Genomic DNA, 71,601 nt, shown 5'->3' on the forward strand with positions numbered 1-71,601 from the left:
CTATTCAAAGTGAGAGTTAGCACAGTTATGTGACAGGAGCTCAGCTTCAGTTTGCAAAAATGAAGCTTACTTTTAAAATGAATGTGAATTATCCCTCACCTCAGAGCCTGCCGTGGATAGAACAATGTTCCAGTGAAGTTGGAACTGTAGTGTCATGTAGGCATTTCCCAATCAGATCCCAGCGTGAGTGGCAGATGCCATTTCAGTGAGGGAAAACCAGGCTTTATGTACTCCTTACCTTTCAGAGAGTGTAATTTCCTTGCTTACATACTGAAAATAAGATCCAGATCTCTGACTGGCAGAAGTGTGCTACATGAACGTCTGAAAGTGGGAAAGGCTGATATTAAGCTAGCTCCAAAGCTCTTTTTTGCTGGAACTGTTGGGCACTGACCTAGCTTGCAAGCTGTTCTGAATTGTATAACCTGTTTTCATTCCTTCTCTGGTTTTGACATATGGGGATCACCTGAATGGAGCTGTGCCTTTAGCACTTCTCTACAGAAGGTAGCTGGTTGGGTATGTTTGCTTTGTCCACTGCAATCAATTCAGCCTTATTGTATTAACATTTCTGATAAGAAGATGGAAGAACTGCTGCAAAAAATAAAACGTGTTCGTAGGAGTTCATAGAAATGGCAAAATTAGTTCACATGAAAGAATGCTGTTCTCTCGAAGCCACTTTGAGAAGATCATCAGTACAATGGTGTCAGGTGTGAAAGTCTAATGGAGCTCTTGGCTAAGACCCCCAACACTGTGGATCAAACCACTACACTTCCAAATATAAAAGTGGGAAATGACTTATGGAAATAGAAAACAGAAATAATGCCTATGGAAAATAAATAAATAAGACCACCTATTTTTTAGCAATAATTGCTAAATAGAAATGGCCTCAATTCCAGATGCTCTAACAGCACAGAAAAATAAATTCCCAAACTGAAACTAAACCTACCATTCTGACTATGTCGCACAGATAAAGAGAAATAAATATAAACCTGAATTAGATATCTCAAATCTCTTCTCAGTATACTTTCCCCTTTTTGCAAAAGTCTTTACTCAAAGCAGTCCACATCTGCATCTAGGGAGAATATAAGAACAGCTTCAAAAATGTGAAATTCCCCTTATTGTCAAGAAAAAGCTATTGCTAAGATCTATACGGATTTGTATAGAAACTAACCAGCCTATATGTGCTTACAGCTACAATGCATGTAAGAAAAAAAACTCACCACCAACTTTTCATATATAAAAACGATGCACTTCTATAAAATAAATCAAAATGTTAACAGTACAGCATCATTTGCAATTCAGAGTCACAGCATCATCTAGTGGTCAAACATGAAAAGAAGAATTCTTGGATTATCCATTATTTTTGTATTTTATTCAGACAGAAATATTAAAAGCATAAAGAAAATGGCTGCTTAGGCTCAGGAAAGCATAAAGACTTAAAGTCCTTTTTAAATATCAGCTTTCTCTTTTCCCAAGAAGTAATTTTTACAGCATTCATTTTGCAGTCCTGAGGGCTATATGTATGCCTATATAGCTGTGGTGGGTTGGCCTTGTCTGGACACCAGGTGCATCCAAAGCTCCTCTCTGCCTGCCCTCCTCAGCAGAACAGGGCACAGGAAATATAACAAATATAACAAATATAACAAATAATGGGCCAAGATACAGATGGGGAATGCCTGTCTTGGGCAAGACAGTGGAGGTCCACCTTGGGGCCAACTGGCACCGGCTCTTCTAGAAGGGGAAAATTCCAGCAGCTTGTCACAGAAGGCACCCCTGTAGCCCCCTTGATACCAAAACCTTACTACCACACAAACTCTGTGCAAGAGGACCTGACAAAATACAGCTCACCCACGCCTGGAGCCTCTGTACCACAGACACCACTCTAGCAGTAAGAGCCAGGATCCTGCCAGCCTCACCGGGGCCCTTCTGCTGCCTCCTTTCTAAACCACTGTTGTTATGGATATGAAGAAAGTTACTGAACTGCCACCATAAAAATCAAATTTTACCCAATAGTGTTGTCATTTGTACCTCAAAGCTGCTCTAGTGATTTTCTTTTTTACCTTAGTAATCAAACATTTTGGCCTGAGGCTTCCAAAGCCCTTACAAAAAACCACCTAGCTAGGTCTGTGTAGCTCACAAGAAATTAGGCAGGAAGAATATCCTTTGGGACACTGAACGTCTAATACTGCCTATAACTCCAATATTTTTGATCTACAGAGTTGTTATTGCAGCAATAACCTAGCAATACATGATGTTGGCCTTCAGGCCAGTAAATACAGTATTGCCATTATTAATAAAGAGCCACAGGCTTTCAAAGCCTCAGGACTGAGGGATGTCAGATTTGTTTTGCTTGAACTCACATTGGCTTGTCTGGAGCTCTGTCTTAACTTGTTTAGATGTAGCATCAATTTTCTTATGAGGTGGCTATGCCAAATTTCATTTACTTTTACCTCTGCACTGAAAACCAGATTTGATCTAAGCTGTAGTAACAAGTAGTCATTCTGTGGAAAAGAAAATATTTATCACTAATGCAGAAATACAGGCCTAGCATGACAGCAGAGACCCTGGAATCAATGATGTGACACACATGTGACATCAATGATGGAGATACACATGAATGCAAACATACAAGAGCAGCCTAGCTTTATAGAAACTGGAGTGCTACACAGCATTTCGAACCCATATTTTGATTTTATTAAGGAAAAATAAAAGCAGACTCCGCTTGGAGAGCCGCTCAAACAGCCCTGGGTGCATAATCTACAGTTCTGCAAGTCACTGTTTGTATAGTTACAGATCAGACTATCATTCTGACCATCCCCATAAATTTTGCCTGGAATTTGAATTTTTGTCTTCATTAAGTTACCATACATTTATAAAACAATAGTCACGTTCAAATGGATAAAAAAGGAAGAAAAAAATTCACTAGGAGGTTAATTAAGGCGTGGAAAACCTTGTCTATGCAGGCTGTGGAATCTTCAACCTTAGGACCTTTTGACACCAGGCTGGAGAAAGTCCTGAATGATGTAGTTGGATTTCAGTATTGACCCTGTTTTGAGTAGGAGACTGAACTAGAGATTGCTGCAAAAGGATCTCCCTCCTTTCCCACCCAATTCTGGCTCATATTAGTTTTGCTAAACCATTTTCCTTCAATCTCTCTATAAGCAATGAACTTCTAAACCATTAATTTTGACACAAAACCATGATGCATTGGTGTTGCAGAACTCAATTGTTCAAAAATCTACTAATTTAACATCTTGGCAAGTAAAAAAGGTAACATAGTATTTATATATTTTGACTATAGACATGATGGTGAGAGAAAGTGAATTTTGGTTTTTTACTTTTTTTGTCTTAGAAAAACCACATGCACATTTTTTATCAGCTTGACTTGCATGTTGCAATGTTAAACCTCTGCTCTAGAGGTGCTCAGCTTCAGCAGCCTGGTCTAACAGGTTAAAGAAAATTTAAAAGAGTTTTTCTCTTTTTTTGAGGGGGATTTTGTGCTAGGAGGAACAGGTGGGCTGAAGAGCCATGAGATTTTAGTAATTTCAAGTGAAACAGTTCTTGTCAATTCTTCAGTGTAACTAAAGAGTACATATTTTCCTCAGCCTTCTCAGAAAAACTGGGAACAGTGTTCCTTAGTTCTGAGGGGAAAACATATTTGAAGTTATATTGTTTCACCATCTGGTGAACGAGGTGCAGATTAATAACTGGAATGCACTAGAGCACCAAAAGGGAAACAGGAAGGTTTGCTTTGCCTAAAAGTTTTACAGATCTGCCGTATAAAAAGTTCTCTGGAGTCATTACCCAGGAGTGAACTACAAGTCAGGCCAATTTAAACAGGATGCAGCAGCACAGCCACCACAGGCTTGCTTTTACCATTGTTATCTTCCCATCTGCTAGAATTGCATGTTGACCAGCATATCCCAGAAAATCTTTTGGACTTTGTATACAAACCACAAGCCACACACAGAACTGGCTAGGCTGGCCTGTGTTACTTTTAAAGTTTCAACAGCCTCCAAAAAAACACAGTACTGCTGGTGTTATCAAAAGAGAAAATACATTGCTCTCTTTGCACCGTGTCAATTATTGCACCTGTTTCCCAGTTTATAGATACTTCCTAGCTCATACTTACGGCAGCAACAAAAATGCAATAACAGATTCTGTAAGAAATTGTTCCTACATTTCTGATTTTCTCATAGATCCCTTTAGAAGATCCTTTTTTACCCAACTCCTTCCCAAACTCGTTTGGACAAATTTGGATTGTTATCTGATTGACCTAATGAGACTGCTGTGACCACCCACAATGGCCAGGGCTTTGCCCAAACTGTCAGTCAGTGTTCAGTCACCAAATATGCACGGCCAAGACCCTGCAGGGGCACTGTGAACACCGCGCCAGGTCCATCGTGACCACTCAGGAAAACTGAAGGGGCCTTGAGGATTTTATGGACTGAAGACTTTGCTTTTTGTATGGAGAGGTGTAGGAAACACCAGTCCCTACTGAACAGGTACCAAGCATGTTTTCTCTGTGGTTGGCCCCAGCCCAGTGCTGGAGCCGGGTGTCCTTTAGGCCCTGCACTGCAGCACCGGGCACTGGGCCCCTGCGGGACCCACAGCCAGTGCCGACAGTGACACAGGCAGGCACGGCTTTTGTCAGGCAGCAAACAGCTAATCAAGTACGGTAAGACCTGAGATTTCACCGGTAAAGTTTGGGGATTTCACGCTCTTTTGAGATCACAGTCTGTATCCTCCAAAACAAGGCAGGTTTCGGAGCCGCCTGTGTGGCTGCGGTGATGGGTGGCAGGAATCTGTCCATCCTCACCGCTCACGCTCATTATCCCGTCACAGGTTGTGATTATGGCTGTGTTTCCTTTGGCCCCGAGGCAGCAGGTTCATGTCCCAGCCACGCCTCAGTACCTCCCTGTTCAGGTGAGAGAGGGAGGGAGGGACAAGAATCTGCAACTAAAGACTGAGAGGGCACTTGTGGAAGGAACACTTGTTAAGGTCTGGTGTGAACACAAGCTCCTAAGCACTGAACAGTCAGAGCTCCCTCTCCCTCAGGGGCAGTACCGCGGACGCCCCCAGCCGGTCTCTGTGCCGAGGGGCCGGTCCCGCCCCAGCGCGCGCTTCTCGCTGCCTCCGCCCGGGGCCCAAGTCTCGCGAGACCTGAGGGAGCGGCCTCGCCCCCGCTCTCGCGCGATTTGCGGCGCTGGCCGGGGCGGCGCGCGGCCGTGCCGGTGGTGCGTGGCGATGGCGGCGCCGGGCGCTGAGGAGCTGCGGGCGGGCGGCCCGGGGCTGGGGCTGGCTCCCGTCCCGGGTCCCGTCCCGCCGCACCCCGGCGTCCCGCCGCACCCCGGCGTCTCCCGGCGACGCGGGCGCACGCTGCTGGTACGGCACCTGCCCGCCGAGCTGACGGCGGCGGAGAAGGAGGATCTGCTGCAGCACTTCGGGGCCGTGTCTGTGCGCGTCCTGTCGGACCACGGGCGGCTGGTGAGGCCCGGGGCCGGGGCCGGAGGCAGAGCAGAGCCCGGGGCCAGGCGGGGCGCGGGAATCCCGCTCCTGGGGAGCCCCGCGGGGTGGGCGGGACAGCGGCCGGCTCCGGGTTCCTGTGCTACCGCTGGGGCTGGGGTTAAGCGGTGCAGAAGGGCCTCGGTGTAGGGATGCGGGTTCATAGGTTTCTTGAAATCTCTGTTTTGCTTTCTTCTTCCTCCAGATCACAAAAATATGGATGTATTTGTTTTGTGATAAATGCTCTTCGTAAAGAGCCATGTATTTTGCAGAGCTGCAGATAGATGATGTCTGCATATTTTATCAGGGTCATGCCTTATAGAACATCAGATACACTAACTTTGCTACAATGATTTTGGGTATGGAATCATGTAGTGGCAAGTTGGGGTAATAAAGTTTGTTAAAACAAATTTAACTTTGAAACATGTATTCTATGAGGATATGATTTAATTTGGAAAATTAGGGGGGAAGTTAGAAACCATTCAAACGTTCAGAGCACAATAGTTGCAACTTTTGCAGCAGGAGGAGCATTATTTTTAGGAGTTACTTTGATGAAAACGTTTTGTGAGGTGCTCAAATGAAATTTTTGGGTTTGGAAGATGATTAGACCTCTTTATCCATATGTACTTTCGTGCAGTTTAGAGTGGTTTTTGCTCACTAGAAAAAAAACACCTGTCCTGTGTTCCTCAAACTGCTGAGTTCATGTCTTAATTTTGACTGCAGGAGATATTTTTCCTAAATTCGTAAGAAAAATGTTTTCTAGTCCTTCATGTTTGCCTCGAATGGGAATTAGATGACTACCATCTGAAAGCTTTCAAAGATGTAAACTTGAACTTACAAGATACTTGTGGCTCAGTGATTTATGTGCAGTCTCTTACTTTTTTCATTCAAATACGTTATAACCTTTTTTTGTTTTCTAGAAACATACTGCTTTTGCCACCTTTCCCAGTGAAAATGCAGCTGCAAAGGTTTGTATTGAGTTTGTTATTGAACGTTTTAGCAAAGCACTGAATTGCCAGTGCTCTAATATGGTTTACATGTCATCTGGTACTTAGTGCTAGGAAAAAACAAAGCAGCACAACGTAGTGTTAGAGTTCTGTTTCAGGATTTGCTTGCAGGACTTGATGAAATTCTTGGACACTTCTGTAGAGTCCTAGGAAAGGTGGATTGAAAGGGGTTTGTGGACATCATCTGATCCAGCCTGTCACACAGAGCCTGGATAACTTACAGAAGCTGAGACTGATCAGTCCTGTTTAGGATGTGTGAGCATTTATATACAAACTATAAACCAAACAGAGTTCCCTTGTCTGCTGTGTAATTGTGTATTTGCCATAAAAGTCAGCCCTAGTGAAACTCACAATCCAAGTCTGCCTTGAATGCCCAACTTTGATAAGAAAACTACTGTATTAATAGGGGGTATGGATGCCAAAAGGGTAATACTAATAATGCTTTTTAAATAGTAGTCTGGTTAAAAAGCCTGTGTCAGAACTTCCCCCTTATACCTTGGAGGAGGCGGGGTTTGCATTGCTTTGTTTTTGCATTTTGCATTGCTTAGGTCAGGCTTTAAAGGACTAAAAAAGTTAAAGACTGTGTGAGATGAACAGGGTGAATTAGAGGCTTGTCCCATTTATTAGCAGCCTGTTGGGTTCTGAACCTGAAGAATGCTGGTTCTTCCTAGTGCCACTTTTAGAATCTTGATTTTAAAATTCCTAGCTGTTACTGACAGTTAGCATGTTTGTACTTCATGAGCAAAAGGTTGGTTACTTGAAATTCCAGCAATTTAGTAGGCTGTGTGGAAAGTCTGTTTGTTAAGGCTGCTGCTGTGCCCAGGTGAGCAGCCTCTGCAATGGCTCTGGTCCCTTTCCTTCCTGCCAGCAAATGCTGCTAAAAGCAGGGCTGGGAAGACACAAACAATGCAGAACTCTCATGTCCACAGTAGCACAGACTGAGCTTAAGGCAGCTGGGACTGCATCCTATGGCCAGTGTACCACCCAAAGGAAAAACACTTATGCTTTAAAATAATTCTCATGTTTTTCCTCTTCCCTTTCTTTTCTCCTCTGTAATGACTTGAAGGCTTTATCGAGACTGCATCAGCTGAAACTTTTAGGTCACACGTTGGTTGTTGAATTTGCAAAGGAGCAAGAGAGTGCCCAGGTACTTAGTCAGTCTTCTATCTCAGACAAGCACAAAAGGTACGTGCAGGGTAATTTCCTTGTTGTGTTTATGGCCGAGGAAAGGGGATTCCGAATTCATGATACTTTGGTTGTACTTTTAGCTCAAAGGATAAATTGTAGCCACTTGAAAGCCTTAACAAACAGGTTTAGATCTATAGGAGAGTGACTACATTCCTCCCAGCAGAACTGTGTCATTACCTGTGGAATGTGCAAATAAGTGATAAAAGCTATGTGATAGTACTTAATTAAAAATACTGTAGTAGAGTCTTCAAGTTATTTATTCCACTTTCTGAATATGAACAAATTGATCATTTAATGCCTTTGAATTTATGGTCTTTGAACAGAGCGCATGATAAATAGTGTCAGTTCTTTTCCTGTGAGTGGATTTAAGTCAGAAGTGTTTGAATATAGGGAGACTTACTTAAATCTACCTAAGTATTTATTTTAAAAGACTGTCACTACTGTAATTATCCACATGTATTTATTATGAAGAATTGATAACAGCTGTAGTAATGCAATTGGTAAATGATGTTAGAATACTTCTGGTAGATTATTTTTTATATTTATTAATACATGATGCATCTTTATATATTACATAAGGCATACTTAAATTTTGCCCTGTTTTAATTAAGACTAAATCTATTTTCAGTTTAGAAGAACCAGTGAAAGAAGAAGAGAAGACAGAACCAAACTGTGTTAAAATAGAGACTGGAATTGCACCCAACCATGGGTTGGTATTAAGTTTTTATTTATCTTAATTATTTTATTGTTATGAAGATTATTTTGAAATGTGTTATGTACTGTTGAACGAGAGTATTTCCTCCTGTGCTGCTGTTCCTCATGCATAGCTGTAGGAGTTGCCATAAAGATGAAGTTTCAGTTCCTCAAGTTTAGAATCCTCTCAGCTGGGTAGGGACTGGTGCTTTGAGCTATGAAGCTGTGGATTGCAGAACAGCCTTCTAGCACTATGCATTGCTTTCCTGGGGAGTTTCAGGGCTGGGGTTCTCCCAGTGTTAACAGCAGAATACCACTGACTTGCTTTTCCTCATGTTTCTTCCTTTTTTTTCTCCCCATTTTCATTTTAGCATACAGGAAGTAGTAAATTTTTTGAAGCTACTGCAGCCCTTTGAGCATTGAGTTTATGATAGTTTTGCAGCCTGCTCTGCTGTGCTTTTGGTTTTGGACATGTTAATTGTTTCTATTTGCTTTAGGCTTCTGTATGGCTTGATTCTTTCATTATGGCCAAGCGCAGTAAATCTGTCATGCATTGGGGACTCCTTCTTGATGTTAAAGGCATTGTAAGTGGACCAAAACTGTCCTAGGGAGAATAATAATATTTCAGTGTTACTTCAGATGTAATCAATAGTTAACCTTCTAGTAATCGTTAATTTTTACCATGATTAAGTGGCTGCGTTGTTAAGGTGTCTTGTTTTCAATCTTTTTTTCCTCAGCCTCACCTTTCCCATCAATTCTTGCCTCAAATATTTGTATCCACCACCTTCAAGTGCAATTCTAGCAAATATAGCAAATGCCTTGGCAAGCGTGCCCAAATTTTATGTCCAGGTAAGTTAAAAAAAAGAGTATAAAATTAAAACCACTTAGCTTTTCCTCTTTTGGTTATCCACAGAAGTAATTATTTTTGTCATAGTAAATACTGACTTGTTTTTTCTGTGATAGTGTTAACCAATCTTAGTTGTTTACTATGCTGAGGAAATGAGATTTTATTAACTTGAGGTAGATTACTTAATTGACACTGAAGACTTAACTGGATATGCTCTTCCTAATTAGATGTGACTTGAGTACCTGGAATTTCATTCTGAGAAGATGCTGTGCTTTTTTTTTTCATTAGCCTTGTTAGAGTATTGCTTATATTGACTATTAATACTGGATTCAAGTGCAGTTTTCCCATTGCTCATGAACATTTAAACTGCTGATTCACACCTGCCAGGAGTGATTAGCTGTTTGACCTAGCAAGGAACTGTTATCACTTACTTATCCAAAGGAAACCTTATTATTTTGACTCATTTCAGGTCCTTCATCTGATGAATAAAATGAATCTTCCTCCACCTTTTGGACCAATTACTGCTCGCCCTCCCATGGTAGCATTTTAAATATATGTTTTCAGTACTGTAGAATTGATTCACAATTTAAAATGTTAGCAGCATGGTAGGAGATCTAAATTTTAAAAGGATTGCAAATCCTGCTGCATTTCACTGGGTCCATGTTGGTTTTCTAAAACAATTCTTTTGACTGTACTTAAAGAAATACCCATCTATGGCAGCAGCACTGGAATGTTTCAAACTGTTGGTTCACTGTTGAAACTGAAATGGCTTTGAGACCTAAGCTTCTCCCCATATACTTTGGCTATATTCTTCTCTATATTCCTCTCACTGAAGCTGAGTGCAAAGTGAAAGTCAAAGCCCATGGTTGCTGTATTTTTTTATCACCTCAACTTAAAAAAATTAAAGCATTCACTGTTATGCTTCAGAAAGCAGATTTTTTTTTTTTTTGCTTGTGGAAAGCTTTTTATCAGTAATATAGTTTACTAAAATGGTATCTAGATCCCTATAAGTATGCTTTGAGAAAATATTTTTAAATTATCATTGATTGCTTTGACAGTTTTTACTAAGAAAACAAGATACATTTAGGTGTTTTCCTTTAAAAAGTTTAATTTTATAAACTTTTCCCCCATAATTAGTATGAAGAGTATTTACCAGTGCCTGTACCACCTCCCCCAATCCCACCTCTGCCTCCTGAAGAGCCTCCTTTGCCTGAAGAGGAAGAAGAACGACTGTCTAGTGGGGATGAATCAGAATATGAAAGTGATAACGATGAGGAAAAGGAGAGGTATGCATTTTACAGCCATTTGCAAGGTGTTGGGCTCCCTTAAAGTGATAGTTTTACTGTTCTAGCTCCTAGTTCAGCAGATGGTAATCTTTGCAGTGTATAGATGTAGCATCTAGAAGAGAGTATGTAGAAATCTTTCCAGATGCTTAGAGAAACTCCAGAGTGCAGAAGGCCAGTGGAGGTTTACATGCAGTAGGAAAAGGAAAGTGGCCTATTGGTGTGCAGATACGTTCCTGTGTCCAAAAAAAGCCCAACTAAACAAAAACTCATATTGAAGAGTGCAGATGTAAGGAAACGGAAAACAGATTATTTTCTCAAGTCTTCATTGTTCCACATCTTCCTAAATTGACTCCTCAGCCTGAATCATACGTGCACACCAACTTCCAGAACATTCTTTGCACATCAGTGAGTATTGCTAGGGATGATATTTATGCTGAGGTTTCTCTTGCAGTTTTGGGACTGAATTACATCATAGCTGTATTTTTTTAGCCTTTAAACTAACACTAAATTAAAGAGCAGCTTTTTTTCTTTGCTATCTAAACTCAAAAGTAAATCAGAAAATCCCTATGCTGTATTTGGAAAAACGCATCATTTGGAAAAAGGTACCCCTGTTGAATGTTACAAAATCAGGCTCAGCTTGGGGCATCACAGCTTCTCTCACAGCTTCAGTGTCCCTGGAAGGAGCATGCCTGAGGAAGGAAAGGCATCACTGACATGTTTGGATTTTGGTCAGCCCTTAGGTGCTCTGTGTATATTGATTTGCTCTGTGTTGTTACAGTTTTGGCTTTAAGGTAGCTAGTTTTACAATCATATTCTGAAAAGTTCTGTGTCAAGGGCTTTAAGGAAAGGGAGAGGGGTTTTAAAATGGGTATTTTCAAATAAACTGTAAACATCTTTGTTTTGTTTTTGTTTGTTTTTATTTCTGTTTAAAATAGAATGACCAAGTTGATGGAATTAGCAACTCTTCAGCCTAAAAGACCAATAAATACAAAGAAACGTGGTGTTAGAAAAAAGCAAAGAATTAAAGACATGTTGAATGTTCCTGTGTGTACTTCCCACAGGTTTGTGGTTTTTGCACTTATCCTTTTGATTTTATTGCTATAAAAATCCAGATTTTCCTCTAGTGTGAACTAAAGTCTGCTCAACAACCTTAAAGTGTGCCTGATTCAAGCTCTGTTTCTCTTCCTATCAAACTAATAGAAATTCCTTTTCATAAAACAATAACTAGTTTCCCATCACATCTGTGACGGAAGCCATTTGGACTTATTGTTTGTTCTGCTGCTTAAAACAAAAAATTAAAAGTATGACACTGGAAGAATAGAAACTGGCTGGCTTTTAAAATAAGCTTGGGTCTTGGAACTGCAGTTCTATGCCACAGTAGACAGCAGTGCCCTATTTCTATGTTGTGATGAATGATTGTGAATGCATTTTTACTAATGCTGCCTGCTTCCTCCAAGTGATTTGGTACATTTTTTAAAAATGTAGTATATTTTATACACTAGGTGGGAGCAGCAGCAAGGCTGGTTATTTTTCATGCTTAAGTTACTGATGAAGGTTTTAATAGATGCCTGTGTATATGGTACTGTGGTACATGATTGTTGGTTTTGCTCCCACTGCCAGACATACCTACTGTATCTGCAGTGTTGTAGTCACCTGAAATTCTGTTGGGTGAAGTGTATGAAATTGAGAATGTGTATTTGTGTTAAACAACAGCATAAAATCTAACTGGAAGACATCTTGCATTTGACCATGCATTCATCAGTGTCTGAATCTTTAATGAGCATGTTGTTGTTTTGAACAGTAACTCGCACCCTACACTGTCACCTTCAGATGTCTTTGAGCAGCCGCAGCACGTAGGTCATAAAAAAATAGAGTTTCATATTAGCACCGAGATCCCAGCTGTGCTTCAGATAAACTCAGAAAAAGAAGAAAAAAATGGTAAGAGAGTTTGTACTTCAGATGTATTTAATGTTAAAGACACGTGGCTTCAGTTTGTAAAAAGGTGCTGAAATTTACACCAGGAAATTCTTTTCTTTTCCCTTAATGTATCAGAACTTTCAACACCAAGTTGCATCATATTTGTATTTGCTGTTTTTCCCATGTCACAAGCTTTGGAAAGGATCCAGAGGATTTTCAAGATTTCTTTCCTATGTGCTCTATAGGTTTATGGTAAATTGCACTGTCTTTTAAATGTTAGGATGCAAATGTTACAAATTTTCAGTATTTTATGGTGTAAATGAAGATATCAGGCTAGTTTCAGATTTTCCTTTTCCAGCTCTTAGAGAGCAGCATCTGAGTGATTGCCAGTGCCTTTTCTCTGGTGCACTGATTATCTGCCATAAAAATGCTGAGCAATGGTGGCAATGAGGTGTGATGGCTTTTTAGAGGGTTATGGGCAGTCTGTGGTTCTTGGTACTTTACAAAAATATTCAGTTTCTTTAAGGGAAAATAATGAAATGGATACAGGATTGAACAGCAAGGCAAGTTTTATTCTAACTAATGTGTGCTGTGGCCTTTATTTGTACTACATGGGGTTTTATAGGACTGTACATAGCAGGTGCTTTTGTCAAACCAGGGATTAAGACTCATTTTTTAAGGATATATTCAAACTGCCTTACAAAGTCTTCTCTATTATAATGTTGCTGGAAAAAATATGGTGTTCTTGCTGGCTCTTGATCTTGGTGTGAATAAACGTACTAACCACTTACATAATTTGTTGAAATTTCAGACCTTTATGCAACCACAGAAGAAATCAATAATACAGGCTTTGGAAGGATTTTCCCAGCTCCTAGCTCAAATGATAAAATGGAAACTGAAGAGGAAGATGATGAAATACCATCAGAATTTATTTCTAGAAAGGATCTAGAAAAAAACAGACTTTCTAGAGAAGGTATAACTGTGAGAATAGATTATCTAGTAATAGCTTTTTGATTTGTTGCAACAAATAGCTTAAATAAGTGTTTCTTTTCTTAATTGAGCATATAATAAATTATTTTATACTAAGCAAATGTGCTAAAGCATGGTTTGGTTTTTTTTTTTGTCTTCAAGAAATGGAAAAATATTCTGTTTTCAAAAACTATGAGCCAGGTGATCCAAATTGCAGGATATATGTGAAGAATTTAGCTAAACAAGTTCAAGAAAAGGTAGGTAAACATGCAAATTAAATACCTATCAAAAGGCTTTTTCTTAGCATTTTTCTTACACCTACTCTTTAATTTCAGGATCTTAAGTTCATTTTTGGAAGATACGTTGACTTCCAGTCAGAGGTGGAACGCAATATGTGAGTTCATTTCATACTTGGTTAAAATTAAACCTTTTATATTAACTTCTATGACACTGCTGAAAACTGAGATTTTAAAAATAGCAGTATTTACATTTTCTGTGTTTCTGCATAAACAAAAAATGTGTTACACCTAAAAAGCTTTCATTTATGAAAATTAAGAAATAGAATTATTTTATGGACAGTGACTGAAGATCCTATAATTTTGCCTCCACATTTTAATTCCCAGATTTGCTTTTCTCAGCTGTGTAACGCAGAATGAACTGTGCAGGTGTTTGTGTGTATCTGATAATTTTGCATATGTCCTATTTAGTAGTACTGCACATCAATTTGCCTTCCTGCAGTTTAATATTACATTTTAGTAAATGGTTTCCCCTACCAACATGGTCTCCAAGGACATCATGCCTCCTTGTAGGGTTTGCTTCTCTTTCTGCTCTTTCTCCCAGCTGAAGGATGAGGATGCATTTTTACTGTGAAATCTGCAAGGTTTGTTAAACGCGAGTAATTCCCATCTCTCCATTGCGCCCCCAGGTTTGATATCCGTTTGATGAAAGAAGGCCGTATGAAGGGCCAGGCCTTCATTGGACTTCCCAATGAGAAAGCAGCTGCTAAAGCACTAAAAGAAGCAAATGGCTATGTCTTATTTGAAAAACCCATGGTGGTTGTATCCTTTTCTTCCAGCATCTACATTATATTCTTTGTAATCTCTGTCAATCTCTAGTTTTCTTGTCATAGTGTTCTGTGAAATAGAAAATGCCAAAAGAAAACCAGTTAGCATAACATATTGCACTGTTTATGGTAGCTGAAAAAAACAGAGGCAACTCTTCTGAAATAGGAAAGTAAAAGTGCTTTATTTAACAACAAAATTCACTGGTCTTACATCTTTGACCCTGCAAAAACAGTACAAAAGATAATTTAGCTTGTATTACCACTGTATTTAAATTAAATACAAGGGTTTTGACTTGGTTAGGTCTGTGTTTACAGAATCAAGAACTTAAGAAAAGTTTCTGGTAAAGTAGGTGGTCTCTTAGACTGGTTTTTCAGCTGGCACTTTTTGATTGCATAACTGGTTTTTTTTGTGCAAGTCCCTTCTTATTTCTTACTTAAATATTTCAGTTTCTTTATACTCACATTAACCTCAGAACTTGCTGCTTTTACTGTTTTTTCCTCCCAAGTACTGAGACATCAAAGTTTGGAATTAACATGCTGGGTAAATATATTTGTAAATATCAAGCATTTATCCTACTCTAGTTATCCTGTTTGCATCTAACCCATTCCCAGTGTCTAATAACTTCTGTACTGTGTATCAGTGAGGTCCCAATCTTTGACTAATAGACACTTGTTATGATACTTCATACTGTAGTGGAATTGATTCACAGATAAAGGTAACCTTCTAGACTAACTTGCAGAAGTAATCTTTTTCTTAATAGACTTCTACTTGTCAGACACTTGTAGTCCTTAACAGAATCTCAGCAATTTGCTCGTTCAGCTAGACCAAAACAGGATGCCAATGAAGGGAAAAGAAAAAAGTAAAACACTGCACAAGGTATGGACTCTGCCTGAAAGTAAAAATAAAGTATTGGGCTGGGGGGGTTTGTTAGTGTTTGGTTGGTTTTATTTACTCTCCCTTTAACAGCTTCTTTAGGAATACTGATGATGGAGAAGAAATGTGCCATACAAATTTCTTTTCTTAAACGTGTGCTTATATCAGAAAAATAGAGTGCCAGGTATATAGTTGGTGTGAGTTTAAAACTTTGCTTTTTTCTTTGTTAAAAACCTCACAGACCAATATTTTCCTAATCCTAATATTGTAGCGCACTTGTCACTTCCTCTAATTTTTAATCTGCTAAGATAAGGAGAATAATTTTGTGGAATCAGACCACTTACTTTTTAGTAATCTTCCAGGATTTTGCTATTGAAAAGTGTTGCCTCTTAACTGCTTCCTTTCCATGCCTGCCATTGTAAAGTGATCCTGAAGAACTGGTTCCAGCAATAAACTGCTAACTGTAAAGGATCTTTGCTATCTTTAGGAAATGAGTTCCTAATGCTGCTGCAGCATCCTTTAAAGTTGTCTGAATTAGTGAAGGATATTCTGTCGGAAAGTGCGGCTTAATGTTACATTGATCAAGACTTCCTTTGTTGTGAAATGTGTACGTCTTGATTTTTGGCATTATTTAAACATGATGAGAAAGTAACTTCTAGCAGGAAGTTGTTATTTAACGTTATTTCTTATCGTATAGCTTTACTTCACTGCTGCCTGCTCTGAGTGTTTAATTTATGCAAGAGTAAGTCAAGCAAAATCAGCTCTAATTTACCTGAATGGTTTCGTGGCCAGCAAACCTTTGCAGAGTGAGGTCTCAAATGACCATGTGAAGTAATTGGTGCAAGAATAAAAGGCTTTATTTCTCAATCTGCACCCTCTGATACATGAGCTAGCTCAAATTTATAGGGCATTGACCTTAATTTCTGGTTACAGTAGAGATCACTCTGGTTATGCCTCTACTTAAAATTAACTGAAATCTTAGCCTGAGTGCTTATGAAACATTACTTAACCCATGATGTGTTTTGGAGCTTGATCCTTGTTACTCTGAAGAAAACCTCTATTTGAAATAAAGGATGTGAACAGTTGTTGATTTTTACAAACTGGCTGTAAAGCCCACGGTGTGGTTTTTGTGATGGTAGTATTTCTATTTTTAACAGCTACTCTAATTTTAGGTTCTTCATTTGTCCATTGTCTAAGGATTTTTAAAATCAGATTTAACCTTTTTTCCCTTGTAGCTGAGATGCTATTTGGTCTTACTTCCTATTTTGTGTTATTGTTTGTGGTTTGCAAAATCTATGTTTTGACAAAGATCACTTTTTTATAGGCCTTCTTCTATAGTGGTCATTGAAAAGAGAGAAAAGAGCCTTGGATAAAGTGTTCTGTTAGGATCAAGTATTTATGGGAATATTTCAGTCTTGTTTCTCCTTTCTTGTTAGAAAAAAAACTTCTATTTGTATTATCTAGTGTGTAATAAGATTACTAAGGTTTCTTATATATAAAAAAATTTAAGCACTTTAGCTATTGAAGAGCCTGATGGATGAAGTCTGAGCACTTTCATTCTTTCAGGAATTCCATGTCTTTTCAACTAACTTTGTACATTAATCCTGAATTCATTAAACATGCTAAATACTTGAATTGCATAAAGAAAATAACAAGATGCTTATTTGTTATTATGTTGATGGTCAACTCAGAAGCTTTTTCTAGAGTGAGCAAGCCATACTTAGGCAAGATTTAATTTTGCACCTGAAAGTCTTCTATGAGTTACAATCTTACAAGTGTCCCTGGTGTTCAGTCCACGGGCAGAACTTCTCACTTACTTTGAAGATGTTGTTGCATTTCCCAAGTAATGGTTAAGCGGAACCCTATTCCGGCATGACTGCTTTTCTGTTCCTGCTGGAATTTTCTGATGGATGCTGATTTATGATGCAAAATTCCATGATAAAAAACTGGGTCTAGAGCTGTTGTGGGGTTTTTTGTATTCTTTTTTCTACAGAGGCTTTATCCTTTTATTTTTTGACAAAGCGATACATATGGTTTATAAAAATACTGCAGAACTCCTTGCTGGCTGAAATTTTTCTTTTTAATTGATGAACTGGCAAAAAGTTCATCTAAAGTGACTTTTTCCTGTAGCTAAACGACAACTTTTTGAGAGAAAAGTTATGTGGAAGAAACTGATCTTGAGAGGTCTCCACCTTCTTCATAGGGAAGAATTGGTTTGAAAGCTGGCATTAAAGGGAAACGTGATTGGGTTTTGTACCTGATGGAAATAAAGCAAGTCTGTAAAATGGCAAAGACTTGAAGGAGATGGGAAAATCTGCTGGTGTCCTAATAGTTCAAGTTATCAAAAAATGTATTTACTTTTGAATATGAAGTTTTGTGTTGATGGACTCATTAGTTCTCATTAAATCTTTTAAGGAGTTAGAACTGTTTTTTATCAAAGAGGCATATTTGCTTTTTTGCTAGGTAACATAAAGTTACATGTGTGCAATACTGAGAATCAAGTAAAATTAAACCACATTCTGCTGTTCTTCTTTAGAAACATTCCTGCGTAAATACTGCAGTAATACTGTCATGCAGAGTGTATCCTTTCTTGTTGTATCCTTTTTTTGTGCAATGTTTCCTGTAGCACTCAACTGCATCTTAAGTTTTCATATAGAGTAGGTGTGGGGAGGAGTTTTAAGCTTGAGCTAATCTAATAATTTTAAAAAGCCAATTTTTTTTCAGGGGGGAGAAAAGAAACCAATGAGTTGTCTGTGTTCTGTGAATAGACACAATGAAGGTTCTTAGACTTAAAAGGTGGCCTTCTCCTTCTTCCTCAGATACCCTACTAATTTGTGGTCCTATTCCTTAGTGGAACAGTTCTAGCTCATACCAGCTGGTCTGTGTGAAGCTGTGCTGAGCTCACACTGACCAAGTTACCTTGTTTTTCTTTAAATGCATATTAATATAATAATATGTTGGCTAAAATACATTCCAGAGCAGTCTTAATATTAAGGGGTTGATCTGTATTTTAGATTATTTGATGATTACTATTGTCCTGGTACATGAGAAGCAATCTAGAGTTGATTTAGTTTATACATTCCTTACTTTGTCATTTTTGAGTAAAGAAGAAAATTAACAATATCATGCAATTAAGTATTTGGAGCTGGACTAATAATCGACTATTAATCACTGCTACATTTTGTTGGTTGTTTGGGTTTTGTTAGATTGCTCTCTGCACTGAGGTAGTGTTGTTACTAGTGACTTACATGTTTCCTGTGGGTTTCATACTACATTACTGTTTAACTTTCTATAATATAAAATTAATATAGCCTGCATTTGTTAAGATGTATTTTTCACAGACAAGTAAGCACTTTTTAAAACACTAAGCATCTTTCAATTTAGTTGCCAAAAGCCAGTATAACACTGCTATTTTTTGGTAGTTCTTACTATTAACATGCCTTTGTGATGTTCCAGGTCCCTTTTGTGTTCCATCTCTTTCAAGTATTTCCAAGCTGGGGAAGAAGCACTGTTAATCATCAGGACTCTTGAACTGTGCGTAATAGAATTTCTAAAGTATTTAAGGCAGAGAATAAATTTTACCGTCTTAAAGATTCCACAATATCTTTAAATATCACAAGACTTACATCATAAATGTGTGTTAGATTGCTTGTGAAAGCTAATAAATTATTTCCCTTCTCTTCATTTGGCTGCCTTCTTTTTGTTTTCACTTTTATTCTTGGGATTTTGAGTGGGACAGATCTTCTCTTGGATACCAAGCAGAAGGATTGGTGCATTGGTCTGAATTTGTAGTGTGAAACTGGGCACTCTTCTTCCTCAGTAATTAACTTGCATTGTTCATCTGCAACTTGAAAACTGTCATTGGTGAGACTGAAGCCATTAAAACCAGAGTAGCAGCTAAAACTGGTATAGATGTGGGCCTTGCCCTGTTGGGGTGGCAGTAACAGTGGTTGCATAGTAGGATTTGCTACATATTGGGTTGGTTAGTGGAACTGTCTAAAACCATGTGGGAAACATTGCAGTGACATTTAATAGACAAGAGATCCTAGTCCAATGAACTTAAAGAAAAGGTTATTCCATAAATGACTAAATGATAGTTGATGGTGTGGGAGCTGGCTGGTGTAAAAGATTTATTTTGTCATTATTCCAGCTGCAAACAGTCTAAATCGCTAGTATTGGTGGTTGGACCAAAGTCTATCTTTACTATTTTTTTCCAATATGAACTGGCTTAGCAGATTGCTTTAAAAATCTAATTTACTGGAATTATTATTAGCTTATTTGCTACATTCCCACGGGGACTGTGTAGTTGTTCATTCAATCTTAGAGAGCTTTTTCAACATAAATGCTTCTGTGGTTCCACAGTAGTATGTCCTGCACCCATGCTGAGTTACACACGTACAGGACCAAAGGCCCACAAGTGAACTTCCAAACCGCTGCAGTAGGGTGACAGCCAGGTGGTGCTGTGCTCGAGGACAGAAATACTTCCTAAAAGAGTGCGGGCAGTGGCTGTTGCGAGAGCTGTGTCCCGTGCGCGCTGTCCTGTGGCGGGGCGGGCTGGCCGTGCCGCGGGCGGTGGCGGTGGCGCGGCGGAAGGGGCGGCCCCAGCACGTACGTACCGCGGGCCTGCGCCGCGCCGGGGGCTTCTCTTACACCGCACACGGGGTGCCGAGGGGGGCTCTCTGGGGAGCCGCTGTAAGGGACAGGGCCACTGTCGTGCTTCCCCGTGACAGTCTTTAGCAGCCGCAGCTTCAGCGGCTCGGCGCCGGGCGTCCCGCAGAGCTACAAACGCTTACGGGGTGTTGGGGATGGGGCTGCGCGCCGGACTCGGGCTGTAACCCCGCACAGGACAAGGGCACCCCAGCTCCTCTGTTGGCCAGGGCAGCTGTAGGGCTCTGCAGAGACACTGCTCCCAGGTTCTCTGCACTGCAGTCACTGTTGCTGTCTTTTACATGGCCTCTTAGCATTTTTCCAAGTCTCAAAAACATTCTGAAGGTAGTGCGGTGAGGATTTCAACATCCCCCTTCTCTTATTACTGCTTGTGTTGAAGGTGGAGCAGCCATGAGCCTGTTTAAGGGAAATGAAAATCTACATCGAGTCTTTAGGCACTAGGCTTTGGGGCTGGTTGGGTTAAGGTAAGTTAGTCTTACTACTTTGTGTAATTTACTGCTTTCTGTATTTACTGTGTAAAACTTGGCAATCTGATAAATGTCTTCCCTCCTCGGAGAAGACCGAATTTTCTTAGCACATTTTCACTTAATGTATGTTCCTATCAGGGCCAAAAAGCATTCCTTCATGAAAATGGAAGCATGCAGAACAACTGCTTGTGGCTGAAATTTAATCTGTATACTTTAGTGAAGATCTACAAGTAAATTGTCTTAAAGTTATTTTGTTCACAAGCAGAAAAGCAAGCTAGATATATCAAATGCTTAATTCTAAATAACTGTCTGCTTTTGAAGAGCAGTGGCAGCTGATAGCAGTAGGCTCTGGAAGGCAGGTTCTGCACTTATAAACTGGTATATTTTGTGCCTAAATTTGCTCCAAATAGTGCTCCACTATCTGAGAGATATGGGTCATCCTTTCCTTGAAACAGAAATGAGGGCAGTTTTGTAAAAGTCACATAAAGTTTTATATAAACCCATGTCTAGGTAACTATTGCAGCAGGTTGGAGTTTTCAGCAGTGCATTCCCAAGTGTGTATTAAATCAGGAAAAGCACTGGTTTCCTTAATGTAGCAAACCTTTGGGGCCCTTGTGTTCATGTTTAAACCTTCACTGAGGTGTTTGGTTTCCCCTGACAGGAATCTCTCTTTGCTTTATGTTGTTTCTGTAAGACAACTTTTTATAAAATAGATATAGGAAAATTATATTATCTATAATAATAGATGTGATAAATAGCATGAGCAATACGCCAATTATTTCCAATCAAGTAATTTATTTTGATTACAGCAAGCGTAGCAATAAGGCAAATCAGCGCTGGGCGACAGGGGGATCTCCGTCCCGCCAACTGCCGCGCCTCCTCCGTCTTCTTGTGTCTTTTTAAGCAGTCTGAATCCTTGTCGACGTGACAATTTTGGGGTACTCTGCGTATGTCTTCCTACTTGTTGCCGGGGGCCCCTCGAGGTTCTGCCACCGATGTAGTAACCGGTAACCGACAAGTTTCTTATGCAAGCATACTACATTAAGCAAATCCAACAGCCCACTTCCTGATTTTGAAATGAACAAACAAACTCTATCACAGACCCCCCTTTTCTTCTATGGCCATTCTTTGTTTTGTTCATCAAACCTTTTTAGTTCTTGCCTACTCCATTCTAGTCCTTCTTCGCTTGGTCTATTATTGATTTGTTCATATTTTGCTTTTATTAACATCAAATGGGCCGCCTCTAGCTGGCCTTTTACAATTGCAATCAATCTATTAAAAATACAGGGTCCAAAGGTCAAACTTAATATCAATAAAATTAAGGGTCCAGCAATGGTTGATAGTAAGGTGGTAAACCAGGGGGAGTGGTTAAACCAGGTTTCATACCAGCTTTGTTGGGATTCTCGTTCTCTCTTTCATGTTACATAATCCTGCTGTAAAGCTTGGTGCACCTGAAGTGATAACGGTTTGCAGGATGTGTTGATCATCCCACCTAATTAAAGACCACTTGAAGGGTTGGTGGCTTTGTCCCTGACATTCCAAAATAAACCCCAAGATCATGATTAGTTTAATAAGCCCTTGCTTGGTGGTGTTCCCATTGCAATATTGGGTTGTCCCTCTAATTTGAGCTTCATCTTTTGGCAGGGAATTTTTAATCCCATTCTCGTGGCAATTTAGTGACCATAACCTCCTGATTCCAAGGACATCTGGACGCCTTCCTCCACATTTTATTTCTCCTCTGCCTCGCCCGTCGACTCGGTTGCTTCGAGCCACGGGGTGTACCATCTTCTCGGCAGCAAGAGTATTCTTCAGGAGGGGATTTTCGCCCTTTCTTGGATGCTCGCAAAGTATATGCATTCCAATTATTATCCTTTACTTCAGGAGCGTTACAGCTTACCTCTTTTATTTGTTGACGACACACACCTTTTATGATTTGGGCCACAAATGGGATCGCTTCGTTTGTGTGATAACAGTATAGTTCAGGTCTGATACCTTTGGCAAAGATATCCCACCACTCTTTAGAGTGTGGTTGTAATTTTCCCTGGGCCACTCTCAGGACCAATACCCAATTAGTTAATTCTCGCTGGATAGACCAACAAGGACGGCACACACCAGGAGGGGGATATCCTCTATTGCAATGAGTCCACCACTTTTTCCCACAAATCAAACACTGATAGCATACAAAAGGATAGCAATTGCCTTTACAATATTGATCAGTACATTTTATGCATATATAATTAGCATATATATTTCCTCTCAAATCTAGCTGTGCCCCAAACAGTTTCTCTACCCTAAAGGTTCTATTTATATTTCCACTATTCATCAGTTATTCATTATATCTAAAGTTAAAACTTTAAAGTTTTTGCCTCTTTTTTATTCCTTTTTCCGGGTGAGTTTAAGTTTTAGATCTCCTGCTGGACTAGTAACCTTCCAGTTATCATGAGGTATTGGTCCTTTTATGCGGCTTGCATGGGTCCAGCCTTTTTCCGCAGTCCGGATAGCGGTATTTGTGGTCAACAGAACAAGGTATGGGCCTTCCCAACGTGGTTGCAGGGTAGTTTCTTTCCAGGTTTTTATCAGGACCCAATCTCCAGGTTTTATCTGGTGTAAAACAATATCAAGAGGGGGTCTTTGAGTTAATTGTCCCTTTTTCCATAGCTCTTGTCGGTATTTCATCAGCTGGCTAATATAGATCCTGTAATCAATTCCCCTTTGATGGCTACGGAGATGAACCACCGCTAGCCTCGTAGGCTTACGTAGGGCTAATAGGACCTCCTTTATCAATTCTTGATGTATTAAGTTTGTTGGGGTTTTTTTTGTTTGGTTTTTTTTTTTTTTTTTTTTTTTTTTTTTTCCTTGTGAATTCGTTAATCCCCTCTCTTCTCAAATTTTTCCGAAAGTGTGTATTACCCCATAACTATATTTAGAGTCAGTATATATTGTCCCTTCCTTTCCCTGTAATCTTTCTAATGCCCGTAGAGTAGCATATAATTCACAAGCTTGGGCTGACCAAGTGCTATTTAATGGTCCAGACTCTATAACCTTAAAGGTTCTTCCATCTATTAAAGCGTATCCTGACTTTCTTTTCCCTTCCACTACCCTGGAGGATCCATCTACAAAGATTCTCTCCCCATGTTCTAGTTCTATTTCCTCCAAATCTGGCCTGATTTTTGTTTGTTCTTCTATTGTGTGAAGGCAATTGTGTATCATTTCTATATTTTCCCCTGGTTCTCCATACAAAAATTGTGCAGGGTTTTGGAGAGTAGTGGTCTCAAGGGTTAAATCAGGGGCTTCCAGTAGAATTCCTTCATATTTCAGAAGGCGGGAATCTGATATTCATTTCTCAGCCTTCTGTTGGAGGACTGTTCTGATGTTATGCGGGGATAATACCTTTATGCTACTATTAAAGGTAATTTTTCTGGCTTCCTCTACCAATAATGCACATCCAACTATTGCCTGTAGACAAGTGGGCCAGCCTTGGCTAACAGGATCTAATAATTTTGATAGGTACCCTATGGGCTTCTTCCTTCCTGCCCAGTCCTGGGTCAGGACTCCGTAGGCGGTACTGTTATCCACATTTACAAATAAGTAAAAGGGTCTATGCAAATCGGGCAAACTCAGTACAGGTGCATTAGTAAGGTCCTCCCTTAATTTTTTTGAAATTACTTTCATCCTGTTGATCCCACTTCATAAGTCCTTCTTTACTAAGTTTTTGGTATAAAAATTTAACCTTACTGCTGTAGTTCTCAATCCATTGTCTACAATACCCCATTAACCCTAGTTGTCTCACTTGCCTTTTGTTACTTGGTGGTGGTAAGGACAGTATTCCTTCTAATCTACTGGGGTCTATTCTCTTTTCCCCGTTTGCAATATAATGCCCTAAGTATTTTACTTTTTCCTCCACAAATTGTAGCTTTGCTTTCGACACTTTAAGCCCCTTTAGTCCCAAAAAGTTCAGCAGCTTAATACTTTCCCTTCTAACTTCTTCCTCTTTTTCCCCAGCAACTAACAAGTCATCAACATACTGTATCAGAGTGATCTTTGGATCTGGGTGATAGTCTTGCAAAATCTGCTCTAAGGCCTGTCCAAATAAGTTGGGACTTTCAGTAAACCCTTGGGGCAGAACTGTCCAACGCAACTGTTGTTTTCTATTAGTATCAGGGTCTTCCCATTCAAAGGCAAAATAATCTCTGCATGATTTATCTAAAGGGCAGGCCCAAAATGCATCTTTCAAATCTATAACACTATACCACAAATTATGGGGGCCTAGCTTACTCAGTAAAGTATATGGGTTAGCAACTACGGGGAACTGAGAGACAGTTCGTTTGTTTATTTCTCTCAGGTCATGTACTAATCGGTATGTCCCGTTGGGCTTCTTGACTGGTAAAATAGGAGTGTTAAAAGGGGACATACAAGGCTCCAACAGTCCTTGATCTATTAGTCTCTCTACTTCGGGCTTTAACCCTCTTCTCCCTTCCAAGGATATGGGGTATTGTTTTATTCTAACAGGGACGTCTGGATTTTTAATTGTTACCATAAAAGGGGTTATCTCCAACCGTCCTACACTCTCAGGGGTATACCACACTTCGGGATTGATTTTTTTTGTTCATCTTCTACTTGGAGTGTACATATTTTAATTTTGATTTCTTTGGTTTTTTTTTACTTCCAAATTGATTCCAAGTTCAACTATCAAATCTCTTCCTAACAAGTTGAACTCCGCCTCAGGTACTACTAGAAAGTCCCCTACCCCTAACTTAGATTCTGCTTCTATCTGTACATTCTTAACTATTCCTACCTTAAAGGGTTCGCCTTTTGCTCCCACAACTAGGGCTGTCTCTCGGGAGATCTTACACCCCGAGGGTAACCGTTGTATAGTGGATCTCTCAGCCCCTGAGTCCACCAGGAATTCAATTTCTTCAAAATGGGGCCCAATTTTTAGCTTTATCAAGGGCTCTTGTTGTTTCCGGGTCCCCAATATATAGAGCCCCTGACCTCCCTAGTCTTCTTTAAACATCTTTTCATCCTGAATTCTATTTCTACAATCCCTTTTCAAATGTCCCCTCTTTCCACAATAATAACAGATTCTCTCCTCCTTCCTTTCTCTCGACATTTCAGTTTTCCTCAAATTCTGGGGAATCCCTCGTGTTGGTTCCCCATCCCTTCGGTCTAATTTCCTGCTTTCCCTTATTGCTGTTACCATCATTCTAACCTGTCTCTTATGTCCTTCTTCTTCTCTTCTTACATAAACCTTCTGGGCTTCCCTAAGTAATTCATCCAGTCCTCTATCCTGCCAGTTCTCGATTTTTTCCAACTTTCTCCTGATTTCATCCCAAGATTTTGCCACAAATTGTGTTTTTAACAATGCCTGCCCCAATTGAGTGTCCGGGTCCAGACCAGAATATAGCTGTAAATTTTTGTGTAGTCTCTCCAGCCATTCTGTGGGAGTCTCCTCCTTTTTCTGCCTTTCATTAAAGGCTTTATTAATATTCTGGCCTCTGGGGACAGCTTCTCTAATACCCTGGACAATTATGGTTCGTAAATCTTGCATATGTGTTCTATGATCTTGGTTCTGATGATTCCAATTGGGATTCTGCAGGGGCCACTTGGTGTCAGCTAAAGGTCCCTGTACATGCTGTGTATCCCAAATGCACATTCCTGCGCACCTAATCATATTCTTTTCCTCTGCAGTAAATAAGATATTTAAAATGGACTGCAGTTTTTCCCAGGTATAAATACTGGGTCCTAAAAATTGGTCTACTTTTTCAGCCACGCCTATGGGGTCTTTTAAAATATTGCCCATTTCTTTTTTAAATTCCCTTACATCTCCAGAACTTAAGGGCACTGAGGCAAACCCCATCTGTGGCTGTGGTCCCCCCATGGGCATTTCTCGCAGGGGGAATAGGTTATGTTGTTGCTGCCTAGCCCTACCGCGAGTAAGGGGTCCTTGCGCCTCATCCCTACCCTCAAGCGTCTCTAGTTGTGGTGGGAAAAGGAGATTTACAGATATTTGGGGCACATAAGGTGGAGGCCCCATGGGGATTTCTTCCTCCCTTTTATGTTTCATCCGTCTTATATCTGGGTCTACCTCTGATAGGTTAAAAAGTGAGACCCCTGGATCCCCTGGGCGGGTCATCCACACAGCTGCATAATCACTCTCTTCTTAACTAAAAGGGGTTTTGGAATTTACCCAAAAATTCAAGTGTTGTTGCACCCAAATCTCAGAGGATCCATACCAAATTGCTTTAGATAATTGTTGTCCTCCCCAAACCTCTACACAATAGTGTATCATTTTAGCTTTGTCCTTATCCCCAGTCCCGGGATAATACTTCCACGCCAGTAACATAAATCCTAATGGGGAGTCCTTAGGTACTGACGGGGGTTTCATGGGTGGAGGGGGCTTGCTTTTCCCCTGTCCCATCTTCCGGAGTGCCTTCTTCCACCCGTGTGGTATTCAACCGCTTCCCCTGGTTCGTGGCCCAAGCTCTCGCGGGCTTATGGGAACCGCACTACTGAGGGTCCGCACTCACTTGGGGAATCCGGCTGCCGGTTCCCCTCTCACACACACACCACACGCCGCACTCCGGGATCCCGACCCAGACCGAACGGATACCCCTGCACAATGGGCAGTCACTTACGCGTCCTGCGTCTTCGTCCGGACTTTTGTGCACAAAATTTAAAGGGTCAACCGGTTCTCCTTGCCTTTTTGCTACAAATTTCGGATCGTCGCTGGGAGTAGAGTACGGAAGTGAATACTGGGGCCACCGGTTATCGGTGGGGCGCCTCCCCAGGTTTTCACATTTCCAACGATATTCCCATCCGAGTCACGGCACCAAAATTGTGATAAATAGCATGAGCAATACGCCAATTATTTCCAATCAAGTAATTTATTTTGATTACAGCAAGCGTAGCAATAAGGCAAATCAGCGCTGGGCGACAGGGGGATCTCCGTCCCGCCAACTGCCGCGCCTCCTCCGTCTTCTTGTGTCTTTTTAAGCAGTCTGAATCCTTGTCGACGTGACAATTTTGGGGTACTCTGCGTATGTCTTCCTACTTGTTGCCGGGGGCCCCTCGAGGTTCTGCCACCGATGTAGTAACCGGTAACCGACAAGTTTCTTATGCAAGCATACTACATTAAGCAAATCCAACAGCCCACTTCCTGATTTTGAAATGAACAAACAAACTCTATCACAATAGATACAGGAAAGTAACAAGATTCTGTATTTTTTTTTTTTATTTATTTAAGGGAAGTATTAGTTCAGCCATTTGTTTGTAGAAGTTCTCCTTGTAGGACTTCTTTGTAGCTCAGACTCTCCAAATCAACTTCTGAACGTGGAGTGGGAAATTAAGTTCTCAATACAGTAACATTAAACCCTGATAGTTGTTTAGTTTCGGGTTTGTTACATGTTGTATCTTTCTAGGTGAAGAAAAGGAGAGGCAATTTTAATATAAGGATTGTTTATGTTTGTCCCTAAGTAAATACAAATAGGATATGAGTTGGGAAATGCAGTTCCTAACCTAGCTCATCAGAAAGGAATGTAGCTGGTTTCAGGTAGCTGGTTTCAAGCCTCTGGAGAGCTCCTTTTGCAGAACTGTGTACTTGGGCACTCAGAAGGAGATTTCTTGGTTATGGAGCTTCACAGCACTTCTCACATCTTCATGCCATTGCCCACGTTCTTAAAAGGGGAATATCTTCACACAAGCAGGTGTGCAGAGATCAGATATTTAGCATTTCTGGGTTTGAGTCACTGTAATTAATAATTTCTATATCTGAGAGATCTTCCAGGCTTCAGGCTGTTGTTTGAATGAGAGATGTCATGCATGTCATGAATGACAAACTTGCATGTTTGTCCAACTCCAAAATATCTAGGGTTTCATAACAAATCACAGTAAGAAATATACTGCCCTGCAAGGTCTTGTCCAAATAAATTCAAGTTGTAGCAACACCATTTTGAAGAAAAAGATGCCTCTCAAGGATAAATAGGAATGTAAAATAATGTACATTAAATTGAGAAACAAAATGTCTATTTTAGTCTATGTAAGTATTCCTTTGCCCTTTGGGGTAGTTTTTGGCTTTATACTAATAAAACCACAACTTTTGCATTCTGGAGGCAGCCTGCATTAGGCAACATCTGAGTTTTAAGTGCATGAAAACAAAGTTACTGTTAGTATGGGAATGTGATATAGTTTAGATAAAATTCAGTTCAGATGGATTTTATGACAAAATGACAGATAAATAAATACAACGCCAGAGATGGGTGTTTACCTTTAAATGTGTATTTTCTAATGTGTACTTTAACCTCTTGCAGGAACATTGACGGTAAGAGGAGCAGAACTGATCACGGAGCACTGGATGGGGGTCTATTTTCTGCTGTTGATTGTAGGGCTTTGCTGGGGGCAGTACAACCCCAACACTCTGGCTAAGAGAACCTCTATCGTGCATCTCTTTGAATGGCGCTGGCAGGATATTGCGCTGGAGTGTGAATGCTACTTAGCTCCTAATGGATTTGGAGGAGTTCAGGTATGTCTGTTCCTATCAGTAAGTAGTAAAATTGCTACTTAGGTGATAATTTGTTTTTCACAGAAAATGTTCAGTTTGTCAAAGGACAGTTACTGAACAAGAAAAATAGAAATTGGTAATGGAAGCAGTAAATGCTGACAAATATATTCTTCAGCTGTCATCAAGTAAGCATGAATTTATTTCATTGCTCCAAAGTGCATGTTTTGCAGTTTGTGCTATTACATTTAGATGAATTAGAATTGCACATCACTTGCTAAATTTTCTTTTACTGCTGTGAAGAGTAACCTATGTTTATCTGCTTGATGTTATTTAAATCAAAGGAAGCTCTTAAGAGCTAGATAAATGTAAAATGGGACTATGACTGAACAAAGGGCTTCCAAAGAGAACAAAAAAGTGCTGAAGGTTTTAAATAATTAAGTACAAAAGACTTCTAATTGTGTTAACCCAGACTGGCAAGTTTCTCTCTGTAAAGCACAGTGTCAACAGTAAGCCACTGAGACTCTTCTGTGCAGGGATCTGGTGTGAACATACAGAAGTGAACTGAGCACTGGTGAAGGTGTCCCTGTGTGAGTCAATTCTGTCTGAACAGCAGAGACATGTTCCTGTGGAACCAGTACTGGCACTTGGGTGGGGTCACATGGCACGAGAACAGCCACTTATTAAAGTATTTGAGTCTTCCTGTCCAACTGCGTGGGAAAAATTGGTGTGCAGTCTGCCTGTTTCTTGTAGCCCAAGAGATTGCAAGGTGGCCTGAGTGAGAACTTTCCCATAATTTTCAAATAATCATCTTTTCTTTGCAACCTTCTTTCCAGGCAAACACTACCAGATGGATTTTAAACTGATTTCTCAGACTGTGGCGTATGCCTGTTTATCTTTTTAATCGATTCTGTGGCAAGGTCTCAGGACGTTTCTTTCAGATGACTTGCTGAGCTGGTCAGGAAGGTGTGGCAGCTAAGAGGCTGTAGGGATCTTTCTGAGAAATGGTTGGATCAGATTGTTATGCCCCGAGGCTTGGAGGTAGCAGCAAAAGCTTGTTGCCTAAAATGTATCCTAAAAAGTCTGTAAAAGGAAGAGGTATATCTCACCTGGAAACTTACAAGAATGTGTTCATCCAAAACATTACAAAAATGGGAAGTTGGATCAATTTTAAAGGCAGGATGTTGCATTAGTTGTATGCAGTCACTTCCTTCCTCTGCTGACCTAATTCTTCAATTTCAGATGCTTCTTTTTGAAGCTTGCAGTCACAAAGATAATTAGCACACTGTTCATGAACCTAATTTTTATACTATGTTTCTACCTGTTGAAGGCCAGGCCTAAGTCTTTTATTTCCAGCCTACTACAGTGTAAGCAGAGGATACTGAGGATCTGATTGGGTTATGTTCTTTCTCTAAAAACACTGGGCAAACAAATTAACTATTATCATATCCTGTTACCAAGTGCCATTATTTTATTCACAGATTTCACCTCCAAATGAAAATGTTATCATTAGTGATCCCCAGCAACCATGGTGGGAGAGATACCAGCCTGTCAGCTATAAGCTGTGCACAAGATCTGGAAATGAAACTGAATTTAGAGACATGGTGACCAGGTGTAACAATGTTGGAGTAAGTACATTTAAAACCTTCTGGTGTTTGCAATGCAAGGATATAGCCAAGCGGTGATTCTACCAGTTAGAAAAATGGATGCAATGTTACCTCCCTATCTGTTGAACTGCATGTCTTATCATCCTTGCTGTATGTTAATAAAAAAAAAAAGCTGAAAAAATGTTGAGTGAAGCAAGCAAGCAGAAATAGAGGGATAGGGCAGGAGGTATGGGATAGAGAATATTAATTAGTGGTGCTGTGGGAAGTAGCTTTTTCAAATTGTTATGTAGGTACTGTTCTCTAGGTGCACATTTATGTGGATGCAGTAATCAACCATATGTGTGGAGCTAATGCTGGGGCTGGTGACCATGCTACTTGTGGAAGCTATTTCAATGCAAAGACTGAAGATTTCCCAGCTGTGCCCTATTCTGGCTGGGACTTCAATGATCATAAATGTAAATCTAGAAGTGGAAACATTGAGGATTATCATGATATATCTCAGGTAAACCTACAACTACAATTTTCATGTACATCTGTTCCTGTGCTGTAATTTCTTTGTTCTCATTTACAGCAAGATATTTTTGAAAAGGAATAAAAAAAAAGCCTCATGAAAAGCCATTCAAATTAATAACAGAGATTAGTGTTGCTATCAGGAACACTACTTCTTAAAGGAGTAGCTGTACTTGAGACAATGGCTCAATTTCAGATTCAGACAAAGGTGCTTAGGTAATTAATAAAGACAATTTAAAGCTCATAAAATCTATTTAGTGTGTTAAAAAAAGGTTGAAGTTGTTATTTGCTTTTTTATTGTAATTTGGAAGTTTTCCTTGGCCTCAATTTCAAAAAAGAGAGGTAAATGCAATTTCTTATTGCAGCTTCTTTGTAGATGACTTTCCAAAGGAAAGCTGTGCTTGGGGAACAAAGGCTACTGAAGGTTTTATTTGGCATTGTACTATAGGCAAAGAACATTCAAAGTGTGTGTAGAACACTACGCTAAGTTTATTGGGTGAAGAGTGTTTGAGAATTCCCCCCAGGTGCGGGACTGCCGCCTGGTCAGCCTGCTGGACCTGGCGCTGGGGAAGGACTACGTGCGCTCCAGGATCGCGGAGTACCTGAACCACCTCATTGACATCGGCGTGGCCGGCTTCCGCATCGATGCCGCCAAGCACATGTGGCCTGCGGATCTCAGGGCCATCCTAGACAAGCTGAAAGATCTAAACACTCGGTGGTTTCCTGCAGGAACTAAACCTTTCATTTACCAGGAGGTAATCTTTATTTTTTTTAATTTTACTTCACAAACGTATTTCTTGCGGGCCCAGTACAGTCTCAGTCAGACATGGCAGTGCTTTGCATGGGCTGAGCGGAAGCAGATTTACAGAAATCATCCTCAATACCATCCTCAACCATAATCTACAAGTATCTAATCTGCCCATAAATGGAATTGATGTGCAAAATGCCCCACTTGTTTTGGACCTTCTGGAATTAGGTAACCTGCAAATTTTATTGAGATGAAATTTACTACATAGAAGTTAGCGTACAAATGCTGTTGGTTTAAAAAAGAGATTTTATTTCTCGAATCTTAAATTCTGGGAAAAAAAATGCAGCAGAAGACATAAATGTTGATTATGGTCTGAAACTTTATATTCCAATGGCATAACAACTATTACTTGATATTCCAAATTTGTGTTTTATGTTTGAATAATGAATTGGAGAAAGCAGGTAAGTGTTGGTTTCAGTCAGCAGAAGCTAAACTTGCTGCACACATTTTATTAAATTAGTACCTTGCCTGCAAAGTCTAGACAAATACAAACATTCTTTAGCTTCATAGTAAAAGGATGCAGCGCAAATGCTGGAAGTAGAGGCATTGCTGACCATACTAAATATACAGTAAGTACAGCCCAAGCTGTAATCATGAGTAAGTGATCAGTCAGGGTAAGGAGATACAGGATAGAGATAGAAAAGAGGTTCGCAGCTGGGGTGAGCTGAAAGGAGAAAATAGTCTTACATATAATTTTGCAAGAAAGCCAAATAAAATAATTAACTCAAGTACTGTTTCCTTACTTGAAGTAATGTCTAAAACAATGTCTTTTATTTGTTTGGTTTTTGAGTAAAAAGAAATACTCTGTGTTTCCTCTACCAGGTAATTGACTTGGGTGGAGAGCCCATCAAAGGCAGCGACTACTTTGGAAATGGCCGAGTGACAGAATTCAAATACGGTGCCAAACTGGGGACAGTGCTCCGCAAGTGGGACGGAGAAAAGATGGCCTACTTAAAGTAAGGATGAAGGTGCTGCAACTTATCCAGGATTCACTGGGTACACCAGCTGACAGGGTAGCTTCAAGTCTGTGTTTTTGTTTAGGAACTGGGGAGAGGGCTGGGGCTTTGTGCCTTCTGACAGAGCCCTGGTCTTTGTGGATAATCACGACAACCAGAGAGGACACGGGGCCGGTGGAGCTTCTATTCTAACCTTCTGGGATTCCAGGTAAGGAGTTGCTCTTGTGTGGGTGATGCTTCTTGCTTTTGCTTGTTTGTCTGTGTGTTCTCTGGCAGATTCATCCTTCCATGTCTCATTCCTTGTTTGTCCAACAAACAGGCTGTATAAAATGGCATCTGGTTTCATGCTTGCCCATCCGTACGGGTTCACACGTGTGATGTCAAGTTTTCGCTGGCCAAGATATTTTGAAAATGGAAAGGTGAGCTACTAATGCTGAAGATCCATGCATGGGGATTACGGGTCAAAACAGGGCTGGAGAAGTAGTCCAGTGCATTTCAGTTTGTCAGGTGATTTTCCTGTCCCGTGCTGGATGTAGCCAGCAAAACTTTGATGCTCCCTCTAGCTTTTCTCTCCGGTGAGGCTCTCTGCATTTTCAGTCAGGAGATGTAAACCTTTTTCTGTTTTTTTGATGTCCTGTCTTTTTGCAATGACAGGACATCAATGACTGGGTTGGACCCCCAAGTAATGCAGATGGCTCCACAAAGGCTGTTACAATCAACGAGGACACAACCTGTGGCAATGACTGGGTTTGTGAACATCGCTGGCGTCAAATCAGGTAGGGCCCTGGGGAGAAAGAAGCAGGAAAAGCAGTTGCTTTTGCTTGGTGCTGCATGTGGCTTTAGAGGTGTTGCAGGTGGAGTGACAGACATTGCTTGTGTTTTCAGGAACATGGTTATCTTCCGTAATGTGGTGGATGGTGAGCCTTTCTCCAACTGGTGGGACAATGGCAGTAATCAAGTGGCTTTTGGCCGTGGTAATAAAGGCTTCATCATCTTTAATAATGATGACTGGTAAGTAAGAGGGAAATAAATTTTAATTTATTGTAATTACAAATAAATTATTATGTTTTAAATATGTATTTAAATAATCTATTTAGTGATGAAACCTTTTAAGGTGTTGCTAGCTTGAATAGATCTTTCTAAGGGATGCCTCAGTTGTTGACAATTTAAACTTGGCATTTTCCACTCTACTGTAGACACTCTTCACTCTTGGCAGTTTAGGCCTTGTACCGTGATCTTTTTGTTTCCCATTTCTGAAGCTGGCTGTGTCACTGGGCCTGTCAGCCAGCAAAGTCTAAATTTATAGAAGTGAGGGAACTTGTGAACTTGGGAATATGTTCCAAATGTGACAGTTTTAAAAATTGTATTGGAGTTTTTTCACAAGAAGGAGATGATAAGAGAATGGGAGTATGTCAGGGCTGTAATAATTAGCTGTAGGTTGTGGTGATGAGCAGTTTGAAGCATGTAGTGATTGAATAGATTAGGCAGTGTCCAGAGAAGTACTAGAGACTTAGTAACTACAGAATTACTTAATATCTGAAGTCTCCACTATGATTTGAAGAGCATTCTAGAGTGCTCATAAGGCTTACTGCACGTCACTCTTTTCCAAAGGTCCTTGAATGTATCTCTGCAGACCGGTCTGCCTGCTGGGACTTACTGCGATGTCATTTCTGGGCAAAAGGAAGGTGACTTCTGTTCAGCAGTTGAAGTTCATGTTGCTGCTGATGGCATGGCTAATTTCCTGATTGGGAATGAAGACAAAGACCCATTCATTGCCATTCATGTTGATGCTAAATTGTAACCAGATGTGTTGTGCATGTGCTGTTCCTTCTCCTCTGTATCTTTATGAACAGCAAACAGACGTGCAGAATGTCCTGGCTCTCAGCACTGCATGAACTGAGACAGAGCCAAGGTAGTTAGCTGTAATACTAATGAAATGGTGAGCAACTGCTGAGATGGGAACTGGTGGTGCAATGCAGCTCTGGGAGTGGTGCTCTGCATCTCTGTGCATTTGTAAGTGCACTTTATTCAGTTAAGGTACTAATAAAAAATGGAAGGAGAAGATTGACATTATTAAATTTAAAATCATGCTGCTCTGTGTGGAAATGTAGTTCTCTTTAGGGGCAAGCAGGATTGGGAATTGACAGGATATCAAAAAACCAATAGAAGACCCCTTTGTGCTGAAACATGGCACAATTCAAGTTGATATCAAGTTACATCAGTAGAAAATGTGTTTCTTCTGTTTGTCTGTACATTCTCTCTAGCTGGTGAAGGAAAAATGGCATTCAGATTGGGTTTATTCCTTTTTGTGACTAACCAAACATAGGGCCAGGGTCGGAAGAAGCTGGTCCATGCCAGTCAGTTATTCCAGCCTGTGGCATCAATCAAGCCTCTGTGTTACCTGATTCACAGTCAGCTTGTGCCTGCACAATCAAAACCACACATCTTCCATTGTTACCCCAATACTGACTTGATCTCTATTGCTGATACCTATACTGCACTCACCAGCAGGATGGTGGGCATTCCCAGTTATAGGAAAGGAATAATGGGTTGGAACCATCTTAAAGCCCATTACTACCTTCAGAAAACTTCTGTTAGTTGTTAATTTTGTATAATCCTTCATGCTGAGTGAGCTGTGTATACACTCCCTCCCCATGCTGGTCTGGCTAAACCGAGGAGCCTTCACACAGTTATAAATAACACTCTCAGCTGATGCAGTCAGGTGCCACAGTTGTTTATCTGAAATAAAGGCCACCTGTGAGCCCTTTGTGCTGATGTTTAAGTCTGCATTTTTTTGCAGCCTGCTTGAACAGTCACAGCCTGCAGAGCCTGTCATGGGAGGGCTCCCAGTCCCCTTTGCCAGTGCCTTTGCCATCCATTGCAGCAGGTTATTGAGGATGGGTCCATCCTGTTCTTGGCTGACAGCAGCATATTTTTCACTGGAAAATGCATGCCGTTGGAAACTGAAAGTTTCATACATTCCATCACCTCGATGGTACTCCACAGGGAATGGTGATGTAGAAATTAACCTCAGGCACATTTGGTTGTTTTTAGTAATATTGAAGAATGAGGGAGTCTGTTTTCACTGAATTGGTAATCACAAGATGCAATCACTCACTGGTTCCTTGCTGTTAGTGACTAGGCAAGGTCATTTGCAGTAACTTACTATTTCTTTACAGGAGTGGAAAAAGAGGCCTTTAATAAGGTCTTGTTATGAAAATGAACAGGTGGAAAAGTGGGACCTGCTTGTGTATTTTGTCCTTGAAGACCAAATCTGGGCAAGAGGAGGATGCATGTGACACACTGGCATGGCTGGTTTCAGAAAGAACACACCAGAAGCAGTTCAGATAAGAAGTGCCCTGATGTTTCTTTTCTCCTGAAGTAACTATGACATTTTTTGGGAACTTTTTTTCCTTACAGGTATTCATCAAATGCCAGTGATTTTCAAGTTTTGTGTTCTCTTGGAGTATTGCTTTATTGTTAGTATGACTCAAGTTTATTCATGGAGGATTGTCACTGAGACATTGATTTTATAAGTCAGTTCCAAATGAAGACCTGAAATCATTTCATGAAGAAAAGTCAAAGGTCTTTTCTTTGAAGGAGTAAATTGTATGAAATGCAAGAAAGGAGTTGGATAACAGCTCTAGCTTGCAAATTCAGTTACATGTCAGGCAGCTAAAACTCTTCTGTGCTATAATTTACATCTGATTTTGGGGTTTGTTCCTTGACTCAGATGAATCATTTATCGCTTAAAATGAGATGAAACCTTATGCAAAGTTTCTGCTGGAGAGGCAAATGCAGCTGATCACTTTCCATCAGCTGCTCTGCATGAAGAGAAGTATGAACAAAACTACTACCATTCCTTAGCAGAGACTGGGCAATGATACCAGAGAAACATTAGGTATGAGAAAGTGTCAGTTCCTTGTTATCAGTGGGATTTACTTGGTGAAGACCCACAGCCTCTCATGTGATAAATCTATTACTGATTAAATATTGCTATTGTTTTGGTTTTGCACTGCCTGGTTTTTGGTAACTGGGGGACCACAGAGGTGGCTCCTGTGGGCAGCTGCTGGAAGTTTCCACCCTGTCCAGCAGAGCCCATGGCTGATGGCTCTGAAGATGGAGATGCTGCTGGCCAAAACTGGGCCAATGAGAGCGGCTGGTAATGCCTCTGTGCTGACACATTTAGGAAGAAAATCAAAGTCACATAGTTTTTCTTCTAGTCAGAAAAGAGGAGGAGGTGAGAACATGTGAAGGAAACAACATGAAGACACCAAGGCCAGTGCAGGAGGGGCAGGAGGTGCTGCAGGCCCTGGAGCTGAGATTCCTCTGCAGGCTGTGGTGAGGCCATGGTGAAGTAGCTGTGCCCCTGCAGCCCATGGGGATCCACAGGGGCTACAGAGATCTACCTGCTGCTCATGGGGGTCCACGGGGGATGCAGGGATCCACCCACAGCCAGTAGGGCTCCATGGGGAATGCAGAGCTCCCCCTGCAGCCTGTGCTGGAGTGGGTGGAGGCCTGGAGGAGTCTGTGGTCCCATGGGAGACCCAGAGGAGAGAGAGGCCCTGCTTCCAGGCTGGAGCAGCCTGTCCTTGGAGGACTGCACCCCTGTGTAAGAGTGACCCATGCCACAGCAGTTTTGGGAAGGTTATGTGCCTGTGAGAGGGACTCACGCTGCAGCAGGTGTGGTTTGGCTGCTGCTCATGGGAGTGGAACCAAACCAGGCCAGTTCATGGAGAACTGTCTCCCCTAGGAGGGACTCCTCTTCCAGAACAGCAGAAGAAAGTGTCAGTGATGAACGTACCAAAACCCCCTGCCCTGTCTCCCTGTGCTGTCTGTGGGAAGGAGGGAGGAACTGGGGGAAAAAAGGTATTTTGAGGGTTTATTTTACTTCTCATTATCCTCCTCGAATTCTGTTAGTAATAAACTCACTTTGCAACCTTAAGTTGAACCTGTTTTGCCCTTGAAATCTTTTGTACTTGTCACTCAGGAGCCTTTTGTTAATTTTTTTTCCTCCTCTCCCTTTCCCAGCTGTATGTAGCAGGGGAGGGTGAGGGAGAAACTCTCATGGGTGCCTGGCGTTGGGCCAGTGTCAAACCACAATAGTTGTCCATACCCTGGTCTGAACTCAGTCTAATCCTGAGAACCAGACACCTCTGAATGCTGGCAAACTCATTCATTCTCCTAATGCTGTTAGATTTCCAGTCATCTTTCAATCACCTCCCACTCCTTTTAACTTCTAGAAATCCCTTTGAGGGTCTGTGTATTATGGTTTGGAATAATTTTGATAAAGTATCTTCATTTGTGTGATTGCAAAGAGTGCAATTCTGGATTTGGGTGCATTGCTCACGGACCACTTGGTTTATGTTGGCGTATAATCATTGTGAAAAGTTATTTTATCTTCAGGTGTTGGGTAATCAGGAGAAAAAACAAACCAAAGGAATGATATTGAGCTAGCTATCTAAATAATAACTGATAGCATTGATCCATGTGAATTTCGACACCTGCTGCAGGAACTTTGTCACCTTGCAGGCACATAAATAGTCAGGGAAGAGACCACTGGGCCTTACACTGAAGACACCATGCAACTCCTCCTCCTCCTCCTCGCAGCTGTGGGGCTTTGCTGGGGGCAGTACAACCCCAACACTCTGGCTAAGAGAACCTCTATCGTGCATCTCTTTGAATGGCGCTGGCAGGATATTGCTCTGGAGTGTGAACGCTACTTAGCTCCTAATGGATTTGGAGGAGTTCAGGTGAGTTGTCTCCTGTGAGTAGTAGGAAAATGGCATTGTAATGTTTTATTAATAAATCAAAATGCCCAAGTTGGACACAGTCATCTCCAAGCAATCTTTGCTGCGGAGGAGGGAGGGTCGGAAGTAGGAACTGCTTTTAGAAGCAGCCCTAACCCTGCAGGACCAATGAATGATGGTCTATCTCTAGCAGAATCATTACCAAGGGGTTTGCTTTCTTCTGAAAGGCTTTCCCTGAAAGCTAAGTAGAGGGTAAAGCTCTTTACCTTGTTCTAAAGGACGTGTGGAAGCGATGAGATTTGGCATTCCTAAGGCTGTCACTATTACAAGTAGAAATAATTCCTGTGGCTTCAGCCCTTCCATGCACATGTCCTCGAAAGCAGGCCCATGCTGGACCTGGGCAACTCACAGGAACAACCCAAAATGTTTTTCTTGCCAATGTACAAGACAGACATCTCACAGACCTGCACTTCTGCTGTGGGAAAGAGATTGGGTTGGGTACTATATCTCCTCTGAGGGCAGAAGTCTTGACTTCAGATTTTGCTCTTAAAATGTTGAAATAAAACCATTTGATTTCTCATCAGAGTGCATAATTTCATCTTCAGGTTTCACCTCCAAATGAAAATATTGTCATTACTAACCCAAACAGACCCTGGTGGGAAAGATACCAGCCCATTAGCTACAAGCTCTGCACTCGATCAGGAAATGAAGAGGAATTCAGAGACATGGTGACCAGATGCAACAATGTTGGAGTAAGTACCTTGATAATCTGTGTCAGATACAGCAAGAAATGCTGTATCAGCTGAGGGAAGGTGCTGCTGTCCTCAAAAGAGGTGTAAACTGAGAAGAAACTGAAAGAGATTTAATCAATTTAAAATCAACTTAATAGTGATGGGATAAATCCCTGGCTGTGACTTCACATTTGTTACAAAACGTACTGAAATGCACATATTGCTTTTCCAGGTTCGTATCTATGTGGATGCAGTTGTCAACCATATGTGTGGGGCTGCAGGTGGCTCAGGCACACATTCTACCTGTGGAAGCTATTTTAATGCCGGAAACAGAGATTTTCCAGCTGTACCATACTCTGGCTGGGATTTCAATGATGGCAAATGTCACACTGGAAGTGGAGAAATTGAAAATTATGGTGATATGTATCAGGTAACTGCCCCTGGTAACATTTTCAAATCTTTTTTTTTTTTTTTTTTTTTTTTTTTTTTTTTGACATGCCCTGTTATCTCTATAGTAAAATCAAATGGTGTAATGACTCACAAAACCTGTGCTTAGTCACTTGACAAGTGAATGAAGTAGTGACCATAGATATGTGTGGTGCAAAATATTCTAAGTACTGAGGAATCAAGAACCTATGTGCAGAAGTTTGCTCCTGAACGGAGCCCAGTGTACTCAGCTCAGCCTGTGAGCTCATTTTTATAGCTTATAAACTCATCTGATCATGATAAGAAGCTCTCTTGGAAAACTGGCAACAGTGCAAGGTGGTGCCCTGGTTACACAATTTGCTGGTTTTTGTTGTTAGAATATGTAGCCGTTCTTTCTCAAGTTCTCCCTTCAGCCACTTTGCAACAATACTTCATAATGTTTCTGCACTTTGCACTGCTTCATGTAAGTCTTGTCTTTCATTGGTTCAGGTGGCTCCTGCTATGGTAATCCCTATGACATACAATCCTGCTCTGGCTTGGGTTTACCCAGAGACTGCAGTCCCTCAGGGCTGTACCTGCCCCAAGTGCAGCCATTTCTGTGAGCCACAGGCTCTCCAGGGGGACCCCTGCTGCTGCATGGATTTATCCACAGCCACAGGGGCTCTGAGGGGCAGCCCCTCACCCACCCACAGCCACTGTCCCCTCAGAAAGCCAACCTGCCCCACACAGCCTTGCCCCTGGCTGCAGTCTCTGCAGGGTGTTCCTGCTCTGCTGTGGGTTTATTTATGGCCACACGATTTCAGGGGCTCCAGCACGGCCTCATGAACAGCCAGTGGTGCTTCCAGGTGTCCCTGCTGCAGCACAGAGCTGTCCTTGGGCCCTGACACCTTCAGGGGTGCACCTGCCATGGCATTGACACAGCCATGGACACAGGCAGATGGACCTGCCTGCTGTGGACTTTTCCATGGCCAGAAACACTCCCAGATGTGCCTGTTCCCCCGTGGACTCCCCACAGTCACAGTCCCTGTGGCTGGAGCCCAGGCTGGAGCTGCAGCCTGTGCAGTGCAGCAGCACAGGAGCAGCAGCACTGCCCGGGCAGGTGCCAGCCCAGGCCAGGCCAGTCTGGGATCAGAACGTCCCAGGGTGGGGGATCACACCCAGCACAAGCTGCAGCCAAAGCACAATGCACTGAGCAGCCACTCAGGAGCCTGAGAGTCTAATGCACAGTGAGGCCAGTGAGCCCCATGGCAAGCATAGGAGCCTGTCAATTATTAGCCAAACAGCAATAACAGATATAAATTTCATCTAGCACATTATTCTTATCCATTGTTAATAAGAACACTATGAGTCCCATGTTGGCCACCAAAGAGGACTTGTGATTTAACCCAGCCAGCAGCTAAATACCACTCAGTCTCCTGCTTTCAGTGGGATGGGAGAGAGAATTGGAAGAGTAAAACTGAGAAAACTCATTTCTCTTTAATAGGTAAAGAGAAAGCCACGTACATAAGCAAAGTAAAACAAGAATTTATTCACCACTTCCCATTGGAAAGCAGGTGTAGAGCTGTCTCCAGGACAGTAGGGCTTTGTAATGTGCAACAGTGACTTGCAAAGACAAAAGCCTGGATATCACTGTTACTCTGGATATCACTGCCTTCATCTTCCCAATCCAATACAACGTCATTAACCACCACCCTACTTCCACCCCTCCTTTGATACACAGATATCTTTATTTTTTTCTTTTCTGTTGCACAGGTCCGGGACTGCCGCTTGTCCAGCCTTCTGGATCTGGCCCTGGAGAAAGACTACGTGCGCTCAAAGGTTGCAGAGTACCTGAACCATCTCATTGACATTGGTGTAGCAGGATTCCGACTTGATGCTGCCAAGCACATGTGGCCTGGGGACATTAGAGCATTTCTGGACAAGCTGAATGATCTAAATACTCAGTGGTTTCCTGAAGGAACTAAACCTTTCATTTTCCAGGAGGTAATCCTCACATTTTCTCCTTTATGTTTGCCTTTGCCTTTTGTATCTCTTTTGCTTCCTCCTTCAGAGGAACAACAATACATCTTCATCCAATTTACCCTAGAAGGAACTCACAATTTATTTAGAGTAGCTCTGCAGACATAGGTAGTTTTGATTTTTAAAAATGCCTCCACAGCAGATTGTCAATCAACTTTACCTTTCATTTCTTCAGTCATGTTTTTACGTGTGTCCCTCATGTCTTATACTTTGTGTTGATTTACACAGCACAAATACATAAATACTTTCTTCTCAATGTAAAGCAAGAACTCATGTTGAATTCTGTACATTGCATTGTTGTTTTTTGTGAGACAAGAAGGGATGTAGGTTTTCTTTCCTCTACCAGGTAATTGACTTGGGTGGAGAGCCCATCAAAGGCAGCGACTACTTTGGAAATGGCCGAGTGACAGAATTCAAATACGGTGCCAAACTGGGGACAGTGCTCCGCAAGTGGGACGGAGAAAAGATGGCCTACTTAAAGTAAGGATGAAAGTGCTGCAACTTATCCAGGATTCACTGGGTGCACCAGCTGACAGGGTAGCTTCAAGTCTGTGTTTTTGTTTAGGAACTGGGGAGAGGGCTGGGGCTTTGTGCCTTCTGACAGAGCCCTGGTCTTTGTGGATAATCACGACAACCAGAGAGGACACGGGGCCGGTGGAGCTTCTATTCTAACCTTCTGGGATTCCAGGTAAGGAGTTGCTCTTGTGTGGGTGATGCTTCTTGCTTTTGCTTGTTTGTCTGTGTGTTCTCTGGCAGATTCATCCTTCCATGTCTCATTCCTTGTTTGTCCAACAAACAGGCTGTATAAAATGGCATCTGGTTTCATGCTTGCCCATCCGTACGGGTTCACACGTGTGATGTCAAGTTTTCGCTGGCCAAGATATTTTGAAAATGGAAAGGTGAGCTACTAATGCTGAAGATCCATGCATGGGGATTACGGGTCAAAACAGGGCCAGAGAAGTAGTCCAGTGCATTTCAGTTTGTCAGGTGATTTCCCTGTCCCATCCCATACTGGATGTAGCCGGTGAAACTTTGATGCTCCCTCTATCTTTGCTCTCTAGAGGGCCTCTCTGCATTTTCAGTCAGGAGATGTAAACCTGTCTTTTTGCAATGACAGGACGTCAATGACTGGGTTGGACCCCCAAGTAATGCAGATGGCTCCACAAAGGCTGTTACAATCAATGAGGACACGACCTGTGGCAATGACTGGGTTTGTGAACATCGCTGGCGTCAAATCAGGTAGGGCCCTGGGGAGAAAGAAGCAGGAAAAGCAGTTGCTTTTGCTTGGTGCTGCATGTGGCTTTAGAGGTGTTGTAGGTGGAGTGACAGACATTGCTTGTGTTTTCAGGAACATGGTTATCTTCCGTAATGTGGTGGATGGTGAGCCTTTCTCCAACTGGTGGGACAATGGCAGTAATCAAGTGGCTTTTGGCCGTGGTAATAAAGGCTTCATCATCTTCAATAATGATGACTGGTAAGTCAGTGGCAGAAATATTGTCCCTAGGGAGAAAAACAGTGTCCCTCATCAGCAATGTAGCGTGAATTATTTGCATGTATATTGGCTGCAGGGTGCTAAAATGGGAGTGTAGGAGGGGTAGGATCAGAAAGCTCATGCTTTACAACGCCCTTCAAATAAAGGAGTAAGATCAGCTTCAGAAATCTTACACAATTTGAAATACCTGTTTTAAAAGCATTATATAAATAATATTTATTTTCTCATAGGAATATGAATGTCTATGTGCAAACTGGACTGCCTGCTGGTACCTACTGCGATGTTATTTCTGGACAGAAGGAAAACAACAAATGTACTGGAAAGCAGGTGTTTGTTTCTGGTGATGGAATGGCGAATTTCCAGATTAATACCGATGCTGAAGATCCATTTATTGCAATTCATGTTGAGGCCAAATTATAATTCAGGAGAAATGTCCTCCTCTGTTTCATCTGTGTATTTCTCTTTCCCCCCTATGTTATATCCTGGTTTTTGAGCATGAGTGACTCTCCATTGAATAATAAATGGCATTCAAATTGAAGAGTAATATTTTTCCTTTAATGAATTAGATGTAACTTCATCCTCTCATTACTAGTGGTGATGCACTGGTAAGTTTTAAGGAATGCAGCACTCCAGTTCCCATGTAACAAAAACACTGGAGAGAAAAAAACAAAACAAACAAACAAACAAAACAAAAAAAAAACAAAACAAAAAACGAGAGAAACCAAGCTAGTGTCTGGCTAAGCTAAAATGCATTATTTCTAGGGCTGATCATACACACACACTTGTATCCCAGAGCAGCCTCCTTGTGGGCTGTCAGCTACGAGCAGTACCTACATAGAGAGTTTATCTCTTCCTTAAGCCAAACCAAGCCTGGGGTCTGGGTCACTGAAGGAAGCTGAGCTGTGCCAATCAGTTACTCCAGCCTTTGGCATCCGTGAAACCAGCAGTCACCTGGTTCACAGTCAGCTTGTGCCTGGACAAAGCAAAACCTCTTGCACTGTTTGCCCTGTGGTCTGAGGCAGGCGAACACTCCCTGTGCAGAACACACCGTGTGTGTATTCAGGCATTGTTTCCACCCTGTGCCACTGGCTGAGGCATGGCAAATTCCTGCCTCTGCAGCATTAGGCTCCCTTATTCTCTAATATCTCCAAGAATTATGCAAACAGAGCACAGGTTTGACAGCTTTCCCAAATCCCTTCTCTGTCAACTGTGAGAAATGCTGAGGTAAAAGCGAGTGTGCAGGCCTTGCTTTAAGTCAGAATCTCTGCTAGGTCAAAAGTGCTGACTGCATCCCATTCTAGAGGGAAAAATGGAAGGAGGTTGCTCCAATTTAAGGCCAAAGTGTACCTTTAAGGGCTGTTTGCTTTCTGTGGTGTTGGAGGTTGGCTCTCAGTGTGCCCTAGGGCTCCAAGTGTCCGTCAGGGCAGTCATGGTGTGGGCAGTGTCACTGGCCCAGCACTGGACCTCCATCTGTCTCCCTCGCTGGCTGTGGCCAGCACCTCATGGATCATCCACTCAGCCCCTCATCCATTGCAGAGGTGCCAAAGATCTGGGGACTCTCATGGCAGGGCATTCATAGCCTTTAAAAACCTGTTATTTGCCCACAGGGGCAGGTCAGGGAATCCTCAGGCCCCTCTGAAATTGATAGGAACTGTCTTAAGCCCTGCTTTCATCTCTACCCCTCAGAAACTAGGATTCCATACTCTATCATTCCGACATTGCCCATTCCCAAATGGAATAATCAGTTCACACTTCAAATTGCAAATCCACCCTCAAGGCCCACAGCTTTTGTGGCACATGTTTGAAGTGACACACACTGATCTGAAATGACACACACTGAGGTTGCCATAAATCAACAGGCTGAATATGGAGAAGATTGTCTGTGCCTGTGAACATATGTGGATCCATTTTCCAAGGATTTTAGAGTGCAATGAATGTTTTGGTTAATGTAGGTTTGTGTAGTTCTGCATTTCACAGTGGCATTAAATAGAACATGGAGAAAAAGAAATCATGAGACACTTTCTTTAGGTGTAAGTAAAACTTTGTGGGCCAAATGTTCCCTGCTTTGAAAGGACATAACTTGCATTCAGACCTTGCTTTTTTTTTTTTTTTTTTCTTTTATTTCAGGATTTTGGCACATTGCCTTATAATTTGAGCATAAAGATGATGAGAAAGCAACAGTGTCATCCACAGCAACACAAGATCTTTCAGATAACTCACTAAACCCAGAGTTACAGTCAACATTACTGCTGCTCTCTAAGTTTTCAAAAAAATGTTAGTACTGGGAAATATTTATCTTTATTTTTATAATTTCTATTGCTACTCTTCTATGTGAAGTGATGACACTTAGTCTTTATATTTTATACCAACAATCAATGAAAAATTGAAGTTATGTTATGAAATTTATCAAACTTAAGGTAAGATACTTGCTGGGGCACAACAGGATGGAACAACAGATCTGCTGAATTGTAAAATTTTAGAATTTTGTGGCATAATGCAATATTTAATTTTCTGTTAGAAATAGTGCTCACTTTCATTGGCCAAACAGTGAAATTAGCTGTGTAATTAATCTCTGAGTCTATAAATGCATTGGAAATTTACAATTATGGGGTTTTCCCCTCTTTTTTTCCCCTCTTTTATTATTTTTTTTCTCATCTTCTTTTTTTTTCTTTTTCATTTTGGGGATTTTTCCCACCATAGTTCTGTCTCCAAATGGGGCTTTCAGCATAATAGTGATAAGAATTTAGTGGAAGTGATGCACAATAAAGCAAAGTGAATAGCTGCTTGTATGTACAACTGTTCACTGCTCATATTTAAGTAGTATATATATATATATATAGAGAGAGAGATATTCAGGCAGTAATCACGCATTTATCCAAACAGAAAAAAGAAACTATGATTTGATAATTTATCCTTCTAGTGGGTTTAATCCACAGAGTTAATATTGTATATTTGTCAGATAAGGGGAAATAAATAGTGAGATTAGAAAAACCATGAACTCCTAGTGCACTGTCTATGAGTGAACCAGAAAGTTGTTTACTGAATTATTCATGGAAATTTATTTTCTCAGCTAAGTGCAACAGCAAATATAGAAACTTTTGCTCAACTCTGCATGCCTTTGTGTCATCTTATTATCTCCCTGAATCACAGCTACTTTTCTAAATGAAGAAGGAGTTCTGTAAAGGGAAAGTAACAATCTATTGTCTCTTTATTGTCTCTTTTATGGAGACTGTAAAAATTTTATTCAAGTTATTTTCTTTTAAGAGGAAGCAAATGAAAAACTCAACACACAACACTAACTTTTAAATTGTTGATCATGTGTTTATCTGCAATCTGTGTTTTTAACAGTCATAGTGTATTAGTCTCATTGCACAATTCTGAACAGCATAGAGATATTTCCTTTGCAAGTATTTAGTGCTGTGGCAATTTTAATTTTACCTTAATGTTAAATCAGAATGTTTGTAAGAATGAATGTTGGTGACACTATTTGAGATGATAGTGGTGAATTATGTGCAGTCACTAGGGTCAAAGTGAGAGTGAGTGCTTGGATTTTCACCCAGTTGGCTCACTAAAGCACTTTTGGTGGGGATAAATAGCCAGAGCATTTAGTGTAGGATTAAGAAAGGGACTTACACCCTGTAGGAGAGAAGTAAAGTGTGAGCTGTGCTGTGGCACTTCGGAGTTCAAAATGGAAATACCAAATGTTCTTCAGAGAATGACAAATGTTTGATATTTCTTGGTCCTAAAGTAATAATTAGATTGCATTATCCAACCAACAAGACTGAGAAGTAGCCAGCTTAACTAACTGCATTTTACTTTCCTATTATTCCAAAATTTATGTGACTGGTTTTTTGTGGGTTTTTTTTGGTTGTTTTTTTTTTTTTTTCCTTTGGTTTGGTTTGTTTGTTTGTTGTTTTCTTGGGGATCTCTTCCTCCCCCCCAAAAAAAGAGAGTGTGATGTAATGGTAAATATGCTATTATATTTTATTTTTCATTTCAGTTGGAAGAAAGGCTTTGGAAGCATAGCACTTCCTGTGTGTTTGTAGATGACAAATGATCATGATTGTGGATGCTGATTTCTGCAATCTTCTGAATACTCTGGAGCATGAAGTCAGTCAGAAAGCTCTTGAAGAAAATTAACCTTTAGGGTTTGGGCAAGGTGACTACATGGAACTCATTTTGTTTATAATAGTGAACATTCGAATTTTGGTCTAATTTACATTGGTGTTATTTCTGAGCTGTTCCCTTACAATGTGTGTGGAAAGTGGTCCCTAAAATGTTAATTCATTACCTTACAGGACCTCATGATAGAGTTCAAGTATTGGAATTGGTCTGTATTTAAAAATGTGCCATTTATTACACCATTATTGTCTAATCTCTTCTGTCTTTGAGGTTTGGTAAGCATATCTGTGCCTTGGAAATTGTGAAGACTAAGCTCAAATAATTCCTGCCTGACCTCATAGAATAAAAAAACATTTCCAGAATAGCTATGGACTGAATTTTGGTCATTTAAATACCAATCAAGTTGACTCTCACATAGTTGTAATGTTTAGCAACAGTAAAAAGGAGAAAATGTTGGACAGATTGACACCAGGACAAAAAGGGTCATTTTTTCCCCCGAGGTGTTTTCTTCTTGTTTTCCCCCATGTCTGTTCTGTTAACTAAAACCAAAGTGAATGGAAAAAGCCTATTCTATACCCCTAGTTAGCAAGAAAACTGAGGTTAACAAACATTTGTTAAGAAGTCATGGGGTCGCATCCCACTGTTAAAAGCACAATAGATGCAGCAGCAGCCTTGGTCTGCAGACCTGCTAGTGCTCCTCACAAAGCAATACAATTTCAGGAATAGCATTTCTTTAAATGGAAATTTCTTGGAAATGAGGGTAGCTTCACAAACATGTATCCACACCTCTACAGACACCTACGTTTCTCTTCACTTGTCATTTACTCTCCTGCTCTTCAGCATTTGTAATCAACCTTTTGATTATATTTAAACATATGTAATTTGTGTGGTCTGGTAGAAAATGGCAGGACAATATTTTACTGTAAAGCTGCAGCAAGAACATATTGGGATCAACAACATATCAGAATCTTTCTGCTGAGATTGACCCTGGGATGTCTGAACTGGCATGGAGTGAATGTGGATTTCCATGGACTGGTATCATTGCATCTCAGAGAAGTTCCTCTGAACCTTGTTAAGTCAGATAGTGGGGCAGAACAGTAAGTAAGGCAATAAAGGCTAATAATGTGAGGTTTCTTAATCTGGGTTCTGTGCACGTTTCTGTCTTTGCTCAAATACTCCTTGAATCTACCTTTTTCTAGACAAGGTGGTTAGCAAAGGACAGCTGACATGTGCAGTGGTGACAGGGACAGAACAGAGCAGTCAGAGCAGTGTTGGACAGACAGCAGGGCAGAACAATTAGATAGATGGCAAGCTAGAAGGAATACCAATATTGACAAAAATGGTAGCTAGAACAACACAGAACACAGAGAAGAGGCCAAGTCCTGGATGACTTGTCTAGAGGACCAAACTCAAAAGCAGGACTAAAACTAGTAGTTCAACAAGCACCATGTTTGTGTCTTGTAGATAGGACATGCTTTAACTGGGAGGAGAAATTATATCTTAGAGCAGCTGTGAACGATAGAACTTCATGGTGCTGTAACCTGTCATAAATTGTCTATTCACTTTATGATAAAAGTAAAGACCTTGTGCTGACAAATAAATAGATTGCCATATTTTAGTATCAGGCTTGTGAGCTATATAAGAAGAATAGGATGTTAAAATCTTTTGATAAGAGAGCTCAGATGATACAAAGAGAGCAGGAAATGTATCAGAAAAATATGAGCAATGGATTTGGATCTAATTTTCTACTGTTCTTTGGAATCTATTTCAGTATCTCTCCTATGAAAGTTTGAAGTTAGCCATCTTTTACATACAATAGCTACCACATTCATTGCCAGCATCAATATCATAAATTAAATTGTGGTCTCTACATAAATACCCCATTTCTTGCCAAGAGAAGCAAACGTGGCAGTTCTACAAAAAAAAAAAAAAAAAAAAAAAAAAAAAAAAAAAAAAAAAACACAAAAAAAACACAAAACCAAAACCAAAAACAAAAAAACCAAAAACAACCTTATGCAGGCCTAAACAGAAGCCAAAATAGCTGGAATAAAACCCATTTTCTTGATTTTTTTTTACATTGTGGGAAAATGTTTTCTACAACTCTTCAGGAGGAAAACTACATGTTATCTCTGCTGATGTTCCTTGTGGCACTATGTGGGTTTCAAAACCTCACTGTACAACCAGCCAAGTAATTTTTTCACCTCACATGAGACTGGACAAAGTTTGTCTTAACATATTTACAAAGTTGAGAAACTGGAGGACGGATGTAACTTCACTGTGGAGGGCTGTGGGTTTTTTTCTAATAGAAGGAAACATCTCATAATTCAACTATGATTCACTATCTTCCTATTTGTTATGGATAAAATACAATTGCCCTTTAACATGTCTGCTAAAGATACCCATTTTCTAGAGACACAGGTGGCTTTCTGTTCATTTGATCTTTACACACAAATGCCATGTTCTGTTTATACCACACTTAGAGATCAGAAGGTTGGATAAGACCATTGGGGTCATTTCAGTTGCACTATAATTACAAGATGATCCTCCCAACAAAACTCTTAAATGTTTTATCTGGTCTGCTTTGAACATGACTTTGTTGATCCATCCATGACTTCTTTTGAAGTGCTACTCTACTGCTTAATGGACTTTACAGGCAGATTTCTTTTTATCAGTAAGATAAAATTTACATTTTCATATTATAGTTCATTGCTCTTTAATCACCTCAAAAAAACACCTTTTCTTTTCCCTGACAATATTTCCTATCAATAGCAAGAAACTAAGTGTATGATGCATGTCAGTGTAGTGCTGCAATGTAGAATTAAATCAACTGCCATAAAATTAAATGCACTTTTATTTTTCCCTTCCTCTTTTTTATCTAGGTAGACACAAAAAACTAGTAACAAGATTTTTCTAGTCCTACACAATTCAGTAGATTTTTTGCCTCAAATGATTTGGTACTAGCACACTTATAAAATTTGTTAGTTAACCCATAATGATTGCAGGTGTAAATAACCTTGTTTCAATGTGTCTGCCCTGAAAATATTAGGAAACAAGTTGTCTGACTAGTGTAAAATCAAATAGCATATAATTGTCTGTATATATATATGTATACATGTATAATGTGTGTATATCCATATACACATATACACACATCTCACACATCTACATCCATGTGCTGGGTTTTTTTTCTCTTCTTATGCTTCCAGGATATCCCTTAGGACCTTAGCTGGAAATTAAATGAAATATTTATGGATTACTTTAAGCTCAATTTCTGCAAATAACTTTTTAGGAATCTGAATTAGCAAATAAGCTTGTATTCCTGGGAAAATTAATAGTATAATCTCACATTTCTTGTGCATCCAGAATTTTCATTGAGATCAAATAGATATCACTACAGGAAAAAAAATAGTACTGAGACTGACAAGATATAGTTAACTTGTTTTGTTTATGCATATTTCCCTGTTGTGGTTTGAAGGCAAAACAAGTGAGAGGTCCCAAGTCAGAAATACAATTTAATAAGAAAAAAAGTAAAAAAGTAAAATAAAATAAAATAAAATAATACAAAAGACCACTGACAGAGTCAGAATACAACCTGAGCAGGATGGTGGAAGCAGTCCAGGTGAGGGGCTCTTCCTGAAGCAGTGATCCTGTAGAGAGGTCTGGGAGCTCTGGTCCTCTGGGAATCCAGTGGGTAAGGGCTGCTTGTACTGTCTCAAATCCCAGCTTATATCCAGGTGAGAATGCTTGGCTCCTCCCCCTGGGCAGAGCATCTCACAATGTGATGATGAGTGTGAAGTGGGTCCTTGGTGGCCCATTAAACAGAGATAACCCCTGGAGGGAGTTACCTGTGAGTCACGGGCAAGGCGTTGATGGGCCATTAGCAGAAGACAGCCCAAAGGAAGGGGGCCTGGGAAGACATTGCCCCACTTGGTTTAACAGTTCATGAAGATGGTGATAGAATAAATACTTGTGTACATCCTACACTGCAACCCAGGACATTCCCTTAGAGTGTTTGAAATATTGAGTCTTATTTTTTATTTAGTTCTAACTAAGATTAGAACATCTTTAAAGATGCTTGTATGATTTTGCATGAGATGGAATTTTAATTCACCCTTATCCTAACATGTGAGGGAATAGTGGAGAAATTTCTGCTGAAGCTCCACACCCTTTACACAGTAAAGCATCTTCAGCCTGAACTCTTCCTACTCCTTCTATTTCTCAGAAATAGCAATTCTTTTTCAAACTTGTCTTTATAGTTTTGGGGTTTTTTAAAGGAAACCTGATGTCTGTCCTCCCTTCACTATTTTGCAAGAATACATTCTGGTTCTATGTGGCCACTTGAAATATTTACTGTGGTGTGAAGTGACTTCAGATTTGAAGAAGGAAAAGAGAACAGATGATTTCCCCCTCTTTTCAAGTGGAAGAGTCTCATAAAGAAAGCAGAAAAATTGATAGGTCTATTTGGTATCTCATTTCAAGGCAGTCACATACAGAATGAAATAATTACTTGCTCAGCTGTTCAAAATACATTTGTGCTGCTACTAATTAAAATCAGTTTGGACTTTTAGGAACATAGTGCTATAGAGCACCTTGGCAACAACTCTTCAGGCCATGGCTCCATGCATTTTTTACCATTCTTGAAAAATAAAAGGCATTCTGCTCTCAAAAAAAAATCAGGAAAACACAATTCCTTGTGTCATGTCATTAGAGAATTATTTTCATCACAGCTATGTAATATTCTTTAAGATATTCTTTTACACTCTTTACATCCTTTGCCTGTTTTTAGCTTGGAGCTATACTACACGAATCCACAAGTGCCTGTATCAGCAAAATTGAGGACTTTCCAAAGTGTTAATAAGTGTGAATGTACAAATTTTCTGAAACAAATATGTAAAGATTTTAGAGAAACTTTCCGTGCTGCCATTGAAATCATGGGCACACTTTCGCTAATTAAGCTATACTGCTGTTTACTTTAGAAACAATATGCACTAAGCCAGAGATAAAGAGTGTATAAAACAAAAAATCTATTGCTGTTTGATTTTGAAAGTATTTAAATTGTGCAAAGTAAATATATTTTTCTCTAGGTACTGTTGTGTTTATATTGCATATACACAGAGAGAGATACACAAAAAGGCAGTGCCAGATCTCTATTTATAATATAGATGACATCATCTGTGTGTTTAAGAGACCCTGCATTTGTACAGAATATTGCAGAGTTGTAAGCTTTGCTGAGTATCTCACTGAATTGAAATAAATAGCATAGGCTCTTCAGATTCCATTTTTATGCTTAACAAACTGTCACTAAGGAAGTAGCTTTGCACAGTTTATGACATTTTCAAGAGATTTGCAGTTGTGCCCTGAATGCATTCAATTCTACTTAGTATCAACCTTTGGAATTACTTTTTACCATTACCCGGACAACTTTAGCACAGAGGAAAGTGCTTTGTTCAGTATTCTGATGTCATCTATTTGAACATCTGACACATTGAAACAGACCACTCTCTATGGAGGAAAAAATGCATCAAGTTTATATGAAATATCAGAGGTTTTTTTTCCCCCAATTTGCCCAGCCCAGGAGTTAAACTGCAGTGACAGGAGGCTGAGGGAGACAGGCTGTGCCTGGGAAATCCCAGCTGCTGTGAAGCTGTGTAGTGAAGAGAAGCATTGATTTTTCTTTTTAATTTCAAATCATCTCTACTCCTCGAATGCCATCCTATAATTTTTCAATTAAAAAGTATTGTAAAAAGATAATGTGTAATTCAAAGATAAGGCCCAATTGCTACATGTTTCTGGAAACACAATGTATCAGTAATGAGTTTCTAACAAAAAAAAAAAAAAATTAAAAAGACTGTCTACAGAAGTGCACTCTTACATAGACATACTGATGTGCCTAATTAAAGAAACTGAATCGTGATCATCAGGGTAATGTAAATACTAATAATGTTAATAGCTTAGCTTCGTCTAAATTGGACTGTTCTGGAAAATAGCCACTAATTGGTATTGATAGGAAATGATGAAGTAATGTAATTTTTGCTGACAATACTATACCCAGCACACAGAAACAAGTTCACTGCAATGCTAGACAAAGGATTTCTGCTGAACTGCAAATAAGCACAAAGCATAAATGCCGCCTTTTGCTAAACGCTAAGCATCAACAATGCAGCCTCAATTAGAGAAAACTTCGAGTTTTGGCAAGTGTAGCAAACCATTGTAAGTGTTGGCAGGGTTTGGGGGCCCGGGTCAGTGGCTGGGGCTGCAGGAACAGACAGGGTGGGGTTTGGGGCAGCCTGAGCCAGGGGAGCCAGGCCCCGAAGATCCCTGGTGCTGGGAGATTTCCCACTTTGGGAAAGTTAACACTTTGTTGAAGTCTTTACAACCCTGCAAAGCTCCCACATTCTTATTGTTGAAACTAAGACAATAAAATTCTGCCAGGCCAGTGATGGCTGTGCAAGCAATACAGAAACGCATTAACTAAGCCAAATTATCTGAAAATATCCTGTTCTCTAACACTTTTCTCTTATTGAGCACTGAAGTAGGGTCAAGGTTCTAACATCTGCCTCTTACTTTTCCTCATAAAATGGAATATGCTCTTCTGCAGTTTGAGAAATTATATTAAAAACAGAGCATTAAAAACTCAGTTTCTCATATGAAAAACTACTTTGTCAATTTGTTGTATGACTGTATTACACTTTATATTTATGCAGTGGTAGAACCTTTCTGCCTTATTATGTACCCAGAAATATAAGGATAAAAGTTCAATGATTTCATTGCAGACTTTAGTCACCTTAAGAGATATATATATATATTAATTTCTGTGACACTGGTTTTTATAGGTGTCTGAAATTTCTGTATTAGTGTTATGCAGGATGACTCTTTTAAGCAGTACACCTGATATGATGCCTTTTAGTCATCGATAGAGCTTAAATATTAAAACTGACATTCTGCTTTCTACAGCTCCAGCTGCTAATTTTGACTCAATGAGTATGTACCTGCTGCAGGTCACCATCACTCCTACAGATGGATACCATTAAAATGTTGTTTCTGTTAAGTGAGAACAAGGTACACAAGACAGGTGATCTTTTGATTCAGCTCTCAGAACAAGATCTTTGCTGATGACAGAGCAGATGGTCAGCTTTGTTGAACAGGAGAATTAAAATAACTAGATATATTTTGGCAGATGTTCACTACATTCATGCATAGATAAATTTATTCCTCATCTTTTATCTCAGTCAGGTTCTAGGTGTAGAGGATGTGCAGTACATCATGTGTTCTAAAACCTGAACCATCATAACACTACATTTTCTGGTATCACTACCAGTGAAATAATGATTTATTTTGCTTTTATCCATCAGAAGACATAAAGAATGTTAAAGTCTTAATTTATTTTCATATGTTTGCTTTCTGGTTTCTTTCAGAGGGAAAGTTTCTTACCAAACCAAGAAAAGTGGTTTTGGAATAGGGTATTCATTTTTGGAGTAAAAATAAGAACAATGTAGCACAGATCTTCCAGCAGTTCTCACTGCTCAAGGGAAAAACTCAATGTCAGTAAATGTTATAACTCAGTCCTGAAACTCACATGTAAATACAGATCCTGTTTTTCGTGTTTAGTGTATTTCCATGAGCAGGCTACTCACTTTGGGACTTTCCAGGCTGAACACAGTACTTCCACAACCCATCTATTTAAATTAGTGCTCAGGAAAGTTAAAACAGAATGGAATACTTCACCAACATGTGCTGCTTTGATAAACTTGAATATGGAGAAAGTTTATTAGGAATCCTTGATTTATCAAGAAAAGTTTTTTGCCAATAAAATTCCCTCCCTAACAATGTGGTGTCCCTGGATTTTACCTCTAAACCAGAAATTTCTTCTTCATAAGCTGTGTCCTGAAAGAAAAATATGGAGTTCATGAGTTCGTGTACACTATACAGTGTTTCACACTGGAAAGATTTTCAAAGGTACCTGTTTAGTAATTGGCAGATTTCTACTTGTTGAAGGATATGTGTCTGGAACAAATTAGTTTCAAAAGTGAGCAATAATTAATAAAGCAGCCCTTACAAGCAGGTGTCTCACAATGACCCTACTCCCTTCCTTTCAGTGGAAGAAGATAAAATTACTTTGTTAAAGGAGACTGATGAACATTCAGATATATTATGGCATTCAGATAAAGGGTTTTTTTCTTTCTGTGTATCTTTTATAACTGGGTCAATACTTATTCTGTTGCATTTCAGGAATTCTTGCCAATAAATAAAGATCAAAAAGTTGCAAAAAGAAACAAACCGGTAAAACTTGTTGTACCACAAGATGGCAGTACTGTTTAAAATATCAAGGCTACTCACCTGAAACAATAGTGTTATGAACATCCATAGCAGATAGTACACACACCCCTTGTTTACAACTATATTGTAAGATGGATATTTTCAAGGAAGATAATCACAAGTTAGTGATATCTGCAGGGTTTGTTTTCATTTTCCTTTTAAGAAATACCGTAGAAGAGGTTCTTGTTACATATTGTGGCTCAGACTCCAGTGGAACAACGTAACTGGATTTCAACAAAAAAACATGTAGAGATAAGAATGAACATATTGCAATCAATGAACATATTGTGCACTCGTTTTCTCTTTCATGTCCTCAGCTTCTGAAGAAGAGAAATTTGAGGCCATTAAATAGTATCTGGCAGCTATTCTTGTTGATTAGCTATCACGTTAATAATTACAGCCACTTTCAGGCAGCAGAGAGAGCAGATGCAGGAAGCTGCCATGGCATTGCTTCATCAATATAAAATGTGCTGCATGCAAAAGGTGTCATTCAGAGCAAGCAGATAAAATGATACCATATACTCAAGGGTGAACATCACATTCTCTTTTCTGAGGTGCTGCCTGGTTATGTTATTAAATTGTTATTGCTATTGTCTCATAACAAAGCAATCACAGCACGGTGGTTCTGCAGCAGAGCTCAAAGACAGGTGGGGAGTTCCCAATATGGGGGTGAGAACTGGGTGGTGTCACAGCCAGGCAAAGGGGGTCCTCAAACACAAACATGCCAGCTTTCACAGTGCTGAAAGCAGTGCTGGAGAACTATAAAGAAGTTCTATTCCAGGGAGACTCTTAATGATATAAACCCAGAAAATCTTGTCTTGCCTCTCCACTAGTTGCCAGGGGAGTTCTAGACGTGTGCATGCCTCCAGAATCATGAGGGGAACCACTCTCAGCAGGTCAGCCCTTGCTGCTTTAGTCCCTGTGTCAGGCAGCACTGCTGGGAGCTGGCAGTTGCAGCTGATTTGCCACACTAATGATTTGTCATGGTGTAGTAAGAACTTGTTAGTCTGCCCACTGCCATGACAGGCCAACATTTCTATTTCTGTTTGCAGTGGCAGATGCAAATAACTACATAAATCACTACTACAGAGCCTAATTCAAGGCATGTTTTTCAGCAATGTGAACACAGTGCCCAGTAGTGGTCTATGAAGAGGAATGTTATTATATTTAACTGCAGGGTGTATCTTTTTTCCTTGATGTATACTGTAGTATGTAACTCCCATTAACTTTAAAAGGCTATAGACTCTAGGAACATCAAAGTAGAACATACCCTGAGAAAAAAAATCTGTCCTTGGATGCTCATACAGCTGCTATTGACATTAATTTAAGAGTGCAGTTCTTAGCCCTAAGTATGCCCCTTTCTATGGGATATGGAACTGAGCTCAGTTCTCATGGAAAAGTTTTGCAGAATTTCCAGAAAATAACAACTCCTAAGAATATGTTTTGAAGCAAAATATTTAGAACCAAAACTTTATTAGACAATGATATACTTATTGCATTGCACAAAACTAATTTCAAAATAAGCAACAGCAAGTATTTGTAGGTCTTACCTGTCTCATATCTTGAGCTGCATAGTCTCACTCTTGCAGATTCTTTTCAAGGAGATTATATCAAGAGGCAGATGAACCCACCTTTTCCACTCATTGCTTGCCTGGACATCCAAGCATTGTGAACACACTACTCAGGCATGACTTTTAACCTAGATTTTGCAGCATAATTATCATCAATAGCCATCAATATCTACTCTTTATGGAAGCAAAAACTTCACATTGATCTCAGTGTAATTTCTCTGTCATAATTCAAGTTTTCCTGAGAAAAAGTAACAGTTCTCCACACAAATATTAAAAATTGAATTTTCTCCTATACGTCCAATATTTAGATGTCCATACCTACTTACCTGTTTGAATGTCCCATGGGGGAACTCTGCCTTTATAGGTGATTAGGCAAAGGACTCCCTTACCTGTCTTCCAACTCAAATTCTCAGCTTGTATGGAGTGAAGTAGGGGTGAAGGATACTTATGAAGCAGGCTGAGAATATACAGCTTCTAGTATCAAGTATATGAGGTGCTGGTTCTTAAAAACAACCTGCCATGATTTACAATAACAAGCCAAACCTGCTCCAGATCAGGATGTAAAAGGGTTCACTGAAGCAGTGGAGATCTGGAAGGTCAGAGCAGGAAAGGATTTAGCAGAACTTTTAGATTTTCCTGTGCAAATGTGGGAATGCAGTGTAGGCCAGACTATTAATATATATATATAAATAAATATATGTAAATGTGTGCATTTATAGGTGTATCTTCAAAGCAGTATGAGACACACACACAAATCATAATTGATACTGCTAATTATATTATTCACTCTGCACTGTGACATTACCTACCTCACCTAAAACTCAGAATCTTTTTGCTGCATTTTTTGTAGCATGACAGTGTGGATGAAAGCATAAATAAATAATAAAGTGACCTGTAGGCTAATACACTCCCTAGTTCAGAAGTATTTTCAAGTATATATTTTAAGATGACATAAAAAATTAATAAACAGAAGCAAAAAAAGAGCAACATATTTCATTTCACATTAAATACATCTAGGTAACTTGTCACTTTGCCACACCTTCTCAGAGGATGACACAGGGAACAGGCTCCAGGACCCGTGAGGACAGCAGCTGTGCCATAAGTCACCTTGAATTTGAGCGCTGGGTCTGCTGTGCCAGAGCACAAGCCCCACATATCCAGTCCAACATTCTGTCCTTGAAAATGACCAGCATCTATAGAAAGTGCGAGAAAAGGATGGAAGGGAATATTATAGGGTAGCTTCTTTAGATGTGAGGAACTGCTCAATTAAATAAAATAAAGCACAAAGCACCAAGGTTTCTAGCCTTTAGACTTTATTCTATCTTAAATATAACCAGATCATTCATTTACAATGTTTTCAGGTTAAAGAATCCTTACTACACCAACAAATATTTTGCTACCATTTTTATTTGCTATTAAAGAGCAATAATGCTGCCACAGAGACAAGGAGCACAGGTTTTATTTTTGTGTTTGAGAGGTAGCAGAAGGCAGTTGCCAACAGAAGACACTGGCAGAAAATTAGAATGATGCTATGGCCACAAGACAGATCTAGAATTACAGGTGACACAGATTGGGGTGTGGAAGGAGGCATTTAGCAAGTAGCAGCTGCTCCCTATGGGCTGGCCCTGGAAATGGAATTGGTTATACTTGTGTGTTTTGCCTGTAGGTGCTGTATGAAGGAAATTCATAGAGGAAAGGTCCCTGTGCTATCATATCTTTATGTTTACTCTGCAGTTATTTCCTACATAAACCAGCTCTAACGGGTGAAAACCAATACTGTTATGACACTGGAAGTTTGTGGAGACAACCATCAGCAATAAGAACCTGAACTGCTCACAGTGAGTGGTGTAGAGCTGAAATTCTGACTGCTAAAAGATGGCTTCTGGCCACGTTTCTGTGGTTTTGTTTACCTCAGTCATTTTAGCAAAACCTGTCTGCATCTCATCTACATCTCTAGATCTCTTTGTGCATGTTTTTTACATCTTTTCTGTGAGACTGCAAAAGCTCTGCAAGGCTTTATAGTCTTTCCCCTGGTACTTGAATCCATTTTTTTGTTTTTGAAAAGGGACTGAATTTTTGACAGCTTTCCTAGCAAAAGAAAGACAGCACTGTGTACAAGTCAAATGTACTTTTCTGCCTACATTCAACTTGAGTAGGGCAGTCACTATTCTGCTCCAAATTCAACCTCTTCTTCCAATGTCCTGTTAAAACCACTCTTGGTTTAAATTTGTTGTCATTGAAACATTTGGAGTATCTCCCCAGCTTATCTCCTTCTACTCCAGAGTATTTAAAAACTTGTAACAGTAGTGGTTTGGATTTTTCCTCCCACAGAATCAGACTAATATAGAATTGCTGGAATGAGGAAGTGTAATTGATAATGAGCAGGAAGACATCATAAATTTTTCAGCAACCTCTGGATAGCACATAAAGCTAGGACACCAACAATAGGAGAGATGAATTTTCAAAATGCAGAGACCAAAAAATAGTAAAACAGGTGCTCTGTTAAACTTTAACATCGGCACACTTGATGATACCATATATTGTTATATTTTCATCATCTCTATTAAAAAGCCCAAAGATAGCTATATGATGATTTCAAAATTTTTGCATGAAAAGTGATCCAGTAAGCAAATATTCTAATTTTATAGAAGGAAATACAGCAGGATAGATTTAGCTTCTGTACATGTTACTGCAATATTGACCAGAAGGGTATAAATGAGCAGATTTCTCAGCTCTTTGATCACCTAGTGCTTACACTGAACAACCCTAAAAGATATGCCAACTTCAGAAGTTTAATGCACATTTTCAAAATGCATAGTCCAAAGAACAATTCAGACAGAGCTCTCTGGGGGCTACTTTTGTGTTTACAAGTATTCAGCTGAATTTCTAAATCGGAAGAATAGAAGCTTACATTTGGCAGAAAGGTTCTCAAGAGCATAGACACCTCTGAGCTCCCTCTCAATGATTTAACTGTAAACTTTATTGAACTAAAGGAACCTGCTAGGATGGTTTTACTGCTACTGTTTTACTACAAAAATTCCATCAGTTCATATTACTCTAAAACAAATAGTTTTAAATATACTTAGCATGTTTAAAGCATCTAAGAAATTTAATATTAGAGTCCTCTAACTTTTCTTCCTTTAAAAGAAACACTTTCTGTCCTTCCAGGAAAAGGTTTTAGTTCTAAAAATTCACATTAATCACAGTACTGATTTGTTCCTGTCCTGTGAGAGATGAGCTAAGTTTTTTCTAGGTTTTGCTAGATGAAAATCAGTCTTAGAAAATGTTAATTAATAATATTTGTTTAACAAAAAACACATGTGGAAAAAGGAAGTTTATAGGATTATAGAGAAGGTTATTTTATTTTATTTTATTTTATTTTATTTTATTTTATTTTATTTTATTTTATTTTATTTTATTTTATTTTATTTTATTTTTCTCCTGAGGCTTGGGCCTATTGGTTTATAGGTGGTGGAGGGGATATGGACTGCCATTGTAGCACTGTTTCCTATTGGATACTGACAATATTTCATTGATGGAATGGTAGTGCAGTATCCCTGCATTTGTTTGTTTTCTCATGCATAGAAAGCATGAGAAAATGCTGCTTACATCATCAAAACAAACTCTCATAGAAATTTTATAAGCCAGCAAAGCACAGATGGTTGAAGGCATATGTTAGATCACTATTATAGTCTATTTGCTTAGGAAGACTTTCTCTGCCCAGGTCCTCAAAACTTTCTGTTAGAACTCAAAATGAGCAGGCAAAGCAAATTATGTATTATATCTGTATAAATGTAATTTCATTCCCCTATAAGGCCTTTCCCAACAAAAATGCAATTGAAACACTTTATAATAATGAAAGTATCCATTATTTATAACTGTTTCTACTAGGTTTCTCTTTAGTATACTTTTATTTTAATAGGCAAGGCCAAAGTGCAAATCACTAAAGTCAGTTTATGTTAAAACTCCCCATGTTAGATAAAGACAGAAGGGTCACTTGTTTTAAAGATTCTGCAGCTTTTCACATTAAAAATAATAAAATAATCTGCGAATGAGTTTTTGACTCTGTGCTATTTCATAGGTTAAAGAGGCAATTTTAATAAGAAGCTTTTGCCTTCCTATTTAGAGTTGTTCTTGCACCTTAGTTACTATGGATTCAGGCAAACCTAGGATACCCAGTATCAGTTGGGGTGCCAAAACTGAACCACCAAATCCATGTTTTTACATCTATTATCTAGCAAGCTGCAAACCACTGTTAAAAGTTCATGGTGGCTGGAATTTAGGGACAACAATATTTTATTTTCAGCTGTGTAAGTCTTTAGGGCTCTGATGTCTGACTTACATTGTGACACATATTTTCATCACAGCAGTAGTCCATGGAAAGTCTCTGAATCACTTTTTTATCCAGGGGTCTTGTTGGGACACAGCTAAAACACACTGCAATTCCTCATTGTTACTATGCAACTGCCAACAACAATAGACTTGGGATAAAATCTCATCAAGGGGTTTTTTTTCAGCCAACTTTTCAGGAACTTTAAAGCCTCAGATTTTTTAGCCTTTATAAAATTTAATCAAGCATTTTATTTCACAAGGTGCCATAAAAAGCAAAGCGGCACAATAACATAGCCCAAGTACATTACCACTTCCTCTCAGATTGACAGTGCATTAAAACAACTACCAAACAGTGGTGAGGCTTCAGATATCTGAATGGAAACATCGCTTACACATATAGATGGGGAAGCCCCAGCAGCCCCTCTGTGCACATGCAGCATGAAGCAAGAGGCTCTGGAAGATACCCCTGAATAATGATTGTCTTTCCTTGCTTCTCACACCCATAGAAGCCAGAAATTGTCTTTCTGCCTAGCAAAGGCAGCTCTGCACACCGACAGCTACAACATGCAGGCTGGGGGAACTTTTCCTCTCACCAGAGCCTTAACAGGTCAAATAAAAATGTCTTGAGACACTGACTAAACCTATGAATTAAATGTGAATTTAGCAAAGTTTAGTCTGGGCTCTAGGAAGCATTTCTTTCCTGAAAGGTTGGTTGGGCACTAGAACAGGCTTAATTGCAGTTTTTTAGTTTTAGATAATTCCAGACAAGGAAAATCTAATGCATACATTCTAATCAATTCTAATCAATGAAAGGCATGATTTGTCTATTAGCCATTGTCATTCAGCACAGTCACAAATATATTCATCATCTGTACCATACTTATAAAATTATTCACATATTTTAGTCAATAATACCATATAACAGACACCTGTGAACATTGCAATATTTATTTCAGGTGATTTATCATCAAAAGAAGTTTGGATCTTACAATTGGTTACTGAGCCTTGATTCTTGACTCTAAAGCAACATAAAAAGCACATGAATATTTGCCTGAAATTTTGATGGGCTGAAGTACATCAATACTGTTGGATTTAAGTATCTTAAAATCAATCGTGGTTAGAATGACCATACTAATGCATCTCTAATTTGCTTCTAATTATGTCTCATATATCCATCATCATTCAAGTTTCACTTTTAGGCTGTAGAAATATAATAGAATTCACATATCCCTTGATGTGCATATTTCTTCTAAAAAGCTATACTAAATTCTGTTTGAAAACAGGCGTTGGTAAGAGTTGACCACCAAGCCAATATAATAATTTCACAATGGCCACTCTGAGGTTATGTTCAAAAATGGGCCACACTGAGGTTATGTCCAAAAATGTTCTGTTTATATATATTTGTGCAGAGAACATTTGCAGCAGAGAAACTATGGAAGTACTGGTTCCTTCCGAGACAAGATAAAAATCAATATTTCATTAAATGCTTGACTCTGCTTTATATATCTATCTACATTTTCATAGGAAAACAACCATCTCAAAACAAATAAGAAAGAGTCATTGGGGGATATTATTAAATTAAATAATCAACACTTAATCCAGTATTTCTAATTTTCCAGCTATGGAGAACTCCAAACTGAAAAACATATAGTCTTCAAATGGAAGGAAGGAAGGAAAGACCCAAATTAATAGATAAATGCAGCTAAGAATTAATTTCCTGTGATAAGAAATTGAATGTTTTAAACCAGCTTGAAAAAGCTGATCAAAAATATCTAGAATGGAGAAATTCTTTCTCTTTAAATACAGCCCATTTGAAAGAGACTGTGAGGACTGAGACACTAAAGGTAAGAAACTGTAGATTTATTAAATTTCATGTTTTGCTCTTGAATTTCTTGATTAGAAGCACAAGTGAAATGTACCAGGGACCATATTTCTTCATGGGATGAAGCTGAAATTTGGAAATCTTTCAGGTACAAGTCTGTGAATTTTGGTTATAATAGGTAAGAAGAACCTAACAATGAATTTTGTCCTACAGACTATCACATTTACATAGACTACTTCAAAATACATAGTTAAAAATTTTCTTATGATGGTTAAAACTGTATTTAACTTGCTTTTCTCAATTCTTCATTCTCAAGGTCATTTACACTCTCACACATAAACATACACACATTTTTTGCTTAAAGTTAATTTACTTTTGTTGATTATTCAGCAGTGGAAGTCATACACTTCTCCCAGCAGCATCATTACAATGAATTAATAGCACTGTTCACTGTTACTTTTATTGGAAAAAATGACTTTCAACTATTATGTCTCAGCTGGAGCAATCATATGACATCCTAAGTTATCTCATTCATGCCACATCTTAAAAATAACTTGAGTGCCAACCTTAATTGGTGAATATTGTAGGATATATTAAGAGAACATAATGAAACACTTTATTTTCTTTAGACATTTCCCAATATGGGTTTAATTAAACTCCCTTTCTCGTAGCTGTTGTTAATTCTGACCAAGTTTTATGAATCAATCTTAAAGAAAACTAAAGAGGAGACATTTTGTGTCCTAGAGGCTCAATTCTGCATTTATTATTTGTGACACTTCTACGGTATCCTACCAGAAATTTTACTGTGTAAAGACAGAGGAATTACACCTCGGCAAAAAAAAAAAAAAAAAAAAAAAAAGGAAAAGGTAAATCAATTTACCTCTGCTGGGGACCAAATAACAAAGACTGAGAATATATTGATTACTGGAGCACAGAGCAAGGCTAAGCAGGGGAATGGGGAAGCCAGACACTGCTGTCACCACCACAGGCTTCCAGGGTGCAGGAGCTGCTTCCTGGCTGTGTCCTGTCTGCAGGGCAGGGGACAGAGCCCAGCACACCCCTGGGATGCAGGAGCTGCTCCTGGCTGTGTCTCACCTGCAGGGGAAGGGATAGAGCCCAGCACACCCCTGGGATGCAGGAGCTGCTCCTGGCTGTGTCTCACCTGCAGGGGAAGGGACAGAGCCCAGCACACCCCTGGCTCCCATGGCCTGCCCGCCGTGGGCTGTGTCAGCGGGCAGGGGCTGCCTGCATGACCAGGACACTGCTCTCAGGTGTCAGCCCGGCTTACCCTTGGCTTCCATCAAGGCCTGCCTAAAGGACTGAGGGAAATGATTAGGAAGACATTAGTGTTATAAAAGAAGTCACAACAGCCTGTGCACTCGTGGCAGCTGAAGGGTATATGGGTTTGATTTCTATCCTCTGCATGGAACAAGATTTGCCCAGGTGACCCTTTGCCCCCTTTGCCCATTAGAGGTAATGGCTCCTCTCTTGCCCTCTCCTGTAGCACTGTATTCTCAGTATGTTGTCTGTCTCAAGAGTAACCATCACAAAAGCCAGACAAAGGCAATCAACAATCAGGAACAAAGCAAAACAAGACAGCTTTCCTTTTCAGCAAAATAAAAACATAGATTGTTTTTCAGCTTACTCTTGGGCTCTTCTTTTTATAAAGTGATCATAAGTTTAAAGACAGAGGAAAATTGCCCACAAATCCAATAAAATTTAGAATGCGCAGCTACCAGCAATACCAGGGGATTTCCAACCAATATATTAGCCAACAAATCAATAACAAGAGTAAATCCTTCTGCATTGAGGGCAATCAAATGCTCACTAAAAGGTACTATCACCTATATTAATATAATCCCCCAAGTGTCAAAGTTAATACCAAAGGAAGCTTATGCTTCACATGTGATAAGCTGAAGGATATTTCTTAATAATGGTTTAAATAAAAGGAAATTGCATGGAGATTTTGCATTAAATGATCCTGAACTGAGTCGGCTCTGCTGAAGTCTCTTCTTTCTGGATATGCCATATTTGCTTATCCCAGAGAACATCCTGGTCCGTCAGGACTGTTATCCTAAGCCTGAAATGAATTCACAATGCTTTTAATCTAAAGGCTTTCTAAAAGTGGCTTTCTTTCAGTATCAGGAAGTTTACAAATATATTTTTTTCCTCACCTGTGAAGATCAGGAAACACATTGTAGTGTTTAATTCAAACTTACTACTTGTGTAACTTTCCAGCTGAGAGTTTAATATTAGTATGTCAACCAAACACTTGCCTATCATTATCATTATCATTATCATTAATAATATCTCAAATGGACTGTGATTACATAAGTATATAGTGGGAATTTAAATATTTTTAAATATTTAAATATTTCTGAAAGTTCCTACTGGGGTTATTTTGTGGTTTTGTTTTAGGGGAAGAGGTACTTGCTGATTATTTACATCAGTGCATAGTCCAACTCCAGAGTTTGGCCAGTCTATCTGTTTCTCCTGGTCAAGTTATCTTCAGGATGTTCCTTTCTCCTAGGCTGTTCTTATATGAAAGTGTGCATAACAAATAAATCATATAAAAGCAGATAAAATAACTCTGAATGGTCCCTGCTGACTCAAATCAGTTAGAGATAGGTAGGTAGGTAGGTAGGTAGGTAGGTAGGTAGGTAGGTAGGTAGGTGAATTTACCTTTACCTTATCTGATTAATATTTTCTAGCAGTTAAGGACTAGCCTAGAGGCCTTACATTTTCAGAGGGAGCAGTGTTGCAGTTAAGCCATTTACTGGCTTTCTGGAAATTCAGTTGCAGAGTTACTAGAGGTCCTGGGAAAAAAATTCATGATTTCTCCTTGTTTTACTGAATCCATACTCAATAAGATAAAATAGATAATCTCCTCTGCTGCTCAGCAAAATGCACGACAATGCATTCTTGGGCTGGGGTAAGTTCTCTAAGTTAATGGTAACAAGTGGCATTCATCCTGCATATTCCCCATTACTGCTCTGAATTCAGAAGCCTACAAAAGAACATTCAGGATTTTGCAGAGGCATGTGCAAAGCTGGCTATGTGCAAACTGATTCAATCAGCTAACTGACAGAAAGCACTGAAACACGAGACACTGCAGTTTGCCAGGAGAAGCAGCATTCTGTGCCTAACTAGGTGTTATTGTTGTGGTGCTTATGAGCAAGATCAGTATTTTGTAATTAACAGAAGGGAATTTCAGATGCCAGACTGATGAATCAGAAGTTCAAAGAGTAGGTGTTTAAAGGACATTTATAATATAAAGCAGTAACAAGCTGCCTTTCACAAAATGGTTCACACCTAAATAATGGCACTCTAAAAATTGGTGCAGGGCAGATGTTTTTTAACTAAGAAATGCATTAACAAATTGAAAGGTGTTTCTCAGATACAGTCAGAAAAAGGGGTATGAAAAAAACTGCTCCTTTGCAGTAACACCTCTCTAGACAGAAAGAAATGAATTCTCATTGCAGAATATAAAACAAATAAGATGGGTTTTTACACATATATTAGTGAGGACGAGTAGTTTAAGAGAGAAAATCTGCTATTTAAGGAAGAAGACCAAAAAATGACCATGCTGATTCTAAGCTGAATGTATTCGTACATGGATCTCTAACACCAATGAGGAAGAGAAAAATCAAAATGGCTAATTAAGAAATGATTAAGATATGCATCTGGTTCCAAATGTCCTGAAAGCATACATCCATCAATGTTTTTCAGGTGAAGACTTAGACTGCTCTTCATATTGTCACAAATCTGATGCCCAGGTGAGCTAGTAAAGAAATGCATGGAAAACTTTAATACAGGCTTATTAGCACTTCTGTGTGAAGTACATTGCAGTGTTCATGCTAATCACTTTATATGATTAACCACAAAAACATTTTGAGAGCATTTTTTGGCCTTGTTCTGCAGGAGTTGTCTATATGCCTCTGTCAAAAAATATGAGCAGTCTTATTTGCATCATCAGAATTCACATACTTAAATTTAGCCATGTGAGGTTTTTTTTTTTCTTCATAGGTTAGGGCTTTTGCAGAACTAATGAAACACCAGATGGCTGGATGGCACTGAACTTTAGAAGATGAATAAAGAGTAATCGTGGAAATGATCATCTGGTAAATCACATTACATTCCCTAGGAAAATAGCAGAAGTGAGGTTTTGGGTTTTTTAAAAGGAAAGTAAGCAGCTGACAGCAGAAACAAGAGCAATAAACAGCAATGAGTGAAATTATGATCCCAGACATATGTATTGGAGCACAGGCTGACTACAGTGGGGAGTCACAAATTTGTAACCCTGAGCAATTTTGGATCTTGTATCCAGTATCAGTAGATGGCAGATGCAATATCTCAGAAATCGTACTTGAAAAATTAAACTCAATTGGGTTAGAAATGAGCACTGTCCATGGATTTTAAATTGGTTGACAAGCTATAAAAGAAGGGCAATGATAGATGGTGAGACATTGAGCTTAGAGGAAAAAAAAAAAACCAAGGAGCAATGCTAATGTTTAAGCACAGAATAATTTGACTGATGGGGAACATCTATGAGAATCATGTAGTGTAGCTGAACATTGACCAAAGGTGGCACGGTAACTATAACTGTGTTGGGAGAGGAACTTCAGAGAGTGGGTTGAAAGAACAATGCAATATAGAAATCAGAAAAAATGGGACATTACAAAAGCAGATGAGAATAAAGGAAAGTGTTCTGACTAGAAACCATTTTTAATTAGGAATAGTCTCCTGTAAGTTCCCTGATCTAGGACTGGGTTTAAAAATGTTTGGATGCCAAGAAAATTTGTGGACAAACTCCACTTATAGATGGGGAAGCTGAGGCAGAGAAACCTCATTTCCTGTTATGATAGGATAGCACATTTATATTTACTGTCTGCTTTTTTTGTGCATAGTATTAAATTTATGTCTATTCTAGAATTATTATCCTTCATCTATTTATTTCCATTATATTATTGCCATGTGAGCAAGGGAAGAGATTTAGCTTTGTGCAGTCCATCACTCATGTACTCCCATGTGGTCATCCACTGTTTTCTGTCCTCATGTGGAAAAACCAAGACTGGCTGCAGTGCAAAGGAGCCATCTGTATCCACAAAGAAGCAGGATTAAATTCCTTAATGCAGATCAAACAGAGAATGAGTACGCCTTGATTAGTCATGTTCACATGTCCTCCACACCCTGTCTCCTATTTGTCATATTATTATGTTTTTAGATTAAAAACACAAGTCCTCAAAGAAGAAGATCTTATTAAACCTTACACAAAACACCAATGGACACTTTTGTGTTACAAAGGAGTACAGTAAGATAGCCTTGGTTTCTGATGTTTCTATTCAATGATCTGGCAGGGCTTTCATAAACTCAGGAGTTTTCCAAACATGCAAGGTAGCAATGAGTCAAGCCTACAAGTGCTGTCAAGGTGACAAGTATCTGGTGAAACAAGGAGTCACAACAACCTTTAGAATTTAAAAATCTGGGGTAAAAACAAATCAATAAACTGACTGAAGTTATTTCCAAGAAAGAAGAAAGAAAGGAAGTAAGGAAAAGTACATAGGTGAAGATTTCACACTGCAGGTTAGTAAAGAATACAAAGCAGACCCTAGCCATTTTCTATCCCCAACTGCACTTCCTCAATTCTGCTAGCTCATATCATAAACTCTATTTATTGATTCCTACATTTTTCTGTTCCACTATAGTAAGAAATATTCATTCAGATTTAAAACAAGAACAATAAGGCCACAGATTACACCTTCCACTCTAATGCTAAATAGATGTTTTCTCTTACCATATTTCAAAAAGTGATTTCAGTGCCCAAGTAATCAAAAAAGTTATGGGAAGAACACAGCGGGTATGAAAAAATATTTCAACTGGCCAAAAGTCAAATTCTTTTAATCTAGCACAACATTTGAATATTTAAGGTTTTTTTCTCATTGCATAGCCATGCCCTGAGCATGTATCTGTTATTATTACAAACTGGTATTTTAGTTTAAGGAGGGGAGTAATACTGCCAGGAAACTTATTTTTAAGGTTCTGAATCTAAATGCAAACAGACCTAAATAACCTGCATGTCTGAAAACTCTAAAATTTTGTCTGCCTTCGGAAGGCTGAATATTTTGCTGGACAGAAGTAACACCATATTTCCTTTTTTTCCATGTATCCCTAAAACTTTCACAGCTGCACTATTTATAAAGCAGAACATTTGGGTGATTTGCTCTCAAAATCATTATGAACATCAGTTACTACTGAAAAACCTTTATTCACCAACAGTTTGCAGAAGCAATGCAAACTTCTGAAGGCCTAATTAGATAAAGGTCTTGGATCACCAAACTCAGCCCAATCTGTCTTCAAGCACTCAGGTTTTTACTCTATTTTTGCTTTGCTACTTGACTGGGCAGAATGTGGGCCAAGGTTAGATGATAATTTCTTGCTAGAGGAAGGTTGCTTGGGAGGGGATGTCCTCCTTCTCCAGGGTCATCAGTGCTGTGACACCTCCTGCAAGACCAGAGGAGCCAGCCTGGGTTTTAAAACAGCCATATAAAACTCTCTTGCCAAGCTCAGATTCTCTCATCTGAGATACACCATGCGACACAGAAAGGCAGCTCTGCTGGCTGAGAGGTGTGCCTGCACTACAACCACTAACACAGTATTTTTTCCTTGCAGGTTCATTCATTCTAATGCATCTCTAATACATATTTTTCATTCAGCCTTCCTATATTTCTATACTTGTTGTTGTACTCCCTCCTCTTTAATGGATTTATTTCAGTCACTCAGAGGCTGCTGTCCATGAAGTCAGAAAGGAGATCTTCAAGAAGCCAACCCCACAGAGCTGACTGTGTTTTGCACCTCAGTTTTTCAAGGGGCCTGTCAATAAACCTTCTGAATTGTAGACAACTTTTCCCGACAGCTCTGTCCTGTAGTGGAAATCAATCACTCATCTTGGGACTCTGCTTGGACATCTGGGGTGCCAAAGAGAGAGTTCTTGACCTATGTTTACAGGGACTACTATCCTGAGACCATGGCAGGTACAGCAGGCACCAGCAGGCTGGATCCCAGCATGATGTGCAGTAATGACCTGTCAGGAAGCAGCCTGTGTACCACCACACTGTGAAATGTCCTGGGGGACTCTCTTGATGAATTCAGCATGCCCTCAGGCAAGAATGAAATCACACATCATTTAAATATTGTTTCATACTTTTCTTTTAGGGTGTCTCATCCCTTTCTTTGGTCTGTTCAAATATATATCTCTAAAAATTTTCAAAATCAAGAGAAAGCCGTGAAAAGGCTATTCCAACCTTCCCAGAGAAGTGCTGTGTCTTGAAGGTTGCTGATTTTTTCATATGCAAACCCCTTTTATCTCAATAGGGGTTTGAAAAGGCAGACATAAAGATTTTTTTTTTTATTGCCATTGTCTGATAATTTTAAACAGGAATTGATTGCTTTGTTTTATCATCTTCAAAATTTGGCAGCCATTTTCAAGGAGTATATGTTGATGGGGAAGCAACTTGCAAACAGTCCTGGAGAAGAAAGGAAATTTAATTTCATGCCCTTAGTGTAATAAGATGATGCAACAACACAAAACCAGTGAAATCTCCAATGGAGGTAACAATAAACCCTGAGTCCTTTATTTGCCAATGCCTTTGTCTCCTGGTTTTATTCTTTCTTTCAGCAAAGACAGTAGCTCTGCCATTGTAGTGCTCTTGCACATTTTGGTTTTTTCCCTGCAGTGCTGACGTTTGTTCCCGGGTACAGAGTAGATTGCCAAGGTTTTGTCTCCCAGGCTTGGTGGTGACCTCTGTGGCTCTGGCCTCCTGCCAGCTCCCACACCCAGTGAGGCACAACCTGCAAAGGGCACAGGGCTCTGCCCTGCCCCTCCTTAATCCTGGACTCTTGTCCAGCTCTGGGCCATAGGAATTCTCAGGGTGGCCAAGATTATATGATTTGTCCAGGTCACACGAGAAGGGGCAAACCAGATTTTCTTACTTATGATGAAATGTAGTAAATAAGAGTCTGCTTGTGGAAATTGTTTATGGTTACAGTAGGAAGGGATTTCCATCTTCTGAATATCATTGTAATTTCTATAATTGTAAATTACTGTCCAGAAGAAATTTCTTTTCCTTGTATCCTCTGAGCTCCTGTTTAAAAGGAGGGCTTAAAT

At 39.7% G+C, this 71,601-nt stretch overlaps 3 protein-coding genes across 8 annotated transcripts; all 3 read left to right on the top strand.

The window, feature by feature from the left end:
- Nucleotides 1-5,244: 5,244 nt before the first annotated feature.
- RNPC3 (RNA binding region (RNP1, RRM) containing 3) lies at nucleotides 5,245-19,014 on the top strand (the record flags this gene model as incomplete). Of its 3 annotated transcripts, none has more annotated exons than XM_083867945.1 (15): nucleotides 5,245-5,484; nucleotides 6,423-6,470; nucleotides 7,576-7,694; nucleotides 8,326-8,406; nucleotides 9,128-9,239; nucleotides 9,707-9,775; nucleotides 10,375-10,523; nucleotides 11,459-11,584; nucleotides 12,325-12,461; nucleotides 13,252-13,413; nucleotides 13,572-13,666; nucleotides 13,745-13,803; nucleotides 14,335-14,467; nucleotides 15,277-15,349; nucleotides 18,803-19,014. In XM_083867945.1, the coding sequence occupies 14 exons, from the start codon at nucleotides 5,245-5,247 to the stop codon at nucleotides 15,334-15,336; spliced, it is 1,590 nt and encodes a 529-aa protein (XP_083724071.1). In that variant the 3' UTR covers nucleotides 15,337-15,349; nucleotides 18,803-19,014. The 3 variants fall into 3 exon arrangements, with proteins under 3 accessions (XP_083724071.1, XP_083724069.1, XP_083724070.1); XM_083867943.1 differs by lacking the exon at nucleotides 18,803-19,014 and adding an exon at nucleotides 17,883-18,009; XM_083867944.1 differs by lacking the exon at nucleotides 18,803-19,014 and adding an exon at nucleotides 15,449-15,548.
- LOC310912940 (pancreatic alpha-amylase-like) lies at nucleotides 18,796-34,956 on the top strand. Of its 4 annotated transcripts, none has more exons than XM_083867946.1 (11): nucleotides 18,796-18,880; nucleotides 28,788-28,999; nucleotides 30,457-30,603; nucleotides 30,887-31,084; nucleotides 31,617-31,847; nucleotides 32,723-32,856; nucleotides 32,942-33,064; nucleotides 33,176-33,275; nucleotides 33,511-33,632; nucleotides 33,742-33,867; nucleotides 34,468-34,956. In XM_083867946.1, exons 2-11 carry the CDS (start codon nucleotides 28,832-28,834, stop codon nucleotides 34,655-34,657), a joined length of 1,539 nt encoding a protein of 512 aa, XP_083724072.1. In that variant the 5' UTR covers nucleotides 18,796-18,880; nucleotides 28,788-28,831; the 3' UTR covers nucleotides 34,658-34,956. The 4 variants fall into 4 exon arrangements, with proteins under 4 accessions (XP_083724072.1, XP_083724073.1, XP_083724074.1 ...); XM_083867947.1 differs by lacking the exon at nucleotides 18,796-18,880 and adding an exon at nucleotides 19,899-19,954; XM_083867948.1 differs by lacking the exon at nucleotides 18,796-18,880 and adding an exon at nucleotides 19,963-20,038.
- Nucleotides 34,957-38,438: 3,482 nt separating this feature from the next.
- LOC310912483 (pancreatic alpha-amylase) lies at nucleotides 38,439-44,076 on the top strand (the record flags this gene model as incomplete). The annotated part of the gene is made up of 10 exons (XM_083867076.1): nucleotides 38,439-38,609; nucleotides 39,212-39,358; nucleotides 39,570-39,767; nucleotides 41,516-41,746; nucleotides 42,129-42,262; nucleotides 42,348-42,470; nucleotides 42,582-42,681; nucleotides 42,900-43,021; nucleotides 43,131-43,256; nucleotides 43,505-44,076. The coding sequence occupies 10 exons, from the start codon at nucleotides 38,439-38,441 to the stop codon at nucleotides 43,692-43,694; spliced, it is 1,542 nt and encodes a 513-aa protein (XP_083723202.1). The 3' UTR covers nucleotides 43,695-44,076.
- Between the last annotated feature and the right edge of the window lie 27,525 nt (nucleotides 44,077-71,601).

Source organism: Zosterops lateralis (genome assembly GCF_965231275.1).
Source record: "Zosterops lateralis genome assembly, chromosome: 9".
Lineage (NCBI taxonomy): Eukaryota > Metazoa > Chordata > Aves > Passeriformes > Zosteropidae > Zosterops > Zosterops lateralis.

Bases quoted from the DNA above. Each gene is read 5' to 3' on its own strand.
- LOC310912940 (XM_083867946.1), top strand. From the start codon at position 28,832: ATGGGGGTCTATTTTCTGCTGTTGATTGTAGGGCTTTGCTGGGGGCAG. The intron at 31,848-32,722 runs GTAATCTTTATT...TTCCTCTACCAG, and splicing joins AACCTTTCATTTACCAGGAG to GTAATTGACTTGGGTGGAGA. The intron at 33,633-33,741 runs GTAGGGCCCTGG...TTGTGTTTTCAG, and splicing joins CATCGCTGGCGTCAAATCAG to GAACATGGTTATCTTCCGTA.